Source organism: Apodemus sylvaticus, chromosome X (assembly GCF_947179515.1).
Source record: "Apodemus sylvaticus chromosome X, mApoSyl1.1, whole genome shotgun sequence".
In the NCBI taxonomy this organism is placed as follows: domain Eukaryota; kingdom Metazoa; phylum Chordata; class Mammalia; order Rodentia; family Muridae; genus Apodemus; species Apodemus sylvaticus.
The window spans coordinates 51,914,819-51,986,907 of NC_067495.1; the positions used below are offsets into that span (position 1 = coordinate 51,914,819).

The following is a 72,089-nucleotide window of genomic DNA, read 5'->3' on the forward strand; positions in this document are numbered from 1 at the left end:
GATTTTCCTTAAACATCTGTAACTCTTAACAACTTTTAACTCTTAACTCTTAACTTTTAACAACTTAAACTGTTGTGGTATGTTATTACTCTACAACTTAACAACTTATAACTTTTAACTCTTAACTTTTAACAACTTAAACTGTTGTGCTATGTTATTACTCTACACAAAAATCGTATCCTTAGGAAATTTTTCATGATTTCCTAGAGCATTTAAATAACTGGTTCACAGTGATAATTCTTGCATATAGCTTCTAATTCATGTTTCAAATGGTATTAAGTAAAGAATATTCATGACAAAGTGTTAATTTGTAAAATGTATCTATTCTATTTTCAAGTATATCGATTATATTCAAAATACTTTTGTAAAGCATATATCAATATCATAGCAATAATAAAAATATATAGACAGAAGCTATTTTGTAGTCTCTCTATATGGATGTAGTCATATATAAATTTAAATCTAGATCTTTAATATATGAGCATGAATAGTATATAAAACATGGAATTGAATTATTTCATTGACTACTCAGTCTGTGTCAACAAGATAGTGACTCATGTCCAGTTACTGTTTCATGCCTTGAATATGCATACTCTGGAGTCTAACTTCTTGAGTTCTTTATATATATATATTGGATATTAGCCCTCTATCTGATGTAGGGTTGATGAAGATCTTTTCCCAATTTGTTGGTTGCCGATTTGTTCTTTTTTTTTTTATTCGATATATTTTTTATTTACATTTCAAATGATTTCCCCACTCCCAAAGAGTCCCGTAAGCCCCCTTCTCTCCCCCTGTCCTCCCACCCACCCCTTCCCACTTCCCTGTTCTGGTTTTGCTGAATACTGCTTCATTGAGTCTTTCCAGAACAAGGGGCCACTCTTCCTTTCTTCTTGTACCTCATTTGATGTGTGGATTATGTTTTGGGTAATCTATGTTTCTAGGTTAATATCCACTTATTAGTGAGTGCATACCATGATTCACCTTTTGAGTCTGGGTTACCTCACTTAGTATGATGTTCTCTAGCTCCATCCATTTACCTAAGAATTTCATGAATTCGTTGTTTCTAATGGCTGAATAGTACTCCATTGTGTAGATATACCACATTTTTTGCATCCACTCTTCTGTTGAGGGATACCTGGGTTCTTTCCAACACCTGGCAATTATAAATAGGGCTGCTATGAACATAGTAGAGCATGTATCCTTATTACATGGTGGGGAATCCTCTGGGTATATGCCCAGGAGTGGTATAGCAGGATCTTCTGGAAGTGAAGTGCCCAGTTTTCGGAGGAACCGCCAGACTGATTTTCAGAGTGGTTGTACCAATTTGCAACCCCACCAGCAGTGGAGGAGTGTTCCTCTTTCTCCACACCCTCTCCAACACCTGCTATCTCCTGAATTTTTAATCTTAGCCATTCTGACTGGTGTAAGGTGAAATCTCAGGGTTGTTTTGATTTGCATTTCCTTAATGACTAATGATGTTGAGCATTTTTTAAGATGCTTCTCCGCCATCCGAAGTTCTTCAGGTGAGAATTCTTTGTTTAACTCTGTACCCCATTTTTTAATAGGGTTGTTTGGTTTTCTGGAATCTAACTTCTTGAGTTCTTTATATATATTGGATATTAGCCCTCTATCTGATGTAGGATTGGTGAAGATCTTTTCCCAATTTGTTGGTTGCCGATTTGTCCTCTTGATGGTGTCCTTTGCCTTACAGAAACTTTGTAATTTTATGAGGTCCCATTTGTCAATTCTTGCTCTTAGAGCATACGCTATTGGTGTTCTGTTCAGAAACTTTCTCCCTGTACCGATGTCCTCAAGGGTCTTCCCCAGTTTCTTTTCTATTAGCTTCAGAGTGTCTGGCTTTATGTGGAGGTCCTTGATCCATTTGGATTTGAGCTTAGTACAAGGAGACAAGGATGGATCAATTCGCATTTTTCTGCATGCTGACCTCCAGTTGAACCAGCACCATTTGTTGAAAAGGCTATCTTTTTTCCATTGGATGTTTTCAGCCTCTTTGTCGAGGATCAAGTGGCCATAGATGTGTGGGTTCATTTCTGGATCTTCAATCCTGTTCCATTGATCCTCCTGCCTGTCACTGTACCAATACCATGCAGTTTTTAACACTATTGCTCTGTAGTATTGCTTGAGGTCAGGGATACTGATTCCCCCAGAATTTCTTTTGTTGCTGAGAATAGTTTTAGCTATCCTGGGTTTTTTGTTATTCCAGATGAATTTGATAATTGCTCTTTCTAACTCTGTGAAGAATTGAGTTGGGATATTGATGGGTATTGCATTGAATCTGTAGATTACTTTTGGCAAAATGGCCATTTTAACTATATTGATTCTACCGATCCATGAGCATGGGAGGTTTTCCCATTTTTTGAGGTCCTCTTCCATTTCCTTCTTCAGAGTCTTGAAGTTCTTGTCATACAGATTTTTCACATGTTTGGTAAGAGTCACCCCAAGATACTTTATACTATTTGTGGCTATTGTGAAAGGGGTCATTTCCCTAATTTCTTTCTCAGCCTGCTTATCCTTTGAGTATAGGAAGGCCACTGATTTGCTTGAGTTGATTTTATAACCTGCCACTTTGCTGAAGTTGTTTATCAGCTGTAGGAGCTCTCTAGTGGAGTTTTTTGGGTCACTTAGGTAGACTATCATGTCGTCTGCAAATAATGATAGTTTGACTTCTTCCTTTCCAATTTGTATCCCTTTGACCTCCTTATGTTGTCGAATTGCCCGAGCTAGTACCTCAAGTACAATATTGAAAAGATAAGGAGAAAGGGGGCAGTCCTGTCTAGTCCCTGATTTTAGTGGGATTGCTTCAAGTTTCTCTCCATTTACTTTGATGCTGGCTACCGGTTTGCTGTATATTGCTTTTACTATGTTTAGGTATGGGCCTTGAATTCCTGTTCTCTCTAAGACTTTAAGCATGAAAGGATGCTGAATTTTGTCAAATGCTTTTTCAGCATCCAATGAAATGACCATGTGGTTTTGTTCTTTGAGTTTGTTTATGTAGTGGATTGCATTGATGGATTTCCGTATATTGAACCAACCCTGCATTCCCGGGATAAAGCCTACTTGATCATGGTGGATGATCGTTTTAATGTGTTCTTGGATTCGGTTGGCAAGAATTTTATTGAGTATTTTTGCATCGATGTTCATAAGGGACATTGGTCTGAAGTTCTCTTTCTTTGTTGGATCTTTGTGTGGTTTTGGTATCAGAGTAATTGTGGCTTCGTAGAAGGAATTGGGTAGTGTTCCTTCTGTTTCTATTTTGTGGAATAATTTGAAGAGTATTGGTGTTAACTCTTCTTTGAAGGTCTGATAGAATTCTGCAGTGAAACCATCTGGTCCTGTGCTTTTTTTGGCTGGAAGGCTTTCTATGACTCCTTCAATTTCTTTAGGCATTATGGGACTGTTTAGATGATCTATTTGGTCCTGATTTAATTTTGGTATTTGGTATCTGTCAAGGAAATTGTCCATTTACTCCAGATTCTCCAGTTGTGTTGAGTACAGGCTCTTGTAGTAGGATCTGATGATTTTTTGGATTTCCTCCGTTTCTGTTGTTATATCTCCCTTTTCATTTCTAAGTTTGTTAATTTGGATACTTTCTCTGTGCCCTTTGGTCAGTCTGGCTAAGGGTTTATCTATCTTGTTGATTTTCTCAAAGAACCAGCTCCTGGTTTTGTTGATTCTTTGTATGGTTCTCTTTGTTTCTACTTGATTGATTTCAGCCCTGAGTTTGATGATTTCCTGCCTTCTACTCCTCCTGGGTGAAATAGCTTCTTTTTGTTCCAGGGCTTTCAGGTGTGTCATTAAGCTGGTAATGTAAGCTCTCTCCATTTTCTTTTTGGAGACACTCAGGGTTATGAGTTTTCCTCTTAGCACTGCTTTCATTGTGTCCCATAGATTTGGGTATGTTGTGTTTTCATTTTCATTGTGTTCTAAAAAGTCTTTAATTTCTTTCTTTACTTCTTCCTTGACCAATGTATCATTGAGTAGAATATTATTCAGTTTCCACGTATATGTGGGTTTTCTGTTGTTTTTGTTGCTATTGAAGACCACTTTTACTCCATAGTGATCTGATAGGAGACATGGGATTATTTCGATCTTCTTATATTTGTTGAGGTCTGTCTTGTGACCAATTATATGGTCGATTTTGGAGAAGGTACCATGAGGTGCTGAGAAAAAGGTATATTCTTTTGCTTTAGGATAGAATGTTCTATATATATCTGTTAAATCTAATTGGTCCAAAGCTTCAATTAATTTCATTATGTCCCTGTTTAGTTTCTGTTTTCCTGATCGGTCCATTGAGGAAAGTGCAGTGTTAAAGTCACCCACAATTATTGTGTTAGGTGCAATGTGTGCTTTGAGCTTTAATAAAGTTTCTTTTACGAATGAGGGTGCCCTTGCATTTGGAGCATAGATGTTCAGGATTGAGAGTTCTTCTTGTTGTATTTTTCCTTTGACCAGCAAGAAGTGTCCCTCAGAGTCTCTTTTGATGACTTTGGGTTGAAAGTCAATTTTATCTGATATTAAAATGGCTACTCCAGCTTGTTTCCTGAGACCATTTGCTTGTAAAATTGTCTTCCAGCCTTTTACTCTAAGGTAGTGTTTGTCTTTGACCCTTAGGTGTGTTTCCTGTAAGCAGCAAAATGTAGGGTCCTGTTTACGTATCCAGTCAGTTAGTCTATGTCTTTTTATTGGGGCATTGAGTCCATTGATGTTAAGAGATATTAAGGAATAGTGATTGTTACTTCCTGTCATTTTTGACGTTATTTTTTAAATTTGATTGCTTAACTTCTTTTGGGTTTGATGAAAGGTTACTTTCTTGCTTTTTCCAGGGTGAAGTTTCCCTCCTTGTATTGGTGTTTTCCTCCTATTATCCTTTGTAGGGCTGGGTTTGTGGATAGATATTGGGTAAACTTGGTTTTGTCATGAAATATCTTAGTTTCTCCATCTATGGTGATTGAGAGTTTTGCTGGATATAGTAGTTTTGGTTGGCATTTGTGTTCTCTTAGAGTCTGCATGAGATCTGCCCAGGACCTTCTAGCTTTCATAGTCTCAGGTGAAAAGTCTGCTGTGATTCTGATAGGTCTTCCTTTATATGTTACTTGGCCTTTTTCTCTTACTGCCTTTAATATTCTTTCTTTGTTTAGTACATTTGGTGTTTTGATTATTATGTGACGGGAAGTATTTCTGTTCTGGTCCAGTCTGTTTGGAGTTCTGTAGGCTTCTTGTATATTCATCGGCATCTCTCTCTTTAGGTTAGGGAAGTTTTCTTCCATAATTTTATTGAAGATATTTGCTGGCCCTTTAAGCTGTAAATCTTCACTCTCATCTATGCCTATAATCCTTAGGTTTGGTCTTCTCATTGTGTCCTGGATTTCCTGGATATTTTGGGTTACAAGCTTTTTGCTTTTTGCATTTTCTTTAACTGTTGAGTCCATGGTTTCTATGGTATCTTCAGCGTCTGAGATTCTTTCTTCTATCTCTTGTATTCTGTTGTTGATATTTGCATCTATGTCCACTGATTTCTTCCCATGGCTTTCTATCTCCAAAGTTGTCTCCCTTTGAGTTTTCTTAGTTGTTTCTACTTCTGATTTTAGATCCTGGATTGTTTTGCTTAGCTCCTTCACTTGCTTGTTTGTGCTTTCCTGTAATTCTTTAAGAGATTTTTGTGTTTCCTCTTTCATGACCGCAGCCTGTTGACCAAAGTTCTCCTGTATTTCTTTAAGTGTTTTTTGTGTTTCCTCCTTATTGGCTTTTGTATTCTCCTGGATTTCTTTCAATGATTTTTGTGTTTCCCTTGCAAGGGCTTCTAACTTTTGATCCATTTTCTCCTGAAATTCTTTAAGTATGTCCTTCATGTGTTCCTGTACCAGCATCATGACCAGTGATTTTAAATCCAAATCTTGTTTTAGTGGTGTGATGGGGTATCCAGGACATGCTGGTAAAGGAGAATTAGGTTCAGATGTTGCCATATTGCCTTGATTTCTGTTAGTGACGTTCCTGCGTCTGCCTTTTGCCATTTAGATCTTACTGGTGTTAGTTGGTGTTGTCAATGCTGGACTCACCAGTGCAAGCTGCCCCTTCCCAGGTGGCCTCTGGTGCACAGCTTACCTCCTGCACTGCCTGGAGACAGGGTGTTGTTGTCCAGGCTGTTTAGACCCCGAAGCAGACACCTGAAGGCTCCTGCTGGGGCCCGCTGGATTCACTGGAGCACACCAACTTCTCCCTGCTGGCCGCCTGGAAGCCCCACCTGCCTCTTTCAGGACTTAGGAGATGTGGTGTTGCAGCTCAGGCTGCTCTGGATCTGGAAGCACAGAGGCTACTGCCAGAGGCCTCAGGACTGAAATCTAGGCTCTCTCCCGCTGGCCGCCCGGAAGCACCACCTGCCTCCTTCAGGACCTGGAGATGTGGCACTGCTGCTCAGGCCGATCTGGATCTGGAAGAGGAGAAGTCGGAGGGCTACCACCAGAGGCCTCAGGACAGAAGCCCAAGCTGGAATGAGCTGTGCTGTGAGCTCCCAGACTGCCTCTGGGCGCACACCGGGTCCCCTGCACCTCCTGGAGACCGAGCGCTGCAGCCCAGGCTGTTCAGATCCCCAAGCAGGTGCCTGAAGGCTCCCGCTGGCGCCTGCTGGATTCACCGGAGCACACTGACCTCTCCCGCTGGCCGCCCGGAAGCACCACCTGCCTCCTTCAGGACCTGGAGATGTGGCACTGCTCCTCAGGCCGATCTGGATCCGGAAGTGGAGTGGTCGGAGGGCTACCACCAGAGGCCTCAGGACCGAAGCCCAAGCTGGAATGAGCTGTGCTGTGAGCTCCCAGACTGCCTCTGGGCGCACACCAGGTCCCCCGCACCTCCTGGAGACCGAGCGCTGCGGCCCAGGCTGTTCAGAACCCAAAGCAGGCGCCTGAAGGCTCCCGCTGGGGCCCGCTGGATTCACCGGAGCACACTGACCTCTCCCGCTGGCTGCCCGGGAGCACCACCTGCCTTCTTCCGGACCTGGAGATGTGGCACTGCTGCTCAGGCTGATCTGGATCCGGAAGAGGAGAAGTCGGAGGGCTACCACCAGAGGCCTCAGGACAGAAGTCCAAGCTGGAAGGAGCTGTGCTGTGAGCTCCCCGCCGATTTGTTCTTTTGATGGTGTCCTTTGCCTTACAGAAACTTTGTAATTTTATGAGGTCCCATTTGTCAATTCTTGATCTTAGAGCATACGTTATTGGTGATCTGTTCAGAAACTTCCCCCCTGTACCAATGTCCTCAAGGGTCTTCCCCAGTTTAATTTCTATTAGCTTCAGAGTATCTGGCTTTATGTGGAGGTCCTTGATCCATTTGGAGTTGAGCTTAGTACAAGGAGACAAGGATGGATCAATTCCCATTCTTCTGCATGCTGACCTCCAGTTGAACCAGCACCATTTGTTGAAAAGGCTATCTTTTTTCCATTGGAAGTTTTCAGGCCCTTTGTCAAGGATCAAGTGGCTATAGGTGTGTGGATTCATTTCTGGATCTTCAGTCCTGTTCCATTGATCTGCCTGCCTGTCACTGTACCAATACCATACAGTTTTTAACACTATTTCTCTGTAGTATTGCTTGAGGTCAGGGATACTGATACCCTCAGAATTTCTTTCATTGTTGAGAATAGTTTTAGCTATCCTGGGTTTTTTGTTATTCCAGATGTATTTGAGGATTGCTCTTTCTAACTCTGTGAAGAATTGAGTTGGGATTTTGATGGGTATTGTGTTGAATCTGTATATTGCTTTTGGCAAAATGGCCATTTTAACTATATTAATCCTGCTGATCCATGAGCATGGGAGGTTTTTCCATTTTCTGAGGTCTTCTTCCATTTCCTTCTTCATAGTCTTGAAGTTCTTGTCATACAGATCTTTCACATGTTTGGTAAGAGTCACCCCAAGGTACTTTATACTGTTTGTGGCTATTGTGAAGGGGGTCATTTCCCTAATTTCTTTCAACCTCTGAATATTTTTATGCCTATCATTATTGTATCTATTTAAAATTTTCCAAGATAATCTTCAATTCTAACATTTTTCTACATTTTTCTACAATTTTATCAGAAATATTTTCCATGTAAATCTTCAATTCTATCATAAAATATTTCTATTCCATATTTCAATTAATTTAGCAATGTTTTTATGTGTACCACTTTACTCTTAATTTTCCACGAAAATTTTATCTGAAATATTTCCCATGTAAATTTTTAATTTTATCATACAGTGTTTTTACTTCCCTTTTCAATAAAAAATAAATAAAAGCATAGTTTAATTGATTATAACTCAAAAAAAAAAGAGAGAGAAATTTCCCAACAATAAAATCCAAGAAATCAGATAGTACTGAGGCATGGTGCATCAAAGTTTATATGAAATAAACTGTGGCAATCCAGTAACAACAATCAGAAAAACAACACACATTCTAAGCGTCTAAAAAAAGACAATACAAGGCAGAGTAGCAGCAATATTACAAGAAATATCTGGGAAAACCCTCTCTCCATGGTACAGAGTGTCAGCAGTTTACAGAACACTGGCAATATACCATATCAAAAAGATTTCTGTCATGGAGGTCACCACCCCAACAGCCTTTGTTGGCCACACTTTCAGGAAACTTGGGTATCCACTGATACAGATCTGTACCTCAAACTTGACCAAAAGAATACATGAGACTTAAAAAAAAGCTTCCATTCAAACCAGAACAATATTAAAGGAGATAAAAGAAACATGGCAGGAACCAAAGAATACACAGGAACCTTCAAAGATATTTTTATGAGCTACAGAGGGGATAAAATCAGCATTCAAAATCAGAGAACTGAAGACTTTACAGAAAATGACTAGAAGTGAGATTCCACATATGAAACAATTATTCAAAACATGTAGTCGGGTTTAGTGTGCATGGCTTCTCTGCCTCAGCATCCTGAGAGATGGAACATTTTTCTTATGACAGTATATCCTTACCTTCTCCTTCCGATGTACCATGATTCAAAATATTTACACTATACCATATATTTATGATCCCCCTATTTTGCTTTCTACCATCAAAATTAGCACATAGTTATATTGTGACTTTTACTTTACTAATTATCTTATTTCTACAAAAAGTAATACATTGCTAGACATACCATACTACTTAAAATAATTAGTGCTATACCATACTCTTTAAAATAATTAGTGCTAAGGGACTGGTTGTTTTACCATCTACTATTACTATATTTACACAGTGGATCTACACCTGGATAGTGACTGTTCTTATACAAAATATTTTACTCACAGGACAGGACTGAAAGTAAAGCTCAGTGAGCTTAATACTGGGATTTAATAAATAAAAATTATATCTCTACCATACTATACAATCTAGTTGCACCAGAATATTGGAGACAGTTCCTCCAAATGATGAAAAATGATGAAAAGAAATAAAAATAATTAAACAAACAATCCAACTCCTAGAAGGTAATTGCCAATGCAAATGCACGAGTAGCATAAGTAAAACAAGACAACATGTATCTTCCCAAATCTACCAAATCAGAGTGAATGTACCTCAGTGGAAATTGACTTAGTCAAACATCAGACAAGGAATACAAAAAGAATATAAAAGAATACAGAAGAGTGATAGCCAGTATGTTCACAAAATGAAAAAGGACACAATGAACTCTATGGAGAATGCAAACAAACAGATGAATAAATTAAAATGGATCAGTGCAGGATATAAAGATAGAATTCAATAAAGTGAAATGCTGAAGAAAAACAAAACTTATGGCTATGAATAAAAATTTGAGAAAATCAGAAATATAAAAGAAATAGATAAAATTCTATTATGACTTATCAAAACAAAATCAAAGAACAATGAATAAAGTGAATCTGTAAAAATAATGAAATAGAAGCAATTTACAAATTTGAGCGTTAAACATCTAGTCCCAAATGTGCACAAACACATTTTCAACTTACTCTGAAAATATACAATGAAATAATTTTTCAAACTCATTTCTTGAAACTAGTATTAATGTGATATACAAACAGCCAAAAACACAACTGAGAAATAAATTTGCCAACCAATATCTCTGATGATCAGAGACAGAGATGACCACTCTATCCACGTCTATTCTGTTTCATAATTTAGGTTTCAGCTAGAGCAATAAGGCAAATGACAAATATAAAGGGGATTAACCTTGGAAAGGAAGAAGTATCATAGTTGTAGATGATATAATAGCATACCTCAAAAATTCAACCAAAATAATTCCTGAAGTAAACACCTTTAAAATAATGACTGGATATAAATAACACACACACACACACACACACACACACACATCAGTAGTGTTCTTATAAACAAATGGCAAATGAACTGAGAAAAAAAATCAGGGAAGCAACCACATTCATAATATCCAGAAATAATATCAAGTATTGAGGTAACTATAATGAAGCAGGTGAAATATGACAAAAAATCAAGTACCTGAAGAAAGAAATTGAAGAAGATAGCAGACGATAGAAAGATCATAAATGCTCATGGATCAGTAGTATTAACAAGTAAAACGGCCACTCTAACAAAGCAAACTACAGTTTTAATGCAATCTTCATCAAAATTCAAATACAGTACTTTAAAGAAATTGAAAGGAAAATAGAAAACTTTATATAGAAAACAAAAATACCTAGGTTAGATAAAACAATCCTGTATAATAAATGAATTTCTGAAGGTATAAACATACACAATTTCAAGTTGTATGACTAAACTATAGTAATGGAAGTCACATCTTATTGGTATAAAAACAGACTGGTTAATTGATGAAGTCAAATCAAATTCCCAGATATTGATTTTTGATAAAATCTGAATTGTAATACAGAAGCAAGAAATTCTCAATGAAAATGGAATGCTCTATACCCCATTTGTAATAGGGTTATTTAATTCTCTGGAAACCAACTTCTTGAGTTCGGTGTATAAATTGGCTATTAGCCCTCTATTGGATGTAGGGTTAGTAAAGATCTTTTCCCAATTTGTTGGTTGCCGTTTTGTCCTATTGACTATGTCCTTTGCCTTACAGAAGATTTGAAGTTTTATGAGGTCCCATTTGTCGATTCTTGTTCTTAGAGCATAAGCCATTGGTGTTCTGTTCAGAAACTTTTCCCCAGTGCCCATGTGTTCAAGGTTTGTCCCCACTTTCTCTTCTATAAGCTTCAGTGTGTCTGATTTTATGTGTAGATCTTTGATCCACTTGGACTTGAGCTTTGCACAAGGAGAAAAGAATGGGTCAATTTGCATTTTTCTGCATGTAGACCTCCAGTTGATCCAGCACCATTTGTTAAAAATGCTGCCTTTTTTTCACCGTATATTTTTAGCTCCTTTCTCACATATCAAGTGACCTTACCTGTGTGGGTTCTTTTCTGGGTCTTCAATCCTATTCCATTGATCTTCCTGCCTGTCTGCATACCAATACCAAACAGTTTTTTATCACTATTGCTCTGTAGTAGAGCTTGAGGTCAGGGATGATGATTCCCCCAGAACATCTTTTGATGTGGAGAATAGTTGTTGCTATCCTTGGTTTTTGGTATTCCAGATGAATTTGATAATTGCTCTTTCTAGATCTATGAAGAATTGATTTGGAATTTTGATGGGGATTGCATTGAATATGTAGATTGCTTTCAGCAAGATGGCCATTTTTACTATATTGATCCTGCCAATCCATGAACATGGGAGATCTTTCCATCTTCTGAGACTTTCTTCATTTCTTTCTTCAGAGACTTAAAGTTCTAATCATATAGACCCTTCCCTTGCTTTGTCAGGGTCACACCTAGGTATGAAATAGTATTTGGGACTACTGTGAAGGGTGCCATTTCCCTAATTTCTTTCTCATCTTGTTTATCATTTGAGTAAAAGAAGGTTACTGGTTTACTTGAGTTAATTTTATATCCAGCCACTTTGCTGAAGTTGTTTATCAGCTTTAGGAGTTCTTTGGTGGAAGTCTTGGGGTCGCTATCTTAAGTATACTATCTTATCATCTGCAAATAGTGATATTTTGACTTCTTCCTTTCCAATGTGTATTCTTTGAACTCCTTTTGCTGCCTGATTGCTCTGGCTAGGACTTCAAGTACTATATTGAATAGATAGGGAGAGAGTAGGCAGCCTTGTCTGGTCCCCGATTTTAGTGGGATTGCCTCAAGTTTCTCTCCATTTAGTTTGATGTTGGCTACCGGTTTGCAGTATATTGCTTTCACTATCTATAGGTATGAGCCTTGGATTCCTAATGGGGTACAGAGCTAAACAGGGAATTCTCAACTGAGAAAACTCAAATGGCTCTAAAGCACCTAAAGCAATGTTCAGCATCCTTAGTTATCAGGAAAATGCAATCAAAACAACACTGAGATTCCACCTTACACCAGTCAGAATGGCTAAGATGAAAAACTCAGGGGACAGAAGATGCTGGAGAGGATGTGGGGAAAGAGGAACACTTCTCCATTTTTGGTGGGATTGAAAGCTGGTAAAACCACTCTGGAAATCAGTTTGGCTATTCCTCAGAAAATTAGACATAGTACTACCTGTGGACCCAGTTATACCACTCCTGAGCATATACCCGGAAACTGCTCCTACATGTAATAAGGACACATGCTCCACTATGTTTATAGCTGCCTTATTTATAATAGCCAGAGGCTGGAAAGAAGCCAGTTGTCCCTCAACAGAGGAATGGATACAGAAACTGTGGTATATATACACAATGGAGTACTATTCAGCTATTAAAAACAATGAATTCATGAAATTCTTAGGCAAATGGATGGAACTAGAAAGTGTCCTCCTGAGTGAGGTAACCCGGTCACAAAAGAACGCACATGGTATGCAGCTACTAATAAGCAGATGCTAGTTCAAAAGCTCAAAATAAACAAGTTACAACTCACCCAGCATAGGAAGCTCACGAAGAATGAAGACTTAAGTGAGGGTTCTATGGTTCCTCTGAGAAAAGGAACAAAATGCTCACAGGAGCAACAAGGGAAGGAATGTGTGGAGCAGAGTCTGAAGTAAAGGCCTCCCAGCAAGTGCCCTACCTGGGGATTCATCCTATAAATAGTCAACAAACCTTGACACTAAAAGGATGAGAAGCATGTACCAAAAGGAGCATGCCATGGCTGTCTCCAGAGGGGCCCTGCCAGAGACTTACAAAGTCAGAGGCAGAAACTAGCAACCAACTATTGGACTGAGCTTGGGGTCCCCAACAGAGGATCTGGAGGGTGGTCCAGAGGAGCTGAAGGGGTATATAGCCCCATGGGAAGAACAAGGACTTCGGACACCCAGACACCCCAAGACTCCCAGGGACTGAACCATCCACCAAGAGGTATACATGGTTCCAGCCAAAAAAAGTGGCAGAGGAATGCCTTTTGGGGCATCAGTGGGAAGAGTGGTCTTTGGTCAGGTAAAGGCTCAATAGAGGCCACAGCAAAGGGAAACAGATGGGGGGGAAGTTGGGGGAGAGTGGGACTTGGTCGGGTAGAGGGGCATATACATGGAGGCAGGGGGTGGGAGGAGGGGTAGGGAATCGGTGGGGAGGGGGGCTTTTGGGAGGGGGAAAATTGGGAAAGGATTTACCATTGGCAATGTAAATGAAGAAGATACCCAATAAAAAGAAAAGAAAAGAAAAGAAAATGGAATGCAGTTTCAATAAATGATGATGGTTGAAATGTATGTCAGTATATAGAAGAATTCAAATAGATCCATATTTATCACCCTACACAAAACTCAAGTCTAAGCAGATCAAGGACATCAACATATAACCAGATAGACTAAACCTAAGAGAAGATAAATTGAGGGATAATTTTGAACACATTAACATGGAAGACAACTTCCTAACCAGAAAACTAACAGTTAAGGCTCTAAAATCAATAATTAGTGGAACCTCATGAAACTGAAAAGCTTCTGAAAGGACACTGTCATTAGGAAAAATGGCAGCATACAGGATGGGAAAAGATCTTCACCAACTTTACACCTGACCAAGGATAATTTGCAAAATATGTAAAGAAGAATTAACATACCAATAAACCAAATAACCCAGTTAAAAATGGGATACAAAGCTAAACAGAGAAACACTTGACAGAGGAATCTCTAAAGTTGAGAAGCACTTAAAGAAATAGTTAACACACTTATCCATCAGGGAAATGCTAATTAAAACAACTCTAGAAGCCATGTTGATGACCATCCAAACATATCTACATAGAAGGATGTGGAGATACCACTGACTCTTTTTCCAGTGTTTGGAACTCTTCTTCCTACTAAACTGATTTGTCCAACCTTGATATAATGGTGTGTGCCTTGTGTTATAACTTGTTATGTCATGTTCAGTTGATATCTCTGATAAGCCTGCTTTTTTTCTCTAAAAGAAATGGAAGAGGAGTAGATTTATGGTAGAGGGGAGACAGGGAAGGGTGCTGGGAGTACTGAAGGTAGAGGAAACTGCAGTCCCATAGGTTAAGATTTTAAGACCCCACCTTGAATATATATTACTCTACCATCAAATAATGTCATACACTAAATAAGAAAAATTGAATTGAGCCTCAGAAATCATCTAGTTGCTTGTTGATTGTGGGTATAATGAGACAAGATGCTGTAGATTCTTGCCAGAACTGAGCAAAATGGTATGTGCCCCCCCCCTCCCATATTATAAAACAAAGTCAAATTTTCCTGTAAGTTGGTTCTGTCAATTTGTTTCAGGAAACACACACACATATGCATATATATATATATATGAGTGTGAGTGTTTGTGGTGGGGGGGTATCTGTGTGTCTGTGTGTGTATCCTAGTACGCACCTACTATTCTAGGGAAAGGACAACACTTCATTATCTTTCACAAACTAGATATTTGATGCATCCTTTTTCATCCCCTGAAGTTCCCATAAAAACCTCATTAGGAATAGTACAATACTTATACTGATCCTTGATATATCTTATCTAAAAAAAACTACATTAACAAAATCTCCTTTGAAATCCAGCTTAGCACTTTATTCATGAAAATATGTACTGAATTGCATGGAATGTTGATTCCCTATTATAATTTATAAAGTTGAAGTTCTATTAAATCTTCACAGAAATGTTAAAAAGTGTCACTTTATGTTTACTTTAATATTATTTTGTATTTCATAAAAAGGATATTTGAAACCTACTTCAATTTATGGAAAGAATATCACTATTAGATCCTTTTTTAAATTGGCTTTGCAATAACACCTTTTTAGTTGATTCCAAAATAGAGTTCAGTAAAAACTGTATTAATTTATTAAACACTTTCTTTCTCCCAAACCAAGCTGCTAAAGCAAGATGTTTTTGATTAGAAGTTACAGTTAAGTTTCTGATTATTTTATACTATGTATCCATATTATGGGAGGTTTTCTGTATATAAAATTGAGGCCTCTTCTTCAGTATTTTGCTCTATATTCTATCACATCTAAGGGTACAAGGAGAAAGATTTTTTTAAGTTGGATTTTTTAAATTTGTTATGTTTATAGAACTTTAATTGAACAAGGAATTGACAGACTCATATGATTTATGAATTAAGATAGATATTTTTAGTAGGTTTTTGATCTTCACCTTCTCCTTCATTTTCATCATTACCAACATTATAAGCATCAGTATCATCTAGGTTAGACACTGCTGCTACAGTGTGACAAAATCATTGTGTTAGCAGAAGTATCACCATGAGAGGAAGAACATTTAGAGGATGTAGATGATTTTCTATTAGTTAATCTTTTATTTATTTATTTATTTATTTATTCATTCATTCATTTACTTTTACATTCCAGATTTTATTCCCCTCCCATTCTACCCTCAAATTGTTCAAGAATAATGAGGAAGGACACTGCATATTCATCAAAGGGAAAATCAACCAAGAGAAAGTCTCAACTCTTAACATCTATGCCCCAAATGCAAGAGCACCCACATTCATAAAAGAAACTTTACTAAAGCTCAAAAAACATATTGAAGCCCACAAAGTAACAGTGGGAAACTTCAACATCCTGATCTCACCAATGGAGATAGGTCACTGAAACAGAAACAAAGCAAAGATATAGTGAAACTAATTATGAACTAACTAGTTATGAACCAAATGGATTTAACAGATTACCCAGAACATTTTCATCCTAAAACAAAAGAATATACATTATTCTCAGCACCTTATGGTACCTTCTCCAAAAATCGACCATATAATTGGTCACAAAATAACCCTCTACCAATACAAGAAGACTGAAATAATCCCATACATCCTGTCAGATCATCATGGCCTAAGGCTGGTCTTCAGTAACAGACAAAACAATAGAAAGCCCACATACTCAAGGAAACTAAATAATTCTCTATTCAATGATTACTTGCTCAGGGAAGAAATAAAGAAATTAAGGACTTCCTGGAATTTAATGAAAATGTTACACATCATAGCCAAATTATGGGACATAATGAAAGCAGTGCTAAGAGGAAAATTCATAGTACTACTTGCCCTGGTAAAGAAATTAAAGAGATCTTACACTAGCAACTTAAGCACACACCTGAGAGCTCTAGAAAAAAAGAAGCAAACACACCAAAGAAGACTAGACAGCAGGAAATAGTCAAATTCAGGGATAAAATCAACCAAATAGAAGCAAAGAGAATAATTCAAAGAATCAATAAAACTAGAAGGTGGTTCTTTGAGAGAATCAACAAATACATAAACCCTTAGCCAGACAAACCAGGGGGCACAGACACGGTATTCAAAATAACAAAATCAGAAATGAAAATGGAGACATAACAACAGAAACAGGAAATTCGAAAAAATTTCCCCTGTGCCCATGTCCTCAAGGGTCTTCCCCAGTTTCTTTTCTATTAGCTTCAGTGTGTCTGGTTTTATGTGGAGGTCCTTGATCCACTTGGAGTTGAGCTTAGTACAAGGAGATAAGAATGGATATATTTGCATTTTTCCACATGCTGACCTCCAGATGAACAAGCCTTTGTTGAAAAGGCTGTTTTTTTCCACTGGATGGTTGTGGCTCCTTTGTCAAAGATATATGTGTAGGTTCATTTCTTGATTTACAGTTCTATTCCATTGATCTAAATGCCTATCACTATATCAATACCATACAGTTTTTAACACTATTTCTCTGTAATACTGCTTGAGGAAGGCAATACTGATTCCTCTAGAAGTTTTTTTTACTGTTGAGAATAGTTTTAGCTATTCAGTATTTTTTGTTACTCCAGATGAATATGTGAATTGCTCTTTCTAACTCGATGAAGAATTGAGTTGGGATTTTGATGGGAATTGCATTGAATCTGTAGATTGCTTTTGGCAAGATGGCCATTTTTACTATACTAATCCTGACCAATTCAAGAGCATGGAAGATTTTTCCATCTTCTGAGGTCTTCTTGGATTTCTTTCTTCAAAGACTTGAAATTCCTGTCATACAGATCTTTCACTTGTTTGGTTAGAGTCACACCAAGGTACTTTATATGGTATTAGCCTTTTGCCTCCAAAAGAGGCTATTATGGCTTCCTTATAATGATCTCATGGCAGTCATGTTTTTGATTCAGCAGGATTTATAACCAGTCTGCCAATTTGCCAGCCAAAACCTCCACTTGGAAACCACCCTCTTCCTGAAATATAAAAATATTATCTTCCCCATGTCCAATGCTGATCCTTTGGACCCTACTTTAAGGGGAGGCAGCCCATATATACCAGTACAAAAGCTTGTTGTTGTGTTTGTTTGTTTTTAGACATATTCTTTATTTTCATTTCAAGTGATTTCCCCTTTCCTGGCCCCCCCCCCCGAAAGTCCCACAAGCCCTCTCCCCTCCCCCTGTACCCCAACAACCTCCTCCCATTTCCTTGTCTTGGTATTCCTCTACACTGCAGCATGGAGCCTTTCCAGGACCAGGGGGCTCTCCTTCCTTCCTCTTGGGCATCATTTGATATGTGAATTGTGTCTTGGTATTCAGAGCTTCTGGGCTCTGAATCAGTGAGCACATACCATGTGTGTCCTTTTGTCATTGTGTTACTTCACTTAGGATGACATTTTCCAGTTCCACCCATTTGCCTAAGAATTTCATGAATTCATTGCTTTTAATTGCTGAGTAGTATTCCATAGTGTAAATATACCACATTTTCTGTATCCATTCATCTGTTGAGGAACATCTGGGTTCTTTCCAGCTTCTGGCAATTATAAATAAGGCTGCTATGAACATAATGGAGGATGTGTCTTTATGCCAGGGAATCCTCTGGATTTATGCCCAGGAGAGGTATAACAGGGTCCTCTGGTAGTATCATGCCCAGCTTTCTGAGGAAACATCAAACTGATTTCCTGATTATCAATGAGTGCATACCACATAAATTCTTTTGTGATTGGGTCACTTAGGATGACATTCTCTAGTTCCAACCACTTACGAATTTCATTAATTCATTGTTTTTAATAGCTGGGTAAATATTCATAGTGTAAATATTCATTCTTCCATTGAGGGATATCTGGGTTCTTTCCAGCTTCTGGCTAATAAATAAGGCCTCTATGAACATAGTGAAGTTCTGGCAAGATGTGGACTGTATTTACTTTATGGATGGGAGCAGCTTCATCCAGAATGGAATTGCATGCGTGGGCAGTAGCAGTGGACTTAAAGTCTGTTACTTGGGCAACTGCTTTGCCTCTTGGAACTTCAGCCTAGAAATCTGATCTAAGGACTCTAATCCAGGGTTTAAAACTGGGAAAACAAGACATAGTAAACATTTACACTGACAACAGATATGCCTTTGCTACTGCTCATATACATGGGTCCATATGCCAAGAGATGGGATTATTGACTGCTGAAGGAATAACTGTCAAAATAGGGAAGAAATAATAGCTTTGTGTCTTCTTCTCAATGTGATTTTGTACCAGCTTGTAGATAGAGTGATGTATTACTCTGGGGATGATCTCATCAACCAGCTAACACTTCCAAACATTCAGATAAAAAGAGGGGCCATTTCCTTCTATGCAACTAGGTTCTTTCTTGGCTGGCCAGAGCTGCTAATATAGGGGACTCAAGATAAAAATTTTTCCTCCAAGATAAAAATTACAAGATTCTACAAATAGCTATATATGCAGATATACAGGAGATGGAAAGGTCCATCAAAGCCTTGCAGGATCACTATCCTCTCTGGCAATAGGAGTCTTACAGAACAGAAGAGGACTAGACTTGCTCTTCCTCCAGCATAGAGGACCCTGTATAGCCTTAGGTGAGGAATGTTGTTGCTATGTTGACTACTCAGGGGTAATCAAAAAAATCCATGGTCTTAGACAGAAAAAGACTACAAAACAGAAAAATAGAAAGAACAATCTCAGGGTTGGTATGAGTCCCTCTTCAAGTGGTCTCCTTGGATAACCAAACTTGTCTCTGCCCTGACAAATTCTTTACCCTACTGATTTATATTTGTTGCTATCAAGAACCCCTTCACAATAGCCACAGACAGCATAAAGTATCTTGGGGTGACTCTTACCAAACATGTGAAAGATCTGTATGATAAGAACTTCAAGACTCTGAAGAAGGAAATGGAAGAAGACCTAAAAAATGGGAAAACCTCCCATACTCATGGATCAGTAGAATCAATGTAGCTAAAATGGCCATTTTGCCAAAAGCAATATACAGATTCAATTCAATACCCATGAAAATCCCAACTCAATTCTTCATAGAAAGAGCAATTATCAAATTCATCTGGAATAATAAAAAACCCAGGATAGCTAAAACTATTCTCAGCAACAAAAGAAAATCTGGGGGAATCAGTATCCCTGACCTCAAGCAATACTACAGAGCAAAAGTGTTAAAAACTGCATGGTATTGGTACAGTGACAGGCAGGAGGATCAATGGAACAGGATTGAAGATCCAGAAATGAACCCACACACCTATGGCCACTTGATCCTCGACAAAGAGGCTGAAAACATCCAATGGAAAAAAGATAGCCTTTTCAACAAATGGTGCTGGGTCAACTGGAGGTCAGCATGCAGAAGAATGGGAATTGATCCATCCTTGTCTCCTTGTACTAAGCTCAAATCCAAATGGATCAAGGACCTCCACATAAAGCCAAACACTCTGAAGCTAATAGAAAAGAAACTGGGGAAGACCCTTGAGGACATCGGTACAGGGAGAAAGTTTTTGAACAGAACACCAATAGCGTATGCTCTAAGAGCAAGAATTGACAAATGGGACCTCATAAAATTACAAAGTTTCTGTAAGGCAAAGGACACCATCAAGAGGACAAATCGGCAACCAACAAATTGGGAAAAGATCTTCACCAATCCTACATCAGATAGAGGGCTAATATCCAATATATATAAAGAACTCAAGAAGTTAGATTCCAGAAAACCGAACAACCCTATTAAAAAATGGGGTACAGAGTTAAACAAGGAATTCTCACCTGAAGAAATTCGGATGGCGGAGAAGCATCTTAAAAAATGCTCAACTTCATTAATCATTAGGGAAATGCAAATCAAAACAACCCTAAGATTTCATCTTACACCAGTCAGAATGGCTAAGATTAAAAATTCAGGAGACAGCAGGTGTTGGAGAGGGTGTGGAGAAAGAGGAACACTCCTCCACTGCTGGTGGGGTTGCAAATTGGTACAACCACTCTGGAAATCAGTCTGGTGGTTCCTCCAAAAACTGGGCACCTCACTTCCAGAAGATCCTGCTATACCACTCCTGGGCATATACCCAGAAGATTCCCCACCATGTAATAAGGATACATGCTCTACTATGTTCATAGCAGCCCTATTTATAATTGCCAGATGCTGGAAAGAACCCAGGTATCCCTCAACAGAAGAGTGGATGCAAAAAATGTGGTATATCTACACAATGGAGAACTATTCAGCCATTAGAAACAATGAATTCATGAAATTCTTAGGCAAAAGGATGGAACTAGAGAACATCATACTAAGTGAGGTAACCCAGACTCAAAAGGTGAATCATGGTATGCACTCACTAATAAGTGGTTATTAACCTAGAAAACTGGAATACCCAAAACATAATCCACACATCAAATGAGGTACAAGAAGAAAGGAGGAGTGGCCCCTGGTTCTGGAAAGACTCAGTGAAACAGTATTCGGCAAAACCAGAACGGGGAAGTGGGAAGGGGTGGGTGGGAGGACAGGGGAAGAGAAGGGGGCTTACGGGACTTTCGGGGAGTGGGGGGCTAGAAAAGGGGAAATCATTTGAAATGTAAATAAATTATATCGAATAAAAAAAAAAGAACCAGTTGGGCAAATTGGCTGCAAACTAAGGAATGTCACACATAGGTGATATCTGTTGCAACAACATACCTTCCCAGAATCCCCTTGCCACACTTACCTGCAAACAGGATATATCACAGCCTTAATAAATGACAGCCCCTTCCTCACTTTCAACTGTTCTTTCCTTTGTCTTGCTCTATTTCCTCTCTTTTGCCTCCAATAAACCTCTGCCACATTGAAATGCTTTGTAATTGTGTGGTCTGACTAGACATACGCTTCCATTCCAACATATTAATGTTGGTCTTGACTTATAGTTCCTGAATAAACAGTGCTTTAGTTATGATTCCCAAACAATACCAGCCCATGGAAACATCTCAAGGATTTGAGATAACTGATTTCTCAAGTGAGGAATAAGAAGACTGAGACAGGCTTAATACATGACTGACATTGGCAGTACAGGAGAATAGGCCAAGATCTCTCTTCCTAAGATCTTGGAACTTTCCAGGCAAGTCAGTTACTGGAAAAACCCCAGACCTCAGGCAGCCAATCAGAAACTACCACACCATTAGAAACTGCCCTACACCTGGCCTGAGGAAAGGGCATTGGGTCAGCAACAGTTTCCAAGCTACCCCAGCAAAAGTTTCCATGCCACTGCCACCCCCTAGCAATGGTTATGGAATATCCATAGATATAGAACCAACCTATCACTTCCGAGAATTTACCACATGTGCTTGATATTGGTCCTTGAATGCCTTGATCTTTGTAAATGATAGATACCAACATGGTGGACTTCTGCCAATTAAAAAGCACTTTGTTTTTGAAAAAGGAGAAGAAGAAGATGAAGAAGAAAGAGGAGGAGGAGGAGGAGGAGAAAAAGGAAGAGGAGAATGAACAGGAGGAGGAGGAGAAGAGGAGGATGAAGAGGAGGAGGATGAAGAGGAGAAGAAGAAGAAGAAGAAGAAGAAGAAGAAGAAGAAGAAGAAGAAGAAGAAGAAGAAGAAGAAGAAGAAGAAGAAGAAGAAGAAGAATTAACCAAATAAATGTAAGTTCTTAAAGGGAAAAATAAATTACAAAGCCTTTTCTCTTATTTGCATCTTCTCAAAATAAACCTTGGACATCTCTGACATATATACATATACATAATTAAGTACAGCATAGCACATACACATGCATGGACAAACACTAAAATTATTGTTTGCATTAGGAACATAAATATAGTTCTCTCTGACATGTTCAATAAAGGGCAAAATATTGTTACAATACAATGCAAATTGTAGATATTGCTATAACAGTTTGAGAAAATAATACACATGAAAATATTAAGATATGTTGGAATATAATTTTATGATTGAATATTATAAAAACAAAGCAGAACACTTGATATTATTTTGGGGACAAAACGCTTGAGAAAGAAATGAAATTCCTGATAGTTTCGGTTCTATTTAGAATTTTTTCTTCATTTCCTGAATGTCTAAGTGTTAAATTTCTGGTGTGTTCCAGTGTCCTGGTCGTCAGAAGCATCAATTTCTTGAATTTCTTCTAGGAAGCAGTTATAAGGTTCATAACTATTCTCATGTCTTTTATTAGAAAGGTCTTCAATCCCAGGCATTTCCTGGTAAGCTTCAGGTGAACATTTCTCATCTCCACATATTTCTTGATGTGTTTCAAGTGAATTTACTTCAGGCTTAGGTGTTACTTCACTTACTTTGTAAGAAGCTGTGGGTACGGTGGTTTCTTCAGAAATCTCACGTAAAATGTAATCAGGTTCACCTGGTCCGTGTGGTTCAGTTATAGGTATGGCTTCCAGAGTGATCAAGATGTCTTCAAGATGAAATGCTTTTGCATGGTGCTTGAAAGTGACTTTTTCTGATCCAGGTGATTTTTGGCATGTGTTAAGAAGAGAATCTTCAGGTCCAGTCAAATTCTGGTCTGTTTCACAAAAACAGATCATTTCTGCTGTGTCATGGTATATAGGAGAATTTACCCCATGGGCAGGTGCCACCTGCATTTCCTTCTCTGCTGGTAATAGAGGCTCAGCATTTGTTTCTGAACTTTGTTGTTTATTGAAATCCTTTCGATTTACATTCCTTGACCTCCTCTGCCTCTTGTGAATCTTCGGATCTTCAAGGTGCCTTTGTAACATTTGCTTCTTTTGTGCTTCATCCTTTCTTTTTTTGAGTTGTTCTCTATTACGTAAATGCCAAGATCCAATGAGAACTGGCTCATAGGTCTTCTCTGTATCAGTGTCAGTTGTCTGGTAGAGTATCCCATGAGATTGTTCCTTCTTAAGGTCCATCTCTCCACATTTGCTTCTTGACTTTTGTGAATAAGTCAGTAAGAGAGGTAGCAGGCAGTCAGTGATCTTCCTGCTGTCTCCCTGTCCAAGCAGGGACTCTTGCTATCACAAAGCCTTTGATGATGATGTTAAGAATGCTGATGACATGATGACATGCTTAATATTTTATGAGCTCATAATGGTGACTAACCCTACCATAATGGTAAATGCACTATCTCATTTACTATTAAGTTTAATAAATAGTTTGATAAAGCAAGAAGCAAAGGTACTTTAAAAAAATGGTGGTGGAAAATATTGTCTATCTCTCTATCTAAGAATCTTTACCCCTAGTATAGTAGTTTGTTAGGGCTTAAGACGATAGCATCAGTCATGTAGCTTGAACATCTCCCAATATAAAAATTGATAATGGCAGTATCATATTCTTAATAAATGACTTTGGGGTTTAGAGTTGACATTATCTTATCATTCCTCAGTTTCTGTTCACAACCCATGTTATAGTCTTCCAGGGTGATCTAGGTTCCAATATTATAGCTATGTTATGTTTGGCTTTAATTATGAAAAGCCAGGTAAGTTCCTACGATTTCTAAACAACTCTGACGACTATTGACTTTTTCTTTTTAAATTGTCCATGAGCATGGAAGATTTTTTCCATCTTCTGAGGTCTTCTTGGATTTCTTTCCTCAAAGACTTGAAGTTCCTTTCATACAGATCTTTCACTTGTTTAGTTAGAGTTACACCAAGATATGTTATGTTGTTTCTGGCTATTGTCAATGGTGTCATTTCCCTTATTTCTTTCTCAACCTGTTTATCCTTTGAGTATAGGATGGTTATTGATTTGCTAGAGTTAATTTTATATCCAGCCACTTTGCTGAAGTTGTTTATAAGCTGTAGGAGTTCTCTGGTGGAGTCTTGGGGTAGCTTAAGTATACTACCATATCATCTGCAAATAGTAATAATTTGACTTCTTCCTTTCCAATTTGTATCCCTTTGAGACTTTTTGTTTTCTAATTGCCCTTGCTAGAAATTCAAGTACTTTATTTAATAAATATGTAGAGAGTGGAGAGCCTTGTCTAGTCCCTGAATTTAGTGGGATTGCTTTATATTTCTCTCCATATAGTTTGATGTTGTCTTCTGGTTTGCTGTATATTGCTATAACTATGTTTAAGTATGGGAATTGAATTCCTGTTCTTTCCAGGGCCTTTAACATGAAAGATGCTGAATTTTGTCAAATGCTTTTTTAGAATCTAATGAAATGGCCACGTGTTTATCTGCTTTGAGTTGGTTTATGTAGTGGATTACATTGATGGATTTCCAGATATTGAACCATCCCTGCATCCCTGGGATGAAGCCTACTTGATCAAGTTGCGTGATTGTTTTGATGTGTACTTGGATTTGGTTGGCAAGAATTTTATTGAGTATTTTTGCATCAATATTCATAAGGAAAATTAGTCTAAAGTTCTGTTTCTTTGTTGGATCTTCATGTGGTTTTGGTATCAGCAAAATTGTGGCTTCATAGAATGAGTTGGGTAGTGTTGCTTCTGTTTCTATTTTGTGGAATAGTTTGAAGAGTATTGGTGTTAGGTCTTCTTTGAAGGTCTGATAGAATTCTGCACTAAAACCTTCTGGTCCAGTGGGTTTTTTTCCATTGGGAGATTGGACTGTTAATGATTACTTCTATTTCTTTAGGGGTTTTGAGACCATATAGATGGTCTATCTGATCCTGATTAAACTTTGGTAGGTTGTATCTGTCTAGGAAATTGTCCATTTCATCCAGATTATCCAGTTGTTTTGAGTATAAGCTTTTGTAGTAGGACCTGATAATTTTTTGAATCTCCTCAGTTTCTGTTGTTATTTCTCCCTTTTCATTTCTGATTTTGTTAATTTGTATACTGTCTCTGTGCCCTCTGGTTAGTCTGGTTAAAAGTTTATCTGGTTGACTTTATTGAAGAACCAACTCCTGGTTTTGTTGATACTTTGTATAGTTCTTTTTGGTTTAACTTGATTGATTTTCTCAAAGAACCAGCTCCTGGTTTTGTTGATACTTTGTAATAGTTTTGTTTCAACTTGTTTGATTCTGTCAAATGCTTTTTTAGCATCTAATGAAATGGCCACATGTTTTTTTTTTTCTTTGAGTTTGTTTATGTAGTGGATTACATTGATGGATTTCCAGATATTGAACCATCCCCGCACTCTATAGATTTAATTCAATCCCCATCAAAATTCCAACTCAATTATTCATAGAGCTAGAAAAAGCAATTTACACATTTATCTGGAATAACAAAAAATCAGGATAGTAAAAATCTTCTCAATAAAAGAACTTTGGCACAATCACCATCCCTGATCTTAAACTGTACTACAGAACAATAGTGATAAAAATTGCATGGTATTGGTAAAGTGGCAGATGGTAGATCAATGGAATAGAATTGAAGACCCAGAAATGAACCAACACACCTATGGTCACTTGATCTTTCACAAAGGATCTAAAACCTTCCAGTGGAAAAAAAAGACAGAATTTACAACAAATGGTGCTGGTTCCACCGGCAGCAAGCATGTACAAGAATGCAACTCAATCCATCCATATCCCCTTGTAGAAAGCTCAAGTCCAAGTAGATTAAGGAACTCCACATAAAACCAGATATGCTGAACCTAATAGAAAAAGAAAGTGGGAAAGACCCTCTAGCACATTAGCACAGGGTAAAAGTTCCTGATCAGAATACAATATCTTATGCTCTAAGATCAAGGATTGAGAAATGGGACCTTATAAAATTGTGAAGCTTCTGTAAGGCAAAGGACACCATCAATAGGACAAAACTGCAACCAACATACTGGGAGAAGATCTTTTCTAATCCTACATCTAATAGTGGACTAATATCCAGTATATGTAATGAACTCAAGAAGACTCCAGAGAATCAAATAACACTGATTAAAAAAAATGGGGTACAGAGCTAAACAAAAAATTCTCAACTGAGGAATACCAAATGTCTGAGAAGCTCCTGAAGAAATGTTCAGCATCCTTAGTCATCAGGGAAATGCAACGCAAAACAACTTTGAGATTCTACCTCATACCAGTCAGAATGGCTAAGGTCAAAAACTCAGGTGACAGTAGATGCTGGTAAGAATGTGGAGAAAGAGAAACACTCCTCCATTGCTCATCAGTTTGATGGTTCCTCAGAAAATTAGACAGAGTACTAACTGAGGACCCAACTATATCACTCCTGGACATATACCCAAAAGATGTTCCAACATATAACAAGGGCACACATTGCAGTATGTTCAAAGCAGCCTTATCTATAATAGTCATAAGCTGGAAAGAACTAAGATGTCTCTCAACAGAGGAATGGATATAGAAAATGTGGTACATTTACAAAATGGAGCATTACTGAGCTATTAAAAACAATGAATTCATGAATTTCTTATACAAATAGATGCAACAAGAAATTATCCTGAGTGAGATAAGATAACTCAAACACAAAAAACACACATGGTATGCACTCACTGATAAGTGGATATTATCTCAGAATACCCAAGACATAGTTCATAGACCATATATAGCTTAAGAAGAAAGAAGACCAAAGGGTGGATACTTTGGTCTTTCTTAGAAGGGATAACAAAGTACCCATGGGAGGAAATACAGAGACAAAATGTGGAGAAGTGACTGAAGGAAAGGCCATCCAGAGACTGCCCCACCTGGGTGGTCCATCCCATATACAGTTACCAAACCCAGACACTATTGTGGATGCCAACAAGCACTTGCTGACAGGAGCCTGATATAACTGTCTCCTGAGAAGCCCTGCCAATGTTTGACAAATAGAGAAGTGGATGCTATCAGCCAACCATTGGACTGAATGAAAGGTCCCCAATGAAGGAGCTAGAGAAAGGACTGAAGGAGCTGAACTGGTTTGCTGCCCCATAGAAGGAATAACAATATGAAGCTACTACTACCCCCAGAGCTCCCAGGGACTTAACCGCCAACCAATAAGTAGACATGATGGGACCCATGGCTACAGCCACATGTGAGGCAGAGGATGGCCTTGTCTGAAGATGAGAGGAGAGGCCCTTGGACCTGTAAAGACTCTTGACCTAGTGTAGGGGAATAGCAGGGCAGGGAAGCATGAGTAAGTGGGTTGGTGAGCAGAGGGAAGGGAAATGGGGATGGGGATGGGATAGGGGGGTTTCCGATAGGAAATGAGTCAAAGGGATAACATTTGAAATGTATATAATGAAAATATCTAGTAAAATAAAGAAATTGGAGAGATCTCAAAGCTCTAGAACAAACAGAAGCAAGCTCATGCAAGGAGAATAAAAGGTGAGAACTAATAAATCTGAGTGCTGAAATGAATGAGATAGAAACAAAGAGAACAATACACAGAATCAATAAAGCACAGTTTGTTATTGTGGAAAGTGATAAAATAGAATAATACTTATCCAAACTAAATAAAAATCAGAGAGAGGGAGACTATTCAAGATAACAATGTCAGAAACAAAAAGGGAACACATAGCATCAGGCACTGAGGAAATACATTGAACCATTAAATCATACTTTTTTTTGAGAGAGGGTTTCTCTGTGTAGCTCTGGATGTCCTGGAACTCACTCTGTAGACCAGGCTGGCCTCAAACTCAGAAATCTGCCTGCCTCTGCCTCCCAAGTGCTGGGGTTAAAGGCGTGCGCCACCACTGCCTGTCTAAATCATACTTTAAAAATGGTGGTCCCACCTCTTTGCCCACTTTCATTAGACCTGGGGAACCTGAAATATATAGGTAAACTTCTCTTCACCCAATGGTCTGGCCTCCTTGCTGAATTCTGCAGGGCAACCTAAGCTGCCTTGAACAGCCTGATATCATAGGAGGACCTCCATTTTCCTGCAACCTTTCCTACCATCTTCATCAGACCTGCAGATCCTGAATCTTAGAAGTAAGCTTCTCCTCCCCTACCCATCTTTCCTTCTAGATGAGTCCTCTTGGGCAAACCAAGTTGCCCTGAGCATCCTCTTGTCCTATGGGACCTCCATTCACCTGCCACCTCTCTGCACTCTCTTATTGAACCTGAAGTTCCAGAAACATACAAAACTTTGATTCATGAACCACGTAGACCTGCAGATAATAAACGCTACAGACCTGCTGATCTAGTATCACACACCGAAGGATAACCATCAGAGGCTCACCACACCAGGACCATAAATGTTAACCCCATCCAAATACCTACTATAACAGGAACATCCAGGGACAAAAGCCATTCAGATGGCTAAAGGCCCTCAATAGCACACAATCAACAAATGCCAGAACAATATGACAGCTTCAGAGCACAGCTACATTTTTGAAGCAACCTCTGTATATCCTTACACAACCAAAGCACAAGAAAATGACATCAAAACCAATCTTATAAAGGTGATATAGGCCATCAAAGAAAAAATATAAATCTTTTAAAGATATACAGGAAAATACAATCAAACATGTAGAGGTCTTTAAAGAGGAAACAAATAAATTCCTTAATTTCATAAAGGAAAATACAAGTAGACAAGTGAAAAATAAATAAATAAAACTGTGCAAGTACTGAAAATGGAATAGAAGCAATAATAAAAACACAAATGAAGGGAATACTGGAGATGGAAAACCTAGGGAAGAGAACAAGAACAACAGATGCAAATATTGCCAATAGAATACAGAAAGTAGAAGAGAGAATCTTGAGCATAGAAGATACAAAGGAAGGTATTGATACATCAGTCAAATAAAGTGTTAAATCTATACATTTCCTAATGCAAAATATCCAGGAAATCTGGGATACATAAGAAGACAAAGCCTGATGATAATAGGATTCAAATAAGGAAAAGATTTCCAACTCAAAGGCACAGAAAATACTTTTGATTAAGTAATAGAAGAAAATTACCTTAACCCAATTTGGGTCATGCCTATTCAGGTACAAGAAGCTTGTACAATACCAATTAGACAGGACCAGAAATGAAAATCCTCCCACCATATTATAATCAAAACAAAAAAATATGTAGAACTAAGACAGAATATTAAAAGCAGCAAAGAAAAAAAGGCAAGGTAGCATTCAAAGGCAGATGTAACATAATTACAAGAGACTGCTCAACAGAAACTCTAAGAAGTAGCAGGGCTTAAAAGCTCAAACACATTCTCTCTCTCTCTCTCTCTCTCTCTCTCTCTCTCTCTCTCTCTCTCTCTCTCTCTCTCTCTCTCTCTCTCTTGCACACACACACACAAACACACACATGCACATGCACACGCACACACACACAGAGAGACACAGTGAGTGAATGAGTGAGGGAGAGAGAGAGATCAACCTAGACTACCAAAGCCAGCAAAACTCTAATACTCTCAGTCACCATATATGGACCAAACAAGATATTTTAGGGAAATCCAAATTCAAAACAAAATTTATCCAGAAATCCATCCTTACAGAAAATTCCAAAGGAAAACTCCAACCCAAGAAAGATAACAAGATTGAAGAAAACACAGGAAATACATAATTCCATACAAGTCAAAACAAGTATAGCATACACATATGGTAACACTGCCAACATCAAAAAAATAGGAAATGACAATCACTGATTATTAATATATCTCAACACCAATTGACTCAATTCCTAAATACAATGACACAGGCTAACAGAATGGGTGCAAATACAGGATCCATTATTCTGCTGCATACAAGAAACACACATCAGCCTTAATGATAGACATTACTTTAGAGTAAAGGGATAGGAAAACATTTTCCTAGCAAACAGACCCAATAAGCAAGCTAGATGAGTGATCCTAATATCTGATATAATGAACTTTTAACCAAACATAATCAATAGAGACTGGGGAAGAGACGTCATACTCATCAAAAGATAAATTTTTCAAGCTCATATCTCAATTCTGAACATCAATACTCCAAATACAATAGCATTCACATTTGTAAGTGAAATATTGTTAAAGCATAAATTGTAAATCTAATCCCATAAAATAATAGGTGAGGCTTCAATACCCAACTCTCACTAGTTCCATACAACATGAGAGAGAAATTCTTAAATTCGTATGGACAATCCAAATCTCCAGGACATTCTAAACAATAGTGAACAATAAAAGAACTTCTGGAGGAATCACCACCCTGACCTTAAGCTTCACTACAGAAGAATAGTGATAAAACTGAATAGTATTGGTGCAGAAACAAATTGGTAAATGCAATTGAATCAAAGACCCAGAAATTAACTCACAAACCCATAGACTCTTGATTTCTTGATAAGGAATCCAAAACCATACCATAGAAACAAGAAAGCATCTTCAACAAATTATGTTGGCCTCACTGGATGTCTACATGTAGAAAATTTTATATAGATCCATGTTTACCACCTTACATAAAACTCAAGTCCATGTGAATCAAGGACCTCACCATTAAATGAGACACACTAAATCTCATAGAAAGGAAAGTGGGCAATAGCCTTGAACACATTGGTACAGGACACAATTTCAGGAAACAAAACACCAATGGCTCAATCACACACAATTTCAGGAAACAAAACACCAATGGCTCAATCACTAAGATTAACAATTAATAAATAGGACTTCATGAAATGGAAAATATTCTGTAAGGCAAAGGAGACTATCAATAGGACAAAATAGCAGCCTATAGATTGGGAAAGGATCTTTACCAACCCTTTATCTGACAGAAGTTAATATACAAAATTTATGAAAAATTTAAGAAGTTAGTCACCAGCAACCCAAATAATCCAATTTAAAACTGTGATACAGCTCTAAATAAAGATTTCTCAACAGAGGAATCTCCAATGTCTGAGAAACATTTAAATAAATGTCTAAAGTCCTTAGTTCATCAGTGAAATGTAAATCAAAACAATCCTGAGTTTCCATCTTGTACCCATCAGAATGGCTAAGATCAACAACACAAGACATAGCACATGCTGGTCAGGACATAGATCAAGGGGAAAACTCCATTTTTGGTGAGATTGCAAACCTGTACAACCACTTTGGAAATCAATACACCATTTTCTCTGAAAACCTGAAATACTTCTAGCTCTAGAGCCAGCTATACCACTCCTTGACATATACCCAAAAGATGCTGCACTATCCCACAAAATCACTTGCCCAACTATTTTCATAACAGCTTTATTCGTAACAGCCAGAAATTGGAAGCAACCCAGATGTACCTTAACTACAAAATTGATAAACAAAATGTGGTACATCTACAGAATGGAATACTATTTAGGTATTATAAACAAAGATATCATGAATTGGGCAGGCATATGTTTGGTACCTGAGAATTTGATCATCAATGAGGTAGCCCAGACTCTACATGACATGCATGATATGTATTCACTTATAAATGAATATTAGCCATAATGTATAGTATACCCACATATCTACAGATCCAATGAAGCTAAACAATAAGGAAGGCCCAGAAATGGATGTTTGAATCTCAGAAAGGGAAAAAAAACAGTCATCAGAGTTACATGGAGGGAGGGAACTGTGTATGAGAGGTGACCTGCAAGGAATGTGAGTGGAAATGGGATCAGGTGTGTGGGAAGAGAGCATAGATGGCCATTGGGTCAGGAGAATGACTAGAAATCTGCTGCTGGTAGGAGTGGACAGAGGGAAGGAGCATCTAGGGAACATGCTACAGACATGGGAGAGGGGAGGTTTCTAGGGAAAAATGGGGTGACTTTACCTGAGAATAACAGCAGTGAATATATAGAACCTGAAGAGACCTTCTCCTGTAGCCATGCAGGGACAACATTGGAGTGATAGGTACACCAACCCACCCACAAAACTTTCAACCCAAATTGTATTATGAAAATTGCCTATGAAAATTGCAGGGATGGAGGATAGAGTACAAACCAAGAGATGACCAATCCAGTCCAACTTGAAATGCATCCCATGCACAAGCACAAATCCCAGAATCTATTAATACTACTTTGTTATATTTGCAAACAGAAGTTTAGCATGGCTGCCCTTTGAGAGACTCCACCTAATAGCTGACTCAGACAGATGCAGACACCCACAACCAAACTGGATTGAGCTTGGGGACTCTTATAGAAGTATAGGAGGAAGGATTTCTGATCCTAAGGGGATAAGAACTCCACATGAAGACCAAAAGAGTTGCCTAACTTGAAACCTTGAAGCTTTCAGAGAATGAACCACCAACCAAAATCATGCATGTGCTGGGCCTAGGACACCCTGCACTTATGTAGCACAAAGGCAATTTGGTCTTCATGTGGGTCCTGAATAACTGGAGTGGTGGCCATCCCAAAAGGTGGTGCTTGTTCATCAGTAATATTCTTCTATCCAGGCTGTCTTATCTGGCCTCAGTGGGAGAAGATGTGCCTAGTCTCACCTAGACTTGATGTACCATGGTGGGAAGATATACAGGGGCCCACCCACTCAGAGCACAAGGGGAGGTGGGACATGGAGAAGAATTGCAGTAGTGGATGACTGGAGGGCGTAGTGAGGAGGATGTGAAGTGAATAAGTAAAATACAAAAATGTCTAGGCCTATGATGACTCATTGCAAAATTGTATCAGCACATTAAATGTGAACCAATAGCTTTTTCAATGTACTCTGTAAAATATAAAACAAAAGTATTCTACAAACTCATTTTAAGAAAGTAGTATTAGGTTGTCATCCACACAGACAAAAAAAAAAAAAAAAAAACCTAAAAAATAAATCTACCAACCACTGATGTTCAACTCTGATGAACATAGACACACAAATTATCCATAGACATGCCTATAAATGAAATTCAAGAACATCAAAAATGCTCATGCAAAATAATTAGTGAATTTTATCCAGAGATTCTAATATTTTTCAGCATATACAAATCAGTAAATGAATCACATCATATAACTGGACCCAAGGACAGAAATTATATCCTCATATCAATAGATACACAAAATTGACAAAACCCAACATGACTTTATCATAAAAACCCTGCGTGGCTCTCTATGACATAGCTATGGCCCACATCAGAATGTAATGTGAATTATTAAAAATGGGAGCTAATGAAATTATCAAGCTCCTGTACAGTAAAGAAAACATTTGAATGACAGGAACAGTCTAAGAACCGGAGAAAATATTTGCCAGCTATATATCTTACAGAGGACTAATACCAAGAAAACTGAAAAACTAAAAAAATACCCCCAAAAGAGTAAGGAAAGGAACAACTTGCCAAAAATTTAATTAGAAAACTGAACAGAGCTTCAATCCTTTTCCTTCGCCCAATACCAGATCATGTTCCCCTCTCCCGCCACTCACTACCCCCTTTTCCACTTTCCCTTCCATGTCCCTCCCCCTCACCATTTGTGATTGTTTTGTTCTCCCTTCCAAGTGGTACAGAGGCATCCTCACTTGGGCACTTCAGCTTGTTGTACTTTTTGAATTCTGTGGACTGTGTCTCAGGTATTCTGTACTTTTTAACATCCACATATTAGCAAGAACATACCATGCTTGTTCTTTTGGTTCTGAGTTACCTCACTTAGGATGATATTTTCTAGTTCCATCCATTTGCCTGCAAAACTCAGGATGTCCTTGTTCTTAATAGCTGAGTAGGATTCCATTGTGTAAATAAACCACATTTTCTGTATCCATTCTTCTGTTGTGGGAAATCTGGGTTGTTTCTAGCTTCTGGCTATCACAAATAAGGCTGCTATGAACATAGTGGAACACATGCCCCTGTTATGGTGGGGCATTTTTTGGATATATTCCCAAGAGTGGTATAGCTGGGTCTTCAGGTAGATCTATTTCCAATTTTCTGAGGAACCTCCAGATTGTTTACCAGAGTGGGCGTACCAGTTTGCAATCCCACCAGCAATGGAGGAATGCTCCTCTTTCTCCACATCCTCTCCAATGTGTGTGTCCACCTGTGGTTTTGATCTTAGCCATTCTGATTGGTGTAAGGTGTAATCTCAGGTCATTTCGATTTGCATTTCTCTGATCACCAAGGACTATAACCCTGAGGGTCAGCAGAAAGAATGGAACCAGGCAACCTCCAGAGATAGGATGTTGAAGGGACCCTACAGAATGCACCAGAGACCTGGGATGTGAGAGGCTATCAGGACTCAAAGGGAAGGACCTTAGATGAAATGCCTGAACATAGGGAGAGAGAAATTACAGAGCCCATGTCCAGCAGGAAGACAGAGCATCAAATGATGGAGAGCGTGGTCATCCCACAGTCACAAAACCTCTGATCCATAGTTGTACCTCTTTGAAAGAATTGCAGGGATGGAAATGGAGGAGGAAAAGAAGGTCCATGTGGAAATGCTGGGAAAGGGAACTAGGAGAGGGTTGATGGGGGAACAGGAGATGGGTTATGAGACTTTTGGGAGGAGGGACCAGGAAAGGGGACAACATTTGAAATGTAAATGAAGAATGTAAATGAAGATATATATATATATATATTCAGCAACAGACCCAAAGTAGTGGGATCCAGCTCAAAGGGAGGTCTCAAGTCCTGACACTATTTCTGAGGCTTAGGAGTGCTCACAAAAAGGAAACTAGCATGACAGCACTCCAGAAGACCCAACAAGCTGCTGAAAGAGTCAGAACCCACAAGATCTCTTAACACTGGACCACCAAACAAGCAGCAGACACCAGCTGATATGAGGCCCCAAACACGCATATAGTAGTAGAGGACTGTTGGGTCTGTGTTCATTCAGAGATGATGCAACTAACCCTCAGAGACTGGAGGCCCCAGGAGTTTAGAGGTCAGAGGATTTGGGGATGTGGGTACATCCATGTGGAGATAGGGTTGTCAGGAGGAGGCATTGGGTGTGGAACAGTCAAAGGGTGGACGGCGGGGGCGGGGATAACATATGAAGTGTAAAAAATAAATTAATTAATTATAATAAATATAAAATAAAAAGAAAACTGAACAGAGTTCTTAAAATAAGAAATATACATTGTTGATGAGTATTCAAAAATGTGTTTAACATCCTTACCCATCAGGATCAAAATTAAAGTACTTAGAAATTCAATCTCATTCTCATTAGTATGGTTGTCATCAAGAAGGAAAAATGGTAAGAAGTGTTGGTCATGTTGAAAAAAAATGTAATGACCAGTGTATTGGAAGAAGTGTTTGAAATGTTGTATTCTGAGGATGGTACGATGCAGTTATGACCTCAGAGTAGCCAGGCCTGCTAGTATTTGAGCTTACACAAAATTGCTTTTATCAACAGTCATAGATCAAAAAACGTTTCATAGAACTCTGCCCCTCTCTGTTTAATTATGGGCTATTGATAGGTTCTGGAATAGGGATAGTTATTGGTTTCAAATTTGTGAACACTGAGAAACTCAACAGGAAACAATGGATGGTTTAAAACTCTCATTTCTCCAGATGATCCTGGTTAAACTCAATTAGTCTAATGTGGGTAAAAGACTTAAATGAAAGAAAATGACTTGTGTAGAGAAGGAGAGACAAGTGGAAGAAAATTGAAAAGTATCAGGGTGACAGTAATCAAATGAACTTTATGGATTATGAATCTGTCAATGAACAAATTCAATAAAAATGATAAAAAACCCCAAATGAAATTAATTAATTAATTAATAAACCCAACAACAAACTACAAAAGGAAATCACAAAGCAGTAAAGGAGAGGCACAGAGGAAAAGGGCACATTTATCAAGGATCATTTTAACCATGTTTATAATATATAGTGTTAGTGATAGATTTGATGTAAAAATCAGTGTTAAAGATGCTTACCTATATATTTGGCCCTGTGTGCTCCATTCTATTTTGTCCTCAGTACTGCTCAAAAATATACAGTGCATGTTCCTTTTTTAAATATCAATGTACTTAACCTTTTTGGTCTTCAAAATATACTGCATAAATTTATTAGAAAAAAACTAGAAGCTATTGATTTTTACCTTTAATTCTTACAATCCGTGCTTGTAGCATCACTGACACTGGAAAGAATACAGAGAAATGCTTTGATTGCCCTCTAAATGATTTCTCATCTTTAACACCAGCTGAAATATCTCATTTTTATAAAACTTGACAAATGGTATCATGGAGAGTAACAGGCTTCATGGAGAAATTTCACCATCCATGTGAAATCATAAAATTTTAGAACTGGAAGATTATTTAGTGATCATCTGATTCAACAGCCTCATTTTTCAGCTGACTAAACTAGGGCTTCCCAGACTACCAAGAGCCTGAATGCCTTCTTTTGGGGATAATGTAGCATCTTAGGACAATGATAAAGGCTTCTCTGTAGCATCTATAAAAGAATTAAATGTTGATCTAATCATTTAAAGATATATTTCTGATTATCTTGCACAAGTACTCTTATATGACTCCCACCTTTTGTGTCCTTGAAACAGTTAAACATGTGTCTTCAATTTTATCAAGAGAAAAGGTAAAGGACATTCAGCCTTAATAGATAATGAGCATTAAAATTAATCAGTGATGAAATGTGTATTATCAGACATATATTTCTAACTTAAGTGTATGAAAAGTATTGAGATTCACTACTCTGTAATTTGTAGAAGGACATCTGAGTGTGCATGAGTCTTTTGTATGAGAGAACATAACACATTCTACTTCATTGATTCTCACAACTTAACATGTTATTTAATATATAATAACCTAAAAACATGTACTCTATTGATACTTTTAAAGAATTACTTAATAATAAAGGAAGACAAAAATTGTATTATCCTGTACTAATTTATTCTCCTGTGTTGTATAAATGCCGATTTACAAAAATATGCAGGTTATATAATATGCACTCTATTTTTATACTGCATCAAAATGGAGCATCCCTTTCCAGAGGAAAAAACATTTGCTTTTTCCTGCACAATGATATATAGATTTATATCTATGCCTACATACCTACCTATCTATCCTCTGAATTGTGTTTCCTGGATGTTTTCTTAGTAAATGACATAATATTCTATAGATTACTCAAGAGTGAACATTATATATTTATAAATCCAAATTGTATGTTGGAAGGAATAGAGGATAATATGTATGAAGTTGAATAATAATAGTTCATGATTATTATAATATCTAAGAATACATTAATAAATTATAGTTCCTAGATATTTTGGGATTATTGCCAGACCCCATTTTCAGAACAGATGACACATGTCATGTACACCTCTATCTGAATTAAATGCATTTTTCTTTGGTAGAATTTCAGCCCTTTCAGATTTTGATATTTGGGTCTGGGTCCAATCTGTAAAATTAACAATTGAACCAAAATGTAAAAACTTATACCAGCATAAATAATTTCAAAATGAAGGAAAATATTCACTACATGTGGGTGCTTAAAAACAAAATGATGGCCCTGACTTGGCTGCAGGCTGAGAGACACACAAGGGAAGTGATTTTAGCGGGAGCCAGATTTTCTGACCCAGGACTCCCACGTGCCTTGCTTGCTGTCCTAGAAGAACTTCAAGCAGCACCGGACCTTTGAACAAAGTGTGAAAAATATCCGGCTTATCTGGAAGCAGCAACCCACCAAGATCCCAGTGATTACAGAGCAATACAAAGGTGAGAAGCAGCTGCTGTCTTTGACAAGACCAAGTTGCTTACAGGAATATGAGCAAGCTCATCAAAATAATTAGAAGGTGCTTGCAGTTCAATGCTAACCAAGTCTTCGTCCTCCTGGTGAGTGGGCACAGCATGGTGAGTATGTCCACGCCCATCTCTGAAGTGTATGAGAGTGAGCAAGATGAAGATGGCTTCTTGTATAAGGTTTCTGCCTTGCAGGAGACATTCTGGACAGCACTGGCTGTGTAAAACAAGAACGATGCCTAATGGTTGTTAAGCCCTTACCAAGGCAAAAAGGGACATTACCAGCAGACACTGGACAGCTCACCACATACAGATCAGAACATAGGCACCCATATTTGATATTAGGAACTGTTCATCAGCTGGAAACTGAGCTCTGTGCAATGGTATTCAGCTTGGAAACTCAACTAAACTATGCTATCTTGTATTCAAACTTTAGAAGTTTAAAAATAAAATACTTTGCATCCTAAAAAAAGTTGAAAAAAATCCCTAAGCTATATAAATTTTACCAGTAAGATATTAACTACTAATACTGCAAAGGTAAAATATTCTTCTTCTTCTTTTTTTTTTTTTTTTTTTTTTTTTTTTTTTTTTTTTTTTTTTTGTATAGGACAGAGAACTTTATTTAACATTTGAAGCCCTTAGTGTAGGTCTCCAGCCTTACCTCACTAGCTGTTTGGTCATGAATAAACAACCAGTGTCTTCCTGACTGATTTCCTTGGTTAGAACATAGAAGCCTGCTGATTGAGGGAGATGATAGGTGAGGGACAAACAGCTTGGCGCCTTCCCTGAAAGAGGGACTCCCTTATGCCTGCTTTCCTTCCCTTATCCTGGTGGAGTCTGCCGGAAGAGCAACAGTGCATTATCAGACTGTGTTCCTAGATCTACCAAGGGGAGCATTTTAGCCATAGGGATGGCACCCCTTGATCCATGCCAACATAAACCTGGGTGGTGACGGAAGAGTTCTGCCACTGTTCCCTGAATTCCATGAAAATGAAAGCATTCTCTAACCACATGGCTTTCCCTTCAGAATGAAGAATAAGCAGTTGGCATCTGTGTGTTAGCCAAACACCCAGTTTTAGAAGCACTCACCTCCTTATGAATCTCTGAGCCCTTTAAATATCTAATCAGTATCGAGGACTGTGAAATGTTATTTGCCACAATTCTAGGAATCACCGAGTGTATATACAGATGAGGAACATCTGGTACTTTATTATTCAGTTCAGGAATGGTATGAACCAACAACCCCATTTACTTTTATAAAAGAACCCTCCCCCTCTCTGCTTTCTTTTTTTTTTTTATTCGATATAATTTATTTACATTTCAAAGGATTTCCCCTTTTCTAGCCCCCCCACTCCCCGAAAGTCCCGTAAGCCCCCTTCTCTTCCCCTGTCCTCCCACCTACTCCTTCCCACTTCCCCGTTCTGGTTTTGCCGAATACTGTTTCACTGAGTCTTTCCAGAACCAGGGGCCACTCCTCCTTTCTTCTTGTACCTCACTTGATGTGTGGATTATGTTTTGGGTATTCCAGTTTTCTAGGTTAATAACCACTTATTAAGTGCATACCATGATTCATCTTTTGAGTCTGGGTTACCTCACTTAGTATGATGTTCTCTAGCTCCATTCATTTGCCTAAGAATTTCATGAATTCATTGTTTCTAATGGCTGAATTGTGTAGATATACCACATTTTTTGTATCCACTCTTCTGTTGAGGGATACCTGGGTTCTTTCCAGCATCTGGCAATTATAAATAGGGCTGCTATGGACATAGTAGAGCATGTATCCTTATTACATGGTGGGGAATCCTCTGGGTATATGCCCAGGAGTGGTATAGCAGGATCTTCTGGAAGTGAGGTGCCCAGTTTTCAGAGGAACCGCCAGACTTAGGGTTGTTTTGATTTACATTTCCCTAATGACTAATGAAGTTGAGCATTTTTTAAGATGCTTCTCCGCCATCCGAAGTTCTTCAGGTGAGAATTCCCTGTTTAACTCTGTACCCCACTTTTTAATAGGGTTGTTCGGTTCCTAAATCCTAGTTTGGTTGTCTTCACCTACCTCATTTTAAACCACTGGATCAGATTCATAAATTCTTTCGATTTTAAAAGTAATTTTCTACATCCTGTCACAATTATTTTTAATGCTATTTTTCTAGAAATATTATTGAATGCCAAAATTTACCATGTATTAAACGGAATTGAAATATTTCATTTGGCTCAAGAAGATACTTGCTATAGCGTAGATGATCCAGAAGGATTCACTTCATGTACTGTCTTTGTTTCTACACTGGAGAAAGAATTGTATTGTAAACCAGCAAACAGTTGGAATAGTTATCCTACTTGCTTTTCAAACACTTGTGAAATTATGTGGTTATTTCAAAATTCCATTTTTGTATTTATCATTTTGCTAACATATCTATTTCTTCTAATTTTACTGTTTTTGAAACATTACATTCATGAATTTTGTCATGATAACTTTTAAAATCTCACTACTTTATTGAAAATATAGACTATATAATTTCTGTTAAGTGATAATATTAATAAGTAAGTTATTCTAATATTGCTAGTCTTAAATCATTCGGTAACAGCAATAGGAATAGACATACATTTTATTAATTTCCAGTATTATTGCTAGCAATTATATAAAAATACTATGATTAGTGGTAAGAAAAATGACTCAGTGGTTAAAAACACTGGTTGCTCTTCTAGAGGTATTAAGTTTAATTTCCACCCATCACATGGTGGCTCACAACCATGAAACCTGATGCTCTCTTCTGGTGTAGCTGAAGACAGTGTACTCATATACATAAAAATAAATAAACAAATAATTCTTTAAAAATACTATGGTATCTACCCAATGACTTTATGAAAATACAAATAGTTCAATAAAAGAAAATATTTTGAAAATTCCAACTGTTAGCCAATTAATTAATTCTCTCTGACTTGACACTAACATGGAAGTAAAACACAAAGAAAGCTTAAAAATTTGATGTAATAACTAAAATTGACCTTCACTCTCTGTGATCTATCATATGATTCTTATTCGAATAAAAACTAAGGGTAAATTTTGGGAGGGGGAAATTGGGAAAGGTTTTACCATTGGCAATTTAAATGAAGAAGATACTCAATTAAAAAAAGAAAAAAAACTAAGTGTATTGCTTCTTATAGTGACTAAAATGTAAAATTCTCTGGTAAATATAACTCTCAGTGGAGAGCTTTATCAGAAAATATGTGTTACTTGGAAAACATTGAAAAGAATATTGTGTTGCAATGTGTTTTTTGTTTTAGTCTAAATAGTGTATTTATTTCGTACCTATTCACTTTATTCTTACAAATCAGACATTAAGTAAATACAGTTGTATACATAACTCAGAATTTTAAATGGAGAAAAGAAGCAAAAAATGAAATGGACATCTTGAATTAAAATGCTGTACTAATCAGTAAGAATTACATACTAAATCTATGTTGTATGTAGGATTTCTGGTAGTAGAGAAGAGAGATACTTCATACTATAAAGTATAAGGAAAAAGGAGCAGAAATGAGATTGTAAAAGGACCATGATTCTGGAGCATCTAAAAGATTAATTCCATATGTAACCCTGTTTAGAACAATGTAAATTAAAAGTTACCATGATCAGCAAACTTATATATATTAATTTAAATAGTAAATTTAATAATTGTATCTGAAAAATAAAGATAGAAAACCTTGGTGTGGTAAGCTAAGCTCACCATGACTTAAGCCCTGTGTCTACTTAAAAATTATCGTTACTCAAACACTTCACTGTATATATTTCTTTAATAAACAGCACTTTTCAATGAATGAATCCATTTACTGTCTATTAATGTGAAGCCTTTACAAACTGTACACTTTATGTCTGTACTATTTCTTTCTCCAATGTCTCTATTCATTTAGGTAATTTATTGTCATCTTACACAACCAAATTTACAGAAATCATGGGTGTCTCCTCCCTCCAATAAGTTATTCTTTGTTTCTTTCAACAAATGTGTGTTCCTGTATGTGTATGTATATGTATAAATATATGTATATTCAGTAGCATGCTATGTACACAAAAAAACAAGAAAAATCACTCAAAGAAGATGAGATTAATGTATGTATGAGATAGACATACTAAGCTTGAGGTCAAGTCATGAAAATATTTTAAAATGAAAAAAGAAAAAACAGAATAACTAAAACTAATTGATTTAGCGTAAAAATGGGAAATTAATCACAATAATTTTAAATTGAAATATCAATAGTGAATATGTCAGGATAATTTTTGAAAAAAGTAAGTAAAATATTTCTGTGACTGTTGAAAGATTCCATCCTCAGTCAAATTAATATGAATGAATCTCCTAACACATCAATGTAAATAAGTGAATATTTGTTTAGGCTCTGTCCAACCATAGGTAGTCCTGCCCTAGATGATTGCATTTGGTATAGATGCAAATGGTAAACCTCCTGAATAAATGACTAAGAAGGTGCCCAGAGAAATGGTCTACTAAGTATTCCATACAAGAAGCGATAGAAGATTGGCCAGGAATAATCATTCTAGGGCAGTGTTTCTCAGCCTTGCTAATTCTGTGACCCTTCAACACAATTCCTCACATGGTAACCCTCAACCCTAATATTATTTCAATTTTACTTCATAACTGTAATTTTGCTACTGTTATGAATTGTAATGTAAATATATGATAGTGTAGGATATCTGATTGCAATCTAAAGAGGTCATGACCCACAGGTTGAGAACCACTATTATAGTCAGTATTTCTCAAGTACGGTACTGCATCAAAATCCTATCCAGGCAAAATGTCACTTCAGACTTTTTAATTTGTTGGACCTAGGATAGGGCTTGAAATTTAGATTTTGTTTCTTTCCCTTATATTTAATCTATAAGATTCCATTCAATGGCCTACCTAGATATTTGAGCTTATTAAGTCTATCAATACATTTTCAAATATCTATGTAAATCTATTTTTTCTTAAGCCTTTCTTTATCTCAGTCTTTACTGAAAGAACTGAAACATACAATTATACAATTTGTTTACTGAACAACAAAACATACAATTATAAATTTGAATGATTTATCTTACATATATAAAATTGCATATGAATATTCAAAAAAGAAATATTTTAAAGGTTCTGAAGATAATGATCTTTGTGTGAATAATTATCTCCCATTGAATCCCAGATATACTGGATTTTAATTTAATGTATGTTTTAGAAGTCATGTTTCACTTCTATGACATTTATTGTTTTATATTGTTTAGATTCCTCCACCTTGACTTATATCGTTATACAGTTATTATGTGGAAATAAAGTTATTTTATGTATATATTTACTTTCATTTTTTAACTAAGGGTCTTGCTATGTAGCCCAGGCCCTAAACTCAGGGATCCTCCTACCTTAACTTTCTAAGGACTTTGAAGATTTGTATAACTACCTTTCATGGTTATACCAGATTGCCAATGACTAGACAAAATGACAAGAATCAGATTTTACATTTAATGGCACAAATATTTCTTGCTATGAATTTTTCTTTTTTATTGTTTTCTTTGCAGTGTCTCTTCAAAAAGACTCAGAATTTTCTCAACTATTGAAGTAGAAGTGAAATGACATACACCATAGCTATAAACATATGTCTCAGGCAGCATAAGGAACACTGCTTCAGAACTGCCTTCACCACTACCCTTTGTCATGAATACAGACTAGATGCTTTAAGCTTTTGACTACTGCTTGTGCCAAGTTGTTGCTGCATGTTCACATATTTGCTAAATAAAAGTTTTCTGTTTGGTGTTCTAGTAGCCCTCCAGGAAGAATGATGACTACTAATCATGCTTGCAAGCCGAAGAGGAAAGGACTTAATGTACACTCTAGGAAGACTTATTGAGATATGCCACCATCTTGCCATGCAGCAGTCACTATTCTCTTAAGATCTGATGCTCATGACCTAAAAACAAGCTAAGGGAGAAGGTAAGTAATACAGAAGAGTTGGTGCCCAAAGCGTCAATATTTCATCATAAGAAAAAAGAGTGGTCTATAATTTATTCCCTATTTTTTGGTATTTATGAAGCAAAAAGAAAAATACCCTTTAAGAAACCATGCTTTGGCTACACATGTTAAAAATCCATGGTAATCTCCATATTATATCCTGGTATGATAGTTTCTAATTTCTGGCATTACCTTCCCAATAAAGTCCTGAGTCTGTCTTGTGGAGTCTCATAAAGTATTAAGCAGTGAGTAGTTTATTTATTGAAAGAATTATTCTTTGTAAGAATCAAATTTTAAGCCAAGTATTTTGAGCTAGCACTGTAAGCCTTAAATCTAAGAAAATGTAATAGGAAATAAACTGATTCATATTATAGACCATTGGACACTAGTATTTCACATATCTTAAAGCTGCTATTTTATTAATTATGTGAAATATAATCAATTCATCGCCCTTGGGTCACCATACTGTAAGAAATACCAATAAATTTAAATAAAAACTACAAATGTAATTTGTATAAAACCAATAAATAGTTTGTCTCTTTTACTTCTACTTATAGATGTAGTTTGATATACAGCAATAGATATTTCAAAAATCTCAGAATATTTTAATGTTTACATTTTCTTATTAGATAAGTAAAGTATAGAAAGTTAGTTTTTTATTTATATAATTTCACACACATAATGAAATTATAAATACCAATGTATCTTTTATCCAGTTTAAGAAATAAAATGCAGCAAAATAAAATAAAAGTATGAGTGTATTGTTTATATTCATATATCCTTCATTGCCATATGTGGCAACTATTATCATGAAATGCTAGTTACTTTTTTTTACCTTTTCTTTAAACTTGACTTAATTCCCACATAATATATCCTGATTATGGTATATACCTTCCTCAACTCCAAGTTCTTCCCTACCTACCTTCACATCCAGATCTACTCCCTTTCTGTCTTCCATTAGAAAACTATATGGAATATTTCACAAATTTGCATGTCATTCTTGTGAAAGGGACATACAAATCTCTGTATCATTCAAATTGTAGTATATGTGCTGCATAAATGATCACTTCCATATTATTCTTAGTGTCTTTTGATCACCACATAGTTTTCTTTGGATCTATATACTAGTGTTATGAAAATGTACACCTTTGATTTACTGATATTTTGAACACAAACTTTTCATTTTTATATACCATTATTTTTATTATTTATTTTATTTCATTTGTATGACTATTTCACTTTCATGAATATATGTGTATCATATGTGTGTCTGATAGTCATAAGAGACTCATTGTGTTCATTTTCAATTTCTCATAATAATTGAAACATCTTTCTAACCCCTGCACATGATTAGATTTATCTAAAATTGTACAATTTATTTTGTCAAAAGACATTCATTATTGTACCTACATGATTTTCTTTTTTATTGCATATTTCATTTATTTACATTTCAAAAGTTATCCCCTTTCCCGGTTTTCCCTCTACAAAACCCCATCCCATCATTCTTCCCCCTTCTTCTATGAGGGTGCTCCCCCCACAACCACACACTCCCACCTCATTGCCGTGGCATTCCTGTACTCTGGGGCATTGAGCCTTCACAGAACCAAGGGCTCCTCTCTCTCTCATTTATGCAAGATAAGGCCATGCTCTGTTACATATGCAGCTGAAGCATATATGTGCATATATGGGTCCCTGCATGTGTAGTCTTTGGTTGGTGGTTTAGTCCCTGGGAGCTCTGTTCACTTTACATCCTGATTGTGGCACCTGTTACTCCTTTCCTTTCAGCCCCACCCTTACAAATCCCTCTGCTTGTTACCCATTCCCCTTTTCTGAGGAAAATGTACCCCTCTCAGTACCATGCCATTCCAGGACATCCAGTTGCATTAGTCCTAAGCAGATCCTCTCCACTGAGACCCAATCAGGCAGTCCAGTTAGGGGAAGCAGATGCAATAGCAGACAACACAAAGACAACCCTCAATTGACTTGTTATAAGTCCCCTAACTTGACTAAACTGCACACCTGCTACAAATATGTAGGTGTCCTAGGTCCAGCCCCTCCATGCTCTCTGCTTGGTGGTACGGGCTCTGTGAGCCCCCATGGTCCCAGGTTAATTGAATCTGTAGGTCTTCTTGACCCTTCCAGCTCACTCAATTCAAACTCAGACTCTTGCACAAGACTTCCTGAGCACTGCCTGATGTTTGGCCAAGGGTCTTTGCATTTTTTTCTATCAGCTGCTGGATGAAGCCTCTCATACATACACATACTTTTCCTTTTTTGTCTTAGGCAATGAAGGAATGCCTGCTACATAAGGAAACGGCTAAACTACAGTGATTTTATAAATGAAGGTTAGTGTATTAATCATTGTTCTCTAGAATCACAGAACTTATGACTAATCTCATCTAGTCTTGATATGAGAGTATGTGCCTAGTCCTACTGCATCTTCTTCTGTCATATTTGATTGATATGTGTTGAAAGGCTGCTCTTTTCTGAAGTGATATGGAGAAGGATTAAATCTATGAGAGAGGAGGTTGGGAGGAATGAATAGGAGCAGAGAATAAAGGTGAAACTGGGCTCAGGATGTAATATATGAGGGAAGAATAAGCAAACAAAAAACAAATAAATGAATAAATAAATACTGAAATTGTTGAAGTTTTGGGGACTTTTATATATTGGACTGTATTTTATATGATAATATTACCCATAACATGAGATATTGGAAACAAGCATAAAAGGAAATTATAGCTTAATAGTGATGGTTTTGTGTGGCAAGGAGTCAATTGTGCTTATTGGTTTTTTCTCAACTTGACACAAGCTAGAATTATCTGGAAAGAGTGGACTTCAATTTAGGAATGATCATTGTCATGAAGGCAAACCTGTGGTGGTGTTTTATGTATTACTGTTTGGAAAGGCCCATATCACTGTGGACTGTGCCAGTCCTCATCACATGCTCCTGGGATGAATCACAAAGCATACAGAGCAAGACATGGATAGAAAACAAGCAGAGTTCCCCTGTTGTCTCTCCTTCAGTTCCTGCCTCCCAATTCCTTCTTTGATTTCCTTCTTTGCTTTCTCTCAATGATGAACTGAACATATAAGTCAAATAAGTCTTTTTCTCTCCAAGAGAAGAATGATAGAGAGCAGACTACAACTCACATCCCTTAGCATTGTTTTTAACTATAATACACAAGCTTTTGTTTATTTTGAAATTATTCCTCAATATTCTTTGTCTTGAAAGCATGATTTTAGTTTTAATTATGATACTGTAGCCTAGATGCACATTATTTTTCAACAAATTCAACAGGCCACTACCATACCCTCCATAACTACAGTTCAGTACTCAAAAAAATATATCTTCCCCAAAAACTTTGGAAGTACTCACTGTGAGTTTTCCATTTATATATGTTATTTTATTTTCCTTGTGTATGAAATTATGCAATATCTACTTTATTAAGCTTATTTCACTTGACTTAATGTTTGTTTTCAAGCATGGTCTGTATTATAGTATATGACAAGGTTTCATTTCTACACTGGGTATACACTTAAATTAACTGAAAACATAATTTCAAAGACGAACTCCACAGGAAGATGAATAGCATAAAATAACTTGGATCCTTAGGAATCTCAAGACTGAACTGCCAACCAAAGAACATACACAGGCTGGAACTAGGCTTCTCCCCACATGTGTAGCAGATGTTCAACTTGGTCTTCATATGGATCCCAAACAATTGGAGCAAGAGCTATCCCAAAATCTGTTGCCTGTATACATGGAATATACTCTTCTATCTGGGCTGCCTTGACGGGTCTCAGTGGGAGAGGCAGTGCCTAGCTTTCAGAGACTTGATGTTCCAGGGTGGAGGGATAAAGAGAAGAGCCCTTGTATTAGTCAGGGTTTTCTAGAGTCACAGAACATATGTGCAGTCTCTATAGAGTTAGGGAATTTGTCAATTACTTACAGTCTGTAGTCCAACTCACCAACAATGTTCAGCAGCAGCTGTGGATGGAAGTCCAAGGATCTAGCATTTGCTCAGTCCCATGAGGCAAGCAGGCAAAGAAGATTGAGTCTTCCTTCTTCCAATGTCCCCGTGTAGGTCTCCAGCAGAGTGTGTGGCCCAGATTAAGGGCCTGTGGTATCATGCCTTTAATCCCAGATGACCTTGAACTCAGATAGCTCCCTGTCTTAATCTTCTGGAATACATAGTCACTATGTTTCAAGGTCTCCATGCCAAGATCCACATCAGAAGCTTATATCTCTCTGCCTCCAGATTAGGATCATAGGTGAGCCTTCCAATTCTGGATTGTAGTTCAGTCCAGATATAGTCAACTTGACAACCAGGAATAGCCACTACAATCCACCCCTTGTCAACTTTTACACAAGTAATATATATTGTCTGCACGAAACAATATCAAGGTCATGAAAATTCTTAACATGATATAACTATTCCTAGTAAAATCACAAATGCATTTCTAAACTTACAATGAGGCAGTGTCCCTTGAGAACATTCTTTTAGTTTCTCAACTTAAATACCAATTGATGTTAAAGAAATTGGAAAAAAACAAATATATTCTTTACAAAATAAGATGGAAGCATTCATATTACTTTATTTATTTTTTTTTTGGTTATGGAAAAAATTTATTTAACATTCACCAACATATTGTGAGGCTGTACACTGTGGTAAGGATACAATAACAAATCATACAGATTTGACCCCTGCTCTAGAAATATAGAAGTCTAGTGGTGTAGTTTTTTTTTACACCTAAATATTAATTTATTTTTTATTGATACATTTTTTATTTACATTTCAAATGATTTCCCCTTTTCTGGGTCCCCACTCCCCGCAAGTCCCATAAGCCCTCTTCCATCCCCCTGTTCTTCCATCCACCCCTTCCTACTTCCCTGTTCTGGAATTGCCCTATACTCTTGCACTGAGTATTTCCAGAACCAGAGGCCACTCCTCCATTCTTTTTGGACATCATTTAATTTGTGGATTATGTCCTGGATACTCAAAGTTTCTAGGCTAATATCCACTTATCAGTGAGTGCATACCATGATTGATCTTTTGAGACTGGGTTACCTCACTTAGTATGATGTTCTCCAGCTCCATCCATTTGTCTAAGAATTTCATGAATTCATTGTTTCTAATGGAGGAATAGTACTCCATTGTGTAAATATACCACTTTTTTTGTATTCATTCCTCCGTTGAAGGACACCTAGGTTCTTTCCAGCTTCTGGCTACTACAAATAGGGCTGCTATGAAGATAGTGGAACATGTATCCTTATTGCATGCCGAAGAATCCTCTGGATATATGCCCAGGAGTGGTATAGCAGGGTCCTCAGGAAGTGTCATGCCCAGTTTTCTAAGGAACCGCCAGACTGATTTCCAAAGTGGTTGCACTATGTTGCAATCCCACAAGCAGTGGAGGAGTGTTCCTCTTTCTCCACATCCTTGCCAACGCCTGCTTGTCTCCTGAGTTTTTGACCTTAGCCATTCTGACTGGTGTGAGGTGAAATCTCAGGGTTGTTTTGATTTGCATTTCCCTAATGATTAATGATGTTGAACATTTCTTAAGGTGTTTCTCAGCTCTATGAAGTTCTTCATGTGAAAATTCTTTGTTTACCTCCGTACCCCACTTTTTAATGGGGTTATTTGGTTCTCTGGGTTCTACTTTCTTGAGTTCTTTGTATATATTAGATATTAGCCCTCTGTCAGATTTAGGGTTGGTGAAGATCCTTTCCCAGTCTTTTGGTTGACGTTTTATCCTTTTGATGGTATCCTTTGCCTTACAGAAATTTTGTATTTTTATGAGGTCCCATTTGTCAATTCTTGATCTTAGAGCATAAGCTATTGGTATTCTATTCAGGAACTTTTGCCCTGTGCCCATGTCCTCCAGCGTCTTCCCCAGTTTCTTTTCGATTAGTTTCAGTGTGTCAGGTTTTATGTGGAGGTCCTTGATCCATTTGGAGTTGAGCTTGGTACAAGGAGATAAGAATGGATCGATGTGCATTCTTCTGCATGCTGACCTCCAATTGAACCAGCACCATTTATTTGTTGAAAAGACTATCTTTTTTCCACTGGATGCTTTCAGCTCCTTTGTCAAAGATCAAGTGACCATAGGTGTGTTGGTTCATTTCTGGGTCTTCAATCCTATTCCATTGAACCGCTTGCCTGATATTGTACAAATACTATGCAGGTTTTATCACTATTTCTCTGTAGTAAAGTTTAAAGTCTGGAATACTGAATCCCCCTGAAGTTCTTTTACTGTTGAGAACAGTTTTAGCTATTCTGGGTTTTTTGTTATTCCATGAATTTGAGAATTTCTCTTTCTAGCTGTATGAAGAACTGGGTTGGGATTTTTATGGGGATAGCATTGAATCTGTAGATTGCCTTTGGCAAGATGGCAATTTTAACTATATTAATCCTGCCAATCCATGAGCATGGAAGATTTTTCCATTTTCTGAGATCTTCTTGGATTTCCTTCTTCAGAGATCCGAAGTTCTTGTCATATAGGTCTTTCACTTGTTTGGTTAGAGTCACCACAAGATACTTTATACTGTTTGTAGCTATTGTGAAGGGGGTCATTTCCCTAATTTCTTTCTCAGTCTGCTTATCCTTTGAATATAAAAAGGCTACTGATTTGCTTGTGTTGATTTTGTAGGCAGCCACTTTGCTGAAGTTGTTTATCAGCTGTAGGAGTTCTCTAGTACAGTTTTTAGGGTCACTTATGTATAAGATCATATCATCTGCAAATAGTGATAGTTTGACTTCTTACTTTCCAATTTGTATCCCTTTGACTTCCTTCTGTTGTCTAATTGCTCTAGCTAGGACTTCAAGAACTATATTGAAAAGATATGGAGAGAGGGGGCAGCCTTGTCTAGTCCCTGATTTTAGTGGGATTGTTTCAAGTTTCTCTCCATTTAGTTTGATGTTGGCTACCGGTTTGCTGTATATTGCTTTTACTAGGTTTAGATATGGGCCTTGAATTCCTGTCCTTTCCAAGACTTTTAGCATGAAGGATGCTGAATTTTGTAAAATGCTTTTTCAGCATCTAATGAAATGATCATGTAGTTTTTTTCTTTGAGTTTGTTTATGTAGTGGATAGCATTTATGGATTTCCTTATATTGAACCATCCCTGCATCCCTGGGATGAAGCCTACTTGATCATGGTGGATGATCGTTTTTATGTGTTCTTGGATTCAGTGGGCAAGAATTTTATTTAGTATTTTTGCATCGATATTCATAAGGGAAATTGGCCTGAAATTCTCTTTCTTAGTTGGATCTTTGTGTGGTTTTGGTATCAGCGTAATAGTGGCTTCGAAGAAGGAGCTGGGTAGTGTTCCTTCTGTTTCTATTTGGTGGAAAAGTTTGAAGAGTACTGGTGTTAAGTCTTCTTTGAAGGTCTGATAGAATTCTGCACTGAAACCATCTGGTCCTGTGCTTTTTTTGGTCAGAAGCCTATCTATGACCCCTTCTATTTCTTTAGGGGTTATAGGTCTGTTTAGATGGTCTATTTGATTCTGGTTTAATTTTCGTAATTGGTATCTGTCTAAGAAAATGTCCATTTCCTCCAGATTCTCCAGTTGTGTTGAGTATAGGTTTTTGTAGTAGGATCTGATGATTTTTTGAATTTCCTCAGTTTCTGTTGTAATATCTCTGTTTTCATTTTTAATTTTGTTAATTTGGATACTTTCTCTGTGCTCTTTAGTTAGTCTGGCTAAGGGTTTATCTATCTTGTTGATTTTTTCAAAGAACCAGCTTTTGGTTTTGTTGATTCTTTGTATGGTTCTCTTTGTTTCTACTTGATTGATTTCAGTCCTGAGTTTGACGATTTCCTGTCTTCTTCTTCTCCTGGGTGAATTAGCTTCTTCTTTTTCCAGGGCTTTCAGTTGTTCCGTTAATCTTCTAGTGTATGCTCTCTCAAATTTCTTTTTGGAGGCACTCAAAGCTATGAGTTTTCCTCTTAGCACTGCTTTCATTGTGTCCCATAGATTTGTGTATGTTGTGCCTTCATTTTCATTAAATGATAAGAAATCTTTGATTTCTTTCTTCATTTCTTCCTTGACCAAGGTATCATTTAGTAGAGTATTGTTCAGTTTCCATGTGCATGTGGGCTTTCTGTTGTTTTTGTTGTTATTAAAGACCACTTTTACTCCATAGTGATCTGATAGGAGTCATGGGATTATTTCAATCTTCTTATATTTGTTGAGGTCTGTCTTGTGACCAACTATATGATCTATTTTGGAGAAGGTATCATGAGGTTTTGAGAAAAAGGTATATTCCTTTGGTTTTGGATGAAAAGTTATATATATATATATATATATATATATAAAGCTTCAATTAGTTTCACGGTCTCCCTGTTTAGTTTCTGTTTTCCTGATCGGTCCATTGGTGAGAGTGGAGTGTTGAAGTCACCCATAATTGTTGTGTTAGGTGCAATGTGTACTTTAAGCTTTAGTAAAGTTTCTTTTATGAATGAGGGCACCCTTATATATAGGGCATAGATTTTCAAAATTGAGAGTGCTTCTTGTTGGATTTTTCCTTTGACCAGCAAGTAGTGACCTTCCATGTCTCTTTTGATGACATTAGGTTGAAAGTCAATTTTATCTGAAATTAGAATGGCAACTCCGGCTTGTTTCCTGGGACCATTTGCTTGTAGAATTGTCTTCAAGCCTTTTACTCTAAGGTAGTTTTTGTCTTTGACATTGAGATGTGTTTCCTGTATGCAGCAAAATGTAGGATCCTGTTTACATAATCAGTCTGTTAGTCTATGTCTTTTTATAGGGGAATTGAGTCCATTGATGTTAAGAGTTATCAAGGAGTAGTGGTTATTGCTTCCTATCCTTTTTGATTTTAATTTTATACGTGTGTGGTTGTCTTCTTAGGGTTTGATGAAAGAAGCTTAGTATCCTGCTCTTTCCAGGGTATAGTTTCCCTCATTGTAATGGTGTATTCCCCCTATTATCCTTTGTAGGTCTGGGTTTGTAGAAAGATATTGTGTAAATTTTGTTTTGTCATGGAATATCTTGGTTTCTCCATCTATAGTAATTGAGAGTTTTGCTGGGTATAGTAGTCTCGGCTGGCATTTGTGTTCTCTTAGAGTCTGCATGAGATCTGCCCAAGATCTTCTAGCTTTCATGGTCCCAGGTGAGAAATCTGGTGTAATTCTGATAGGTCTTCCTTTATATGTTACTTGCCCTTTTCCTCTTACTGCCCTAAGTATTCTTTCTTTGTTTAGTACATTTGGGGTTTTGATTATTATGTGATGGGAGGTATTTCTGTTTTGGTCCAGTCTGTTTGGAGTTCTGTAGGCTTCTTGTATATTCTTGTGCATCTCTCTCTTTAGGTTAGGGAAGTTTTCTTCCATAATTTTGTTGAAGATATTTGCTGGCCCTTTAAGTTGTAAATCTTCACTCTCATCAATGCCTATAATCCTTAGATTTGGCTTTCTCATTTTGTCCTGGATTTCCTGGATATTTTGGGTTATAAGCTTTTTGCATTTTGCATTTTCTTTAACTGTTGAGTCCATGGTTTCTATGGTATCTTCGGCATCTGAGATTCTTTCTTCTATCTCTTGTATTCTGTTGTTGATATTTGCATCTACGGTCCCTGATTTCTTCCCAAGGTTTTCTATCTCCAAAGTTGTCTCCCTTTGTAGTTTCTTAGTTGTTTCTACTTCTGTTTTTAGATCCTGGAGGTTTTTGCTCACTTCTGTCATTTGCTTGTTTCTGTTTTCCTCTAATTCTTTAAGAGATTTTTGTGTTTCCTCTTTCATGACTTCTGCCTGTTGATCAAAGTTCACCTGTATTTCTTTAAGTGGTTTTTGCATTTCCTCCTTATTGGCTTTTGTATTCTCCTGAATTTCTTTTAATGATTTTTGTGTTTCCCTTGTAAGGGCTTCTAATTTTTGATCTATTTTCTCCTGAATTTCTTTAAGTATGTCCTTCATGTGTTCCTGTACCAGCATCATGACCAGTGATTTTAAATCCAAATCTTGTTTTTTCTGGTGTGTTGGGGTATCCTGGACTTGCTAATGTTGGAGAATTGGGTTCAGATGCTGCCATAATGCCTTGGTTTCTGTTAGTAACGTTCCTATGTTTGCCTTTAGCCATCTAGTTCTCCCAGGTGTTAGATGGTCTTATTGTCACTGGATGGTGCTTCAACCTACTGTGGATCTTTAAGGTTATCTCTGCAACACTGGATGACTGGGTTTCTTCTGGCACAGATTACTGATATGCTGCCTTCCTCTTTTGTGCCTTTGGAGCCCTTCTCAGTCTTGCCTCAAGCAATGTTATACTTAGGTTGTCAATGTCAACCAGGTGTTCTCTGTCTGCTCTATTATGGAGCAAAGATGTTGTGGTGGGGGTCACTCCCTTTGTTGATTCTCACATAGGACACAGGTCCTGCGATGAACTGGCTTGCAGATGAACCACCTATGTGCTCAGTTCCTGAGTGCAGGCAGACCCCTGGTGGTTTGCACCACCAGAAATCTAAAGCTCAGGATGATATAGTACCTAGTGATCATTATCTGACCCAGCAGGCAGAGTGTATGGCCACGGGGCTTCTCTCCTTCAGCAGCTCCCTGGGCAGGACATGGGCCTCGAGCCTGGTGGGGTGGCAGACAAACCAGCCTATGTGCTCAGTTCCTGAGTGCAGGCTGACCCCTGGCGGTTTGCACCACCAGAAATCTAAAGCTCAGGGTAATACAGTACCTAGTGATCCTTTTCTGTCCAGGCAGGCACCAAGTATGGCCACGGGGCTTCTCTCCTTCTGCAGCTCCCTGGGCAGGACATGGGCCTTGAGCCCGGCAGGCTGGCAGACACACCAGCCTATGTGCTCAGTTCCTGAGTGCAGGCAGACCCCTGGCGGTTTGCACTACCAGAAATCTAAAGCTCAGGGTGATACAGAACCTAGTGACCGTTTTCTGTCCTGGCAGGCAGCAAAAGATTTTACATATTACTTTATAATCCTCATTTCTGCCACTGGTTATGTGACCTTAGCTGGTATTTATAACTACCTTCCTCTATTACCCATTCTGTATTTCCCCTACCCTTTGCAAGCACCTCAGCAGATCTTAGCTCCTTTCCTTGGCTCTTTTCTTGGAGAAGTAATAGATCTATATCCTTTGTCATACTGCTTGGATTAGTCAACATGACATGGTAGTACTAAGAGACTCTCTAAAGGGATCTCCTGCAGTCCAAACATAATCCTTACCTCCACTGTGGAGAGGTAATCCAATTTCTCCATGGTAATCTGGACCTATCACCCCTCCTAACACTGTAATTCCTTTTTTTTTTTCATTATTTTTTTTATTCGATATATTTTTTATTTACATTTCAAATGATTTCCACTTTTCTAGCCCCCACTCCCCAAAAGTCCCATAAGCCCCCTTTTCTCCCCCTGTCCTCCCACCCACCCCTTCCCACTTCCCCATTCTGGTTTTGCCCTATACTTCTTCACTGAGTCTTTCTAGAACAAGGGTCCACTCCTCCTTTCTTCTTGTACCTCATTTGATGTATGGATTATGTTTGGGGTATTCCAGTTTTCTAGGTTAATATCTACTTATTAGTGAGTGCATACCATGAGTTACCTTTTGAGTCTGGGTTACCTCACTTAGTATGACATTTTCTAGCTCCATCCATTTGCCTAAGAATTTCATGAATTCATTGTTTCTAATGGCTGAATAGTACTCCATTGTGTAGATATACCACATTTTTTGCATCCACTCTTCTGTTGAGGGATACCTGGGTTCTTTCCAGCATCTGGCAATTATAAATAGGGCTGCTATGAACATAGTAGAGCATGTATCCTTATTACATGGTGGGGAATCCTCTGGGTATATGCCCAGGAGTGGTATAGCAGGATCTTCTGGAAGTGAGGTTCCCAGTTTTCAGAGGAACAGCCAGACTGATTTCCAGAGTGGTTGTACCAATTTGCAACCCCACCAGCAGTGGAGGAGTGTTCCTCTTTCTCCACATCCTCGCCAACACCTGCTGTCTCCTGAATTTTTAATCTTAGCCATTCTGACTGGTGTAAGGTGAAATCTCAGGGTTGTTTTGATTTGCATTTCCCTAATGACTAATGAAGTTGAGCATTTTTTAAAATGCTTCTCCGCCATCCGAACTTCTTCAGGTGAGAATTCCCTGTTTAACTCTGTACCCCATTTTTTAATAGGGTTGTTTGGTTTTCTGGAGTCTAACTTCTTAAGTTCTTTATATATATTGGATATTAGCCCTCTATCTGATGTAGGATTGGTGAAGATCTTTTCCCAATTTGTTGGTTGCCGATTTGTCCTTTTGATGGTGTCCTTTGCCGAATAGAAACTTTGTAATTTTATGAGGTCCCATTTGTCAATTCTTGATCTTAGAGCATACGCTATTGGTGTTCTGTTTAGAAATTTTCTCCCTGTACCAATGTCCTCAAGGGTCTTCCCCAGTTTCTTTTCTATTAGCTTCAGAGTGTCTGGCTTTATGTGGAGGTCCTTGATCCATTTGGAATTGAGCTTAGTACAAGGAGACAAGGATGGATCAATTTGCATTCTTCTGCATGCTGACCTCCAGTTGAACCAGCACCATTTGTTGAAAAGGCTATCTTTTTTCCATTGGATGTTTTCAGCCCCTTTGTCGAGGATCAAGTGGCCATAGGTGTGTGGGTTCATTTCTGGATCTTCAATCCTGTTCCATTGATCTGCCTGCCTGTCACTGTACCAATACCATGCAGTTTTTAACACTATTGCTCTGTAGTATTGCTTGAGGTCAGGGATACTGATTCCCCTGGAATTTCTTTTGCTGCTGAGAGGCTGAGAAAGAAATTAGGGAAATGACCCCCTTCACAATAGCCACAAACAGTATAAAGTATATTGGGGTGACTCTTACCAAACATGTGAAAGATCTTTACGACAAGAACTTCAAGACTCTGAAGAAGGAAATGGAAGAGGACCTCAAAAAATGTGAAAGACTCCCATGCTCATGGATCGCCAGAATCAGTATATAGTTAAAATGGCCATTTTGCCATAAGCAATATACAGATTCAATGCAATACCCATCAAAATCCCAACTCAATTCTTCACCGATTTAGAAAAAGCAATTAACAAATTCATCTGGAATAACAAAAAACCCAGGATAGCTAAAACTGTTCTCAGCAACAAAAGAAATTCTGGGGGAATCTGTAATTCCTTTCTTAGCCTGTTGGTTTAAGGGCATTAGAAACCCAAAATGGCCAGGAAGAAGTCTGAGCTTCCAGTTCAATGGAATGTTTTTGTGGTTCCTGTTAGGAGCACTCCCCCTTTTGGAACCAAACTTCTAGGCCAGCAGAACCTAGAGTTGTGGGGACTGGGAGCAAAAATTTTCATAGAGGGTCACAAAGAGGGATAGTGAGTGGAAATTCTTCATATCTTCATTCCTGGATCCATGGATCCTGGCTATGGGAGAAGCCATACCTGATTCAAAGCATTTCTTGCCTTCTGAAGAACTCTGCCCCAGCCCTTCAGGATGCTGCCACATAATTGGCATTGTAACTGTGTCTTCAAAGGGCCATTCCATCTTTCTATAAGATGAACTGTTTCATGAAGATGTGGACCATGGTAAGACCAGTGGATTCTATGATTTTGGGTCCAATGTCACACTTTTCTGGCTGTGAAAAGAGTCCCTTGCTCAGAATCAGTACTGTGTGGGATACCATGATGATGGATAAGGCATTCTGTAAGTATACAGATGGTGGTTTTGGCAGAAGCATTACGTGCAGGAAATGCAAATCCATAACAAGAATAAGTATCTACTACAATAAGAACAAAACATTGTCCTGTTCATGGAGGAAGAGGTCCAATATAGTGAACCTGCCACCAGGTTGCTGGCTGGTCACCTCAAGGAACAATGCCATATCTGATGCTCAGTGTTGGTCTCTACTGTTGGCAGATCTGGCATTTAGCAGCAGATGTAGCCAGGTCAGCCTTGGCGAGTGGAAGTCGATGTTGTTGAGCCCAAGCATAACCTGTATCTCAGCCACCATGGCCACTTTGTTCAAGTGTCCATTGAGCAATGACAGTGATGGCTGGGGAAAGAGGCTGACTGTCCATGGAACAGGACATCTTATCCACTTCATTACTGAACTACTCCTCAGCTGACGTCACCTTTTGTTGAGCATTTACAGGGGACACAAATGTTATCCTTTCTTGTCCTCCTTCTACTACTACTGGACCTCCCTCACCTCAACCTTTACCTACCTACTTTCATGTTTTGTTAAGATCAGTTCCATCAGGTGAAGTAGGAATAACACACAACATTTTTAACAAATAATCTCAATTTTTGTATATATTCTGCTTCTAATATGTCCATCACTAGCTTTAAGTACTTGTAGGAAAACAGAACTTGGATATTGTTGAATAGTTTTCCAGATACTACCATGTGTTCCCCAACCATTTCAATGCCAAAAAGATACTTACTATCAACATATTATTTATTTTTTATTATTCTTGGTATCATATATTAGCACAGTAATATCATAAGGTAATTTAAATTTAATTTTGTACATCAATGCCAATCATTTTTAAACACATATCTTCCAGATTGCAATTGCGTATGTACCTGTATGCTTCCACATAGCACATAATTTGAATTTTAGTTGTTGACATCTGACTGGCAAGGCGACTTTTGTTATTTTTCTTGAAGAGAGTAATGGAAAATATATGTGCTTTATGGAAACATAGGCACAATTCTTAATTCATTGAAGTTTAGTATTACTATGCCTGTTACCCTAAATAACTGTATGCATCATGTTCTTTTCTTTTCCTTAAGCTTGATTACATCTCTGTTCAATTACAGAAATGAGATTTTAATTGGAATTCCTTAATTGCAAGTTTTTTGTTTGTAGAACAAAACTGTTCACTTGATCTGTAAGAGTAAATTAGGTCTGATTTATGTGAATTTAGCATGAAAAATTAAGTTTTGTGCCATATATGAAACCTTTTATAAATTTAATACAGCAAACTATATCTAGCCTTGTGATTGAGTGAGTGTTGAGTGAGTGGCTTTTGTATATTTGTTCTATACAGGTTTGGGTTTATTATTCAAGCAGGACTAGAAATTGCTATATAATCTTGGTGTTCCTCTCTCTTCCCTCCTAAACACTAGAATTACAAGCATAAACATCTATTCTTTTCTTATTTGGATTATTACTCTATGATGGTACTTACAAAACATCCAAAATTGTAAAATTCTAAATTACCTTTACTATATGAGTAGTTGTTCGTGTGAAATAAAGCAGACTATGTTCCCTAAAAGAGTATCCAAAGTGGTGTGTCTCCTTGCCCTTTACTGACCTATGGAACAATAAAATAATGACAGCCCCAAATCACTTACACATTTAATATGTCAAAGATTCTAATACATAAATAATACAATATTACAATTCAACACACAAAAGTTATTACTGTGGTTGTAGATCAGATTATCTTTAAGCATTATTGTGGAATATTTGCTCTATTTTAAAAATAAATCTATATATGTAAAAAAATCAGTCTGCATTTATAGAAATAATAGTAGACTCCAAATAAAAAAGCATTATATCAAAACAGAAAAATATCATGATTCTGGAAAAATTAAAGTTTTGAAATAGTTTTTGAAATCTTTGAAATAGATTCAAACCTAAGCCATTATCACTGGCTTAAACTAGGCAAGTGAACTTTACAAAACCATGGAAGAGTTGATTCTCATTTCTCCTCATATTTGATACCCACCAATCAAAGTTTGATCTGGGAATAGTCTTTGATATTCTCTGATAGTTTAATAGTTGTCCCATCATTCCTACTAGCAATCTAATATAACGAGTTAGGTAAGCCAGATAATTCTGTTCTAATTAAAGATGCATGTTGTCTGTGTTGTTTCTGGATTTGTTTGGGTATTTTTGGCAACTAAGTTTTGGCCAGGTGATTGTATACAGACACTAGTGATAATTTGTCCTTTGATTTATGTATTAACTAATACTGAAGAAATAAGTGACACTTTAAAATAATCTATTTCAACACTCCCTAATTTAAAGGAAACAAAAATGTATTTAGTACACTGAAGATTACATATTATGCCCTATATTTGAATCCCATTCCTGATAAATATTAATGTACTACGCCCTAAATCTGATCCCCATTGCAAAAAAAAATTATACATACTCAGTTCACTTGGTAAATTTATATAAATACTTCATTTACAAAAAAGAAAACAGGAGTAATGATCAGATTTTAATACATTTTCATGAATTTCCTTATCATGTATAAGGCACTGCATTTGATAATCATAGTTGAAAAACCCAGTAACTTCTAATAAGAAAAAAATATTAAATTCCTTTTATATTGCTATTGGATTAAGCATATTCTTTTAGGATATCATTCTTTTTATTTACAATTAATTTATGCACATTTTTGAATTAACATTCCCATTTGAAAGTATCATCATGTACCCAGGGATTTTCATAGATAAATAAGTTCTAAATTTAATTATCATTCTTTTTTGATGTTTCATTTCTTCACAAGTTGACCCATGGGATCTCTTTTATAGGACACACCTTTGATCTTTTAATCCCACTATGGCTATATTTAGAATATACCTATGTTTTTCTGAAAATGAGGTTTTTAAATCCATTATTCATTTTTCCTACCTGAAGATTATAAATAAGTTACTAGCACCAGTGAATAAATATTTTAATTTGATAGTCTTTTACAAATGCAGCAATTGAAATTATGCTCCTTTGTTGGTAACAAAACCTAGTGCTGATATTTATTTAAACAAGTCATAACTTTATTTTGTTATACACAGAAGGTATTTTAGAAAACAAAAATTATCACAGTAATTAAAATATCAACTGTTCTTGTCCTTTCAGATTGACAAGTATATTCCCTAGGAAAAGATTCTGACCCAAGCATCCTTTACTATAAATTCAGTAATTTCAATGGTAATTCAATATTTGATAACTTCCTTCCATATTCTTTTAAGTTATTTTCATTATTTTCTACCATTTCATACATAGATAATGCATTCTGGCATGTTTTTCTCCACACCATCTCTTATCTGCCTCCCATGTCTATCAACCACGCTCATGAACACACACACACACACACACACACACACACACACACACACACCACTTCTTTGCCAAATTCATGACTCTTGATTTTGTAAGCCATTTACTATTTGTTTTATTTATTTTTACTGTGTCTTATATGTGTTTTGTTTATGGCTAAGCACTTAGTATTGAATAAACCTTTAGTATGCTTGTCTCTGGGGAAAACTAATCCTCTCTCATTCTTTATTGGTTTTTAATTGCTTATAGCTCCTCTTCTAGGGATGGGACCTGTACGACTTTCCTCATCTATATTGACATCTCAGTTGATAGTCATTGTTCAGGTCTTATTTAAGCTTCCATATTGTTCAGATTTCATGAGTATAGTTTCCTTCTCATATCTAAGAGACAAAATTTTTCAGCAGACTTTCTGTTCCTTTAGTTCTTATAATGTTTCTGCCCCGTCTGTTATGATGTCCTAAAGTGTGAAGGTTGTAGGTGTATCAACTGGGCCTAAAATGTCATAGCTTGCTGTCACCTACATTTTGACTACAGTTTTCTGCTGAAGTCATCATCTGCTATGGAAAGAAATATCTGAGAACTATATCTATTTGTAGGTATAAAGATAACTATTAAAAATGCAGTTAGGAATTATACTGGTTTAGAAAAATACCAATAGTAGGTTCGTCCCTGAGATCTAAGACTATATTATATTAGCCCCATGTAGTTGGCTAGGGTTTTGTTTCTAGGTATGATTTTCATGCTGTTCGGCAGGTCTTACACCCAATTAGACACCTGTTGCTTACTGTCAAGATATATGTGCCACTGCTGCAATTTTAAGGTTTCCTCATCATGCTTATTTCCATGTTGTCATCCATAGGGTGACCCAGTTGGCATAATACCAGCCATTTATGTGATCATTAGATTGGGAATTAGAATGTGATGGAGTCAGTATACCACCAGATTTTATATTTATATATATATATAAAATCTTCATATTCAGATTCAGAAAATTAGCATGCCTATCACTTCAATATTTTGCCATGTTTTCTTGTATTAGTACACAATGATAGTGAAAATTATGGTTATTTATTTCAATATTTCCTTACATGAACACATTAGGCTCTGAATTCATTGAATCCTCTTTTAGTCCCTGTTTTCCTATTTTTCTCTTTTCATGTCTCCAAAAATAAGTCTTTTGATTTTCCTTGATCTTTTTGACTTTCCTTGATTTCATTTACCTTGATGATCTCTAATTCTATGTTTTCTTATGAGCAACATAATTTTACCCTTCTTTATGGAGGGATAAAACTTATGTCAATATATGACATATGTTCTTGATGAAGTCCTCAGTATATGGGGGCATCCAGGGTAGTTCTTTAACTTGGCTTCCATAAATAGTGCTACAATAAATATGAATGGGTATTCATCTGTGTTCCCATTGTTTGATGATACAGAGTCTCTTGATTTTTTTATGCAAGATATACTAAACTAGTTGGCCCTGTGAGCTTTTAGAGATCTCAATTCCTCATGCTTTCTCAACAAGCAAGAAATTTAGACACTGCATCATTTACCCATCCCAAACATATAACAATTTCTTAATTATATTTTTAAAATTCCAAAGCCTTGATGATATAAGGATTCTAGAATTGATAGATTGAAACAGAGACTCAAGATTATATATGCCTTAAATTACATCCACAAAGACTGTTCCGGTTGGGTTTTGGCAACTTGCCCCAAAGCTGGATATAATAAGAGGAAACCTTAACTAAAACAATATCTCTATGACATTGTCTCTATGAAATTATGAAAGACAGTGCAATTCCTGAGCAAGTAGTCCTAAGGTGTATAAGAAAGCAAGCTTAGAAATCATGTGGATCAAACCATTCTCTGGTGCTTTTCCATGGCTTCTGTTTCAATTACTACCTCCATGTTTCTGACTTGAGTTCCTGCCCTGACTTTTCTTAGTCATAGACTGTTACTTGAAATTATAAGATGAAATAAATTTTCCTACCCAAATTGCTTCTGGTAATAGTCTTTACTCCAGCAATAGAAATGTGACTATTTACATGTATTTATAATTTCTTTATGTATTTAATAAATGATGTATTAGTTTTGTTCATGTATTAATTTCTAAGCAACTATAAATTGCACAACTTATTTTATCATTGTTTACATAAGTATTTATTGAATGCTTTTTAGGTTCTGGAACACAGTTAACAGCTTTTATTTTCCTAGAAATTAGTAGAATATAATTTACATCAAGCAAGGCAGAGTATCTTGCCTTCAAGGTTGCATTCAATATAAGAATCCAAGTTTTGAAGCTTTAAAAAAAAAAAAAACTATTCTATCTTCCTAGGAATACTTAAAAGCTTTTCTATTTTCATTATGCCTTGCTTACCATTGACGTTTGATTTCACAAATATTTATTATGAGTTGGAGAAACACAAAAGGCCAGGTATGGTAAAAATCAAGACCTTGAACACTTCTAAAATGAAGCAATATAAAAAAATATTGATTCCTTTTGGGTTGTTTACATCTACTGAGCATCTACCAGATGCTTGGTTGTATTCTAGGTACTTGACATAGATCCACATACAAAGTAGAGAGATTCTTTTTAAAATTTATATTTTAATTGATATTTATTAATATCTTATTTGATATTAATTTGTTCTATAGATTATATTATTTGGATAATTGATGGATGGCTAGCATACAGTCTCTGTGACCTCATCACCATTTGTCCCTTTATTTCAAGTAGTTTACCAAGCTCTGGCCTCAGAATATGTACAGTATAATTATTTGTGAGTAAGCATGACAGAATCCAATATATTGTGGATTCAATAACAAAGTCTGGAACAGCAATTTTTTGGAAGATAGGTGGTACAGAAGATGAAATCCATGTAACAAAAATGTTTTAGATATATTTACAATAGCTAAATTTTAATTTTAAGTATATCTTTAAAATAAAGCCATTAAAATATTGCAATAAAATTACTTTTCATATATTTTCCAGACTATTGCTACTAACAAAAATAGCTACAATAAAATAAATATGAGAAATAAAAATATTGATGAACTACAATGAAAATTGCCAAAATTTTAGGGAAAACAATCTTTATTTTCTGTAATTTCACAAGTACCACTTAAAAGTTCTGAAAGGTTTTCTTTCCTGTTTCTTTAGTGTTTGAGAAAGCACATCAAAGTTTATAATAATAACAATCTTTTAAACATTGCTAACAAATATTTTATGATGGCAAGTATTTTGTATGCTCAAATTTCACTGTTCTTCAATAGTTTTAAAAGTTTTGCATATATTGGATATTAGCCCTCTATCTGATGTAGGATTGGTGAAGATCTTTTCCCAATTTGTTGGTTGCCGATTTGTCCTCTTGATGGTGTCCTTTGCCTTACAGAAACTTTGTAATTTTATGAGGTCCCATTTGTCAATTCTTGCTCTTGGAGCATACGCTGTTGGTGTTCTGTTCAGAAACTTTCTCCCTGTACCGATGTCCTCAAGGGTCTTCCCCAGTTTCTTTTCTAGTAGCTTCAGAGTGTCTAGCTTTATGTGGAGGTCCTTGATCCATTTGGATTTGAGCTTAGTACAAGGAGACAAGGATGGATCAATTCGCATTCTTCCGCATGCTGACCTCCAGTTGACCCAGCACCATTTGTTGAAAAGGCTATCTTTTTTCCATTGGATGTTTTCAGCCTCTTTGTCGAGGATCAAGTGGCCATAGGTGTGTGGGTTCATTTCTGGATCTTCAATCCTGTTCCATTGATCCTCCTGCCTGTCACTGTACCAATACCATGCAGTTTTTAACACTATTGCTCTGTAGTATTGCTTGAGGTCAGGGATACTGATTCCCCCAGATTTTCTTTTGTTGCTGAGAATAGTTTTAGCTATCCTGGGTTTTTTGTTGTTCCAGATGAATTTAAAAATTGCTCTTTCTAACTCTGTGAAGAATTGAGTTGGGATTTTGATGGGTATTGCATTGAATCTGTATATTGCTTTTGATAGAGGGCTAATATCCCATATATATAAAGAACTCAAGAAGTTAGACTCCAGATAAACGATCAACCCTATTAAAAAATGGGGTACAGAGTTAAACAAAGAATTCTCACCTGAAGAACTTCGGATGGCAGAGAAGCATCTTAAAAAATGCTCAATCAACTTCATTAGTCATTAGAGAAATGCAAATCAAAACAACCCTAAGATTTCATCTTACACCAGTCAGAATGGCTAAGATTAAAAATTCAGGAGACAGCAGGTGTTGGAGAGGGTGTGGAGAAAGAGGAACACTCCTCCACTGCTGGTGGGGTTGCAAATTGGTACAACCACTCTGGAAATCAGTCTGGCGGTTCCTCCGAAAACTGGGCACCTCACTTCCAGAAGATCCTGCTATACCACTCCTGGGCATATACCCAGAAGACTCCCCACCATGTAATAAGGATACATGCTCTACTATGTTCATAGCAGCCCTATTTATAATTGCCAGATGCTGGAAAGAACCCAGGTATCCCTCAACAAAAGAGTGGATGCAAAAAATGTGGTATATCTACACAATGGAGTACTAATCAGCCATTAGAAACAATGAATTCATGAAATTCTTAGGCAAATGGATGGAGCTAGAGAACATCATACTAAGTGAGGTAACCCAGACTCAAAAGGTGAATCATGGTATGCACTCACTAATAGGTGGATATTAACCTAGAAAACTGGAATACCCAAAACATAATCCACACATCAAATGAGGTACAAGAAGAAAGGAGGAGTGGCCCCTGGTTCTGGAAAGACTCAGTGAAACAGTATTCGGCAAAACCAGAACGGGGAAGTAGGAAGGGGTGGGTGGGAGGACAGGGGAAGAGAAGGGGGCTTACGGGACTTTCGGGGAGTGGGGGGGCTAGAAAGTGGGAAATCATTTGAAATGTAAATAAATTATATCAAATAAAAAAAAGTGAAAAAAAAAGTTTTGCACATATAGTTCTTTAGAAATCCTGTTACATCTCTAAGGTCTATACAGTAATCTTAATTTAGCTCAGCACAAAATAGAGTCAGAGAGGTATACATTTAGAACTAATTTAAACCAGTATTTATTCAAGTTAATCATTCTATAATTTAGTATGTATGGTGGCCAGAATAATGGCTATCAAAGATATAAGCAACTTAATTGTGTGAACCTGAGAGCACATTATTTTACACTATAAAAGAGAATTGTCAGGATATAACAAATTAGGAAGGGGTCATGCTAGAGGATATTGAGAGAAACAGCTAAAACTAAGGGTTTTATTAGAGGTTCTATGGAGACTTAATAAAGTAGAAGCTTCCTAAAACATACATATGCATGAAACCAATCTAAATTAAGTTGCTAAATAACAGGGAGAGAGACCCCTAATTCTCTTCTCAGTAAATGATGTTTCAAGCACTAGGTATAGGTTTCATCTAATTGAGTTGCTGTCCTAATGGGCACCACAGAACCCCCCAGCCAAGCCACGCTAATTGCTGAACACATTGGTTATCTCTATTGACACTGAGACTATCACTGAAGGCCACTCCTATGCAACTGATTGCACATGGAGAAATCAGGCTGGTATCTATCTAAAGCCTTTAACTCCATAGACTAGTGTTAATCCACTTCATTATGGGAGCTATTCTGCACAGTACAAAAGGAGAAATGTAAACACCAAAGCACCTATAAAATGTTTGATCTAGAGAAGACCCACGGCCATATTTGCTGCCTGCTAGGACAGAAAAGGATCACTAGGTACTGTATCACCCTGAGCTTTAGATTTCTGGTGGTGCAAACCGCCAAGGGTCTGCCTGCACTCAGGAACTGAGCACATAGGCTGGTTTGTCTGCCAGCCCACCAGGCACAGGGCCTATGTCCTGCCCAGGGAGCTGCAGAAGGAGAGAAGCCCCGTGGCCATAATCCCTGCCTGCCTGGACAGAAAAGTGTCACTAAGTACTGTATCACCCTGAGCTTTAGATTTCTGGTGGTGCAAACTGCCAGGGTTCTGCCTGCACTCAGGAACTGAGCACATAGGTGGTTCATCTGCAAGTCAGTCCATCGCAGGACCTGTGTCCTATGTGAGAATCAACAGAGGGAGTGACCCCCACCACAACATCTTTGTTTCATAACAGAGCAGACAGAGAACACCTAGTTGACATTGACAACCTAAGTATAACATTGCTTGAGGGAAAACTGAGAAGGGCTCCAAAGGCACAAAAGAAGAAGGCAGCATATCAGTAATCTGTACCAGAAGAAACCCAGTCATCCAGTGTTACAGAGATAACCTTAAAGATCCACAGTAGGTTGAATCACCAGCCAGTGAAAATAAGACCATCTAACACCTGGGAGAACTAGATGGCTAAAGGCAAACCTAGGAATGTTACTAACATAAACCAAGGCATTATGGCAGCATCTGAACCCAATTCTCCAACATTAGCAAGTCCTGGATACCCCAACACACCAGAAAAACAAGATTTGGATTTAAAATCACTGGTCATGATGCTGGTAAAGGAACACATGAAGGACATACTTAAAGAAATTCAGGAGAAAATAGATCAAAAATTAGAAGCCCTTACAAGGGAAACACAAAAATCATTGAAAGAAATTCAGGAGAATACAAAAGCCAATAAGGAGGAAACGCAAAAATCACTTAAAGAAATACAGGAGAACTTTGATCAATAGGCAGAAGTCATGAAAGAGGAAACACAAAAATCTCTTAAAGAATTAGAGGAAAACAGAAACAAGCAAATGACAGAACTGAGCAAAAATCTCCAGGATCTAAAAACAGAAGTAGAAACAACTAAGAAACACAAAGGGAGACAACTTTGGAGATAGAAAACCTTGGGAAGAAATCAGGGATCATAGAAGTAAATATCAACAACAGAATACAAGAGATAGAAGAAAGAATCTCAGATGGTGAAGATACCATAGAAACCATGGACTCAACAGTTAAAGAAAATGCAAAATGCAAAAAGCTTGTAACCTAAAATATCCAGGAAATCCAGGACACAATGAGAAAGCCAAATCTAAGGATTATAGGCATTGATGAGAGTGAAGATTTACAACTTAAAGGGCCAGCAAATATCTTCAACAAAATTATGGAAGAAAACTTCCCTAACCTAAAGAGAGAGATGCCCATGAATATACAAGAAGCCTACAGAACTCCAAACAGACTGGACCAGAACAAAAATACCTCCCGTCACATAATAATCAAAACCCCAAATGTACTAAACAAAGAAAGAATACTTAGGGCAGTAAGAGAAAAAGGGCAAGTAACATATAAAGGAAGACCTATCAGAATTACACCAGATTTCTCACCAGGGACCATGAAAGCTAGAAGATCCTGGGCGGAGCTCATGCAGACTCTAAGAGAACACAAATGCCAGCCGAAGCTACTATCTATACCCAGCAAAACTCTCAATTACTATAGATGGAGAAACCAAGATATTCCATGACAAAACCAAATTTACACGATATCTTTCTACAAACCCAGCCCTACGAAGGATAATAGGGGGAAAACACCATTACAATGAGGGAAACTATACCCTGGAAAGAGCAGGATATTAAGCTTCTTTCATCAAACCCAAAGAAGATAACCACACATGTATAAAATTAAAATAAAAAAGGATAAGAAGCAATAACCACTACTCCATGATATCTCTTAGCATCAATGGATTCAATTCCCCAATAAAAAGACATAGACTAACAGACTGGTTATGTAAACAGGACCCTACATTTTGCTGCATACAGGAAAAACACCTCAGTGTCAAAGACAAAAACTACCTTAGAGTAAAAGGCTGGAAGACAATTCTACAAGCAAATGGTCCCAGGAAACAAGCTGGAGTTGCCATTCTAATTTCAGATAAAATTGACTTTCAACCTAATGTCATCAAAAGAGACATGGAAGGTCACTACTTGCTGGTCAAAGGAAAAATCCAACAAGAAGAACTCTCAATTTTGAAAATCTATGCCCCAAATACAAGGGCGCCCTCATTCATAAAAGAAACGTTACTAAAGCTCAAAGTACACATTGCACCTAACACAATAATTGTGGGTGACGTCAACACTCCACTCTCACCAATGGACCGATCAGGAAAACAAAAACTAAACAGGGAGACAGTGAAACTAACTGAAGCTTTGAACCAATTGGAGTTAAAGGGCCCCTTGTTCTGGAAAGACTCAGTGAAGCAGTATTCGGCAAAACCAGAACGGGGAAGTGGGAAGGGGTGGGTGGGATGACAGGGGGAGAAAAGGGGGCTTACGGGACTTTCGGGGAGTGGGGGGCTAGAAAAGGGGAAATCATTTGTAATGTAAATAAAAAATTATATTGAATAATAAAAAATGCTAAAAAAAGATATATATATATATATATATATATATATATATATATATATATATATATATATATATATATATATATATAGAACTTTTCATCCCAAAGCAAAAGAATATACCTTTTTCTCAGCACGTCATGATACCTTCTCCAAAATAGATCATATAGTTGGTCACAAGACAAACCTCAACAAATATAAGAAGATTGAAATAATCCCATGCCTCCTATCAGATCACTATGGAGTAAAAGTGGTCTTTAGTAACAGTAAAAACAACAGAAAGCCCACATACACATGGAAACTGAACAATACTCTACTCAATGATACCTTGGTCAAGGATGAAATAAAGAAAGAAATCAAAGATTTCTTAAAATTTAATGAAAATGAAGGCACAACTTACACCAATCTATGGGACACAATGAAAGCAGTGCTAAGAGGAAAACTCATAGCTTTGAGTGCCTCCAAAAAGAAATTCGAGAGAGCATACACCAGAAGATTAATGGAACGACTGAAAGCCCTGGAACAAGAGGAAGCTAATTCACCCAGGAGGAGAAGAAGACAGGAAATCATCAAACTCAGGGCTGAAATCAATCAAGTAGAAACCAAGAGAACCATACAAAGAATCAACGAATCAAGAGCTGGTTCTTTGAAAAAATCAACAAGATAGATAAACCCTTAGCCAGAATAACCAATGTCACAGAGAAAGTATCCCAATTAACAAAATTAGAAATGAAAACGGAGATATTACAACAGAAACCGAGGAAATTCAAAAAATCATCAGATCCTACTACAAAAACCTGTACTCAACACACCTGGAGAATCTGGAGGAAATGGACATTTTCTTAGACAAATACCAATTACCAAAATTAAACCAGGATCAAATAGAGCTTCTAAACAGACCCATAACCCATAAAGAAATAGAAGAGGTCATAGATAGGCTTCCAACCAAAAAAAGCACAGGACCAGATGGTTTCAGTGCAGAATTCTATCAGAGCTTCAAAGAAGACTTAACACCAATACTCTTCAAACTATTCCACAAAATAGAAACAGAAGGAACACTGCCCAATTCCTTCTACAAACCACAATTACGCTGATACCAAAACCACACAAAGATCCAACAAAGAAAGAGAACTTCAGACAAATTTCCCTTATGAACATCGATGCAAAAATACTTAATAAAATTCTTACCCACTGAATCCAAGAACACATAAAAACTATCATCCACCATGATCAAGTAGGCTTCATCCCAGGGATGCAGGAATGGTTCAATATAAGGAAATCCATAAATGCTATCCACTACATAAACACACTCAAAGAAAAAAATCACATGATCATTTCATTAGATGCTGAAAAACATTTGACAAAATTCAGCATCCTTTTATGCTAAAAGTCTTGGAAAGGACAGGAATTCAAGGCCTATATCTAAATATAGTAAAAGCAATATACAGCAAATCGGTAGCCAACATCAAACTAAATGGAGAGAAACTTGAAACAAACCCACTAAAATCAGGTTCTAGACAAGGCTGCCCCCTCTCTCCATATCTTTTCAATACAGTTCTTGCAGTCCTAGCTAGAGCAATTAGACAACAGAAGGAAGTCAAAGGGATACAAATTGGAAAGGAAGAAGTCAAACTATCACTATTTGCAGATGATATGATCATATATTTAAGTGACCCTAAAAATTCTACTAAAGAACTCCTTCAGCTGATAAACAACTTCAGCAAAGTGGCTGGCTACGAAATCAATGCAAGCAAATCAGTAGCCTTTATATATTCAAAGGATAAGCAGACTGAGAAAGAAATTAGGGAAATGACCCCCTTCACAATAGCTACAAACAGCATAAAGTATCTTGGGGTGACTCTAACCAAACAAGTGAAAGACCTATATGACAAGAACTTCAGATCTCTGAAGAAGGAAATCCAAGAAGATCTCAGAAAATGGAAAAATCTTCCATGCTCGTGGATTGGCAGGATTAATATAGTTAAAATTGCCATCTTGCCAAAGGCAATCTACAGATTCAATGCTATCCCCATAAAAATCCCAACCCAGTTCTTCATAGATCTAGAAAGAGAAATTCTCAAATTCATCTGGAATAACATAAAACCCAGGATAGCTAAAACTATTCTCAACAGTAAAAGAACTTCAGGGGGATTCAGTATCCCAGACTTTAAACTCTACTATAGAGCAATAGTGATAAAAACTGCATGGTATTGGTACAATATCAGGCAAGCAAATCAATGGAATAGGATTGAAGACCCAGAAATGAACCAACACACCTGTGGTCACTTGGTCTTCGACAAAAAAAGCATCCAGTGGAAAAAAGATAGTCTTTTCAACAAATGGTGCTGGTTCAATTGGAGGTCAGCATGCAAAAGAATGCATATCGATCCATTCTTATCTCCTTTTACCAAGCTCAACTCCCAAATGGGTCAAGGACCTCTACATAAAATCTGACACACTGAAACTAATCGAAAAGAAACTGGGGAAGACCCTGGAGGACGTGGGCACAGGGGAAAAGTTTCTGAATAGAACACCAATAGCTTATGCTCTAAGATTAATAATTGACAAATGGGACCTCATAAAACTACAAAATTTCTGTAAGGCAAAGGACACCATCAAAAGGATAAAACGTCTACCAACAGACTGGGAAAGGATCTTTACCAACCCTAAATCCGACAGAGGGCTAATATCTAATATATACGAAGAACTCA

General features: G+C 37.2%; 1 non-coding gene and 1 pseudogene across 1 annotated transcript; one reads left to right on the forward strand and one right to left on the reverse strand.

Moving 5' to 3' along the window:
- Positions 1 to 36,785: 36,785 nt before the first annotated feature.
- LOC127674468 (microtubule-associated proteins 1A/1B light chain 3B-like) lies at positions 36,786 to 38,239 on the forward strand (annotated as a pseudogene).
- Positions 38,240 to 44,958: 6,719 nt separating this feature from the next.
- On the reverse strand, positions 44,959 to 45,062 carry LOC127675865 (U6 spliceosomal RNA). Its single transcript, XR_007975553.1, has one exon. It is a non-coding gene; the product is annotated as a U6 spliceosomal RNA (small nuclear RNA).
- Positions 45,063 to 72,089: the final 27,027 nt, after the last annotated feature.